This window comes from Pan paniscus, chromosome 14 (assembly GCF_029289425.2).
Source record: "Pan paniscus chromosome 14, NHGRI_mPanPan1-v2.0_pri, whole genome shotgun sequence".
Lineage (NCBI taxonomy): Eukaryota > Metazoa > Chordata > Mammalia > Primates > Hominidae > Pan > Pan paniscus.
This window is the reverse complement of record NC_073263.2, coordinates 51,775,548-51,847,636: the sequence shown is the minus strand read 5'-3', so window position 1 is coordinate 51,847,636 and position 72,089 is coordinate 51,775,548. Positions and strand designations below refer to the sequence as shown.

General features: G+C 41.0%; 1 pseudogene; it reads left to right on the top strand.

Annotated features, from left to right (window-relative positions):
• Positions 1-41,624: 41,624 nt before the first annotated feature.
• Positions 41,625-43,475, top strand: LOC106635431 (large ribosomal subunit protein eL34-like; annotated as a pseudogene).
• The last annotated feature ends 28,614 nt before the right edge of the window (positions 43,476-72,089 follow it).

Here is a 72,089-nt window from a genome sequence, read left to right as displayed (position 1 = left end):
CTGAACGCCTGAGCATGCCCTCCACCATTCATGATTCAATGAGCACTGGGCACTTCCCTGGGCCAGCCACTTGTGCCAACACTAAGAATAGAGACAAGGAAAAGTCCACCTCTGGGCTTAGAGTATGGTTGGAAATGGGTCTTTCTTTGGAAAGGAAAACAACAGAGAAGGAACTACATCCCTAACTTTGAAACTTCTGGGTGAACTTGGGATTTCCATGCTGGGGAGCCTTGTCTTAATGCGAGTTCCTCCAGCACAGCTTGCCGAGGCCTCCCACCCTTTGCAATCAGAGGACACCTGACCAGGTCTAGGGAGGCTGTGAGACTTGGAGAGTGTCTGGCCTAGCCCCAAGCTGTCAAAGAGGGGAAGCTGCCATCTGCACCCACTGCCCCCCACCTCTCTGTTTTTTTCCTCCAGGAATTCCCAACGTTTTATGCCAGAACCACTGAGGGCATTTTTTAAAATATAGATTCTCCAACCTACCTCAGCCCTGCTGAATCGGAATCCTTGGATTGGGTGGAAACTACTTTTTAAATAATCTTCTCAGAAAATTTTTATACATCAAGTTAGAGAACCACTGGGTAGTAGAAAGAGCACAGCCATCAGAGCCAGTTAAACGAAGATTTGAAATCCAGCACTGACACTTAATTAACATAATTAACCCTAGGGACCTGGGTTAATTACTTAACTTCTTTGTGACACAGTTTCCTGTACAGTAAAATAGAACAATGCCCAGCGTTGTTATAAACTTAGAATAGACTATGCTAAACACTCATCGCTGAGCTACTATGATAATCTCATCCCAACTCCACCAATGCCTGTCCCCAGTGTTTTGTAATCTGGTTTAAATTTAAGTCAAATTTCTCCAGGATTGTTGCCCTAAGGGTATATTCCTATCTGCAGAAAGAAGAGATTTGTTCACTAATTTTTTAAATCTAGGAAATAGATTGTAAATAGAAATGATTCAGGGGATTGAGTTGGTTTTAGCTATGGGTGTGAGCTACGGGTACCCTTCCATGAAGAGACAAAGTCAATTACAACCTGTCTAACTGGGAGCAAGAGATACAAAACTGGTAAGAATTGTGGGAAAGGAGAGAGGTCGCCATTCTTTCTCTTTACATTTCTGTGATGAGCTACCTTTTATTGCATGATAAAAATGTGAAAAGCTATGGACTAGGAACCAGAAGACCTGGATTCAAACCAGCCATGTGACTTTGGACAAGTCAATCCTTTCTGAACCTCAGTCTCTGTCCATAAAATGAGAGATTGGAGTGCTAAAATCCTACTCCACTGACTAATGGGTTTCATATATTTTCAAAGCACAAAATATTCAACTAACAGTCACATAAATGAGGCAGGCACCAAAGCACTGAAGGAAAGGAAGACCTGCCAGTCTGCAAGCTCCCACTCTGGGAGTCTGGATGTAGGATATCTCACAGGAGTCTGACGTCAGGCAGTGTTTACCTTGAATTTGCCAACCCCCAAGCACTTTAGCACTCACAAGAGTTGGCCTCAGCCCAAAGTTCCCAGTAGAAAGAGGAGTGAGCAGAGTGTCCACATGTCACCTGTCTCTGGATGCTCCAAGGGCAGGAGGCAGCCAGAAAATACTTAACCCCAAACTAGGATAGAAATGAGATCCATCCAAGGCAGTAGACAAAAGGTAAACCTGCCCAGCTGGTTTTCCAAGAAAGTTTGGAGAACTTCATCAGAGGGTGAAACCCCTGTCAACCGAGCCACATGAAAGCTGGCAGTCGTGCAGCCATGGTCTCTATCACCAGCTTCCCAGCAAAGGCACAGACACATCTTTCTCTCCCTCTGTCAAGCCAACAAGATTTTGTCAAGGTCAACAGCTGGATTACTCTTGGGTTGAGGTACTCCTGCTTGAGTGTCACCTGGGGCATACTTGGGGAAGGAAGGAATTGAGTGTGAAAACCCCAAAGAAATGAACATTCTACTTCCTTAAGATTATACAGGCCCTGGCGTGGACTTCCTTAACTCTGCTTCCTCTCCACCTTCTAATGTAGTCACCTTTCTTCTGATCTTTCCTTCCACCTCCCCTGTCTTAGAAGACAAGATGTCATCCAAGCTGACAGTTTTGCCTCATTGCCTCTGGATAGCGACACACCTCCCTCTCCTGGATTACCACAGAACGATTAACTCTTCTTTCTGGACTTTCCTATTGGCTTATTTTCCTCTACATGTCCTAATTTAAATGTTGGCTTCCCAAAAATCCAGCCTGAACTCTTTGACCTCCTTTTTGCACGTTTCCTCTTGGAACAATCTTATCCAAATCTATGGTCTTGGCCATCATCTTCATGCCACAGACTCTGAGTCAATATCAGAGGTCCCAAATTCAATCTTAAGGTTCTGACTTAAGTTTCAGATCTCAACCGTCCCTTTGGTCTCTCTTGTTAGCACAAAAGGAAATGGTCTAAGCTACAAGAAGGAAACTTACAGTAGGATGCTTTTCAGAAGGGCTTTTCCCTAGGAGGCCTATGTGAGGACACTTCCTATTTTCCCATTCAAACTACTCCCCCATCCCCATCCCATAGCTACTGAAGCAGTACAGGAGTGGTTCAAAAACATTGGTACCTAGATTTGAATTTTATCTCCACACTTAGGCAACTTGCCTAACCTCTCCAAGTCTTAGTTTCATCATCTGTCTTTAGGGGTTGTAATAATATCCACAATACTGAGTCATGATGAACATAAAATGAGATAACCCCTATAAAGTGCTTAGCACAGTGCCCAGCACTAAGAAAGAACTCAACAATATTAGCTATTATTATATGGCCATGCTTATTATGCAAAACAGTGATTCACATTCGAACTTCTGCTATCTTAATAGGGAAAAAATTTTCATTTTTATTTCAATTCTTTCTAAATCCTTTAACCCTTTCCTGCCCCATAGCTACATATAATCCAAATGGTAGGCACCAACTCCTAGGCCAGTTAGTGAAAGATGCTCATGGAGGAAAAAGGGCTTCAGTTCTTTTGAGTTTCTTTGCCTAATTATAAGATTTTCCTATCAGCCAGGATGAGCTCATTCGTGCCAAGTATCCCCTTATGCATGGTGAAGCTGAGAGGAAAGACACATGCCTGAATTCAAACTGCAATGAGAAAAAGAGATGGACATCAGGCAGAATCGGGGAAACAAGGTGCCAAGTACAGGAAGCATGCTTTTTGGATAAGAATTTACATTTGCCAAATTTGTTCTGCCCTCAAGTTCCATCTTCTGCTCTTAAATTAAAATGTCCTTCTTTTCACTCTCAATCAAAATGGATGGGACTGAGCAAGTTTGAACTCCCACAAGAGACAAGTGACAGGAAAGATGAATTCTTGACCAATTGGACTAATTCTGTTACTTACACCTTTTCCCCTGGGGCGTGGAGGGAAAATGCTAACAATCTTCTCAGAGATTCATTCTGTGTGGCTTCCCTGATGCTGTGTGTTTGTACTCATCACGGTGGGGCATATACTTTCTTCCCTGCTGAAATTCCAGCTTTCATTTTTCTTTAGCAAGCAACACTTAGTTTGCTGCAGCCTGCTGATTACAAGGGTGCACAGACCCAGATGAATCATAGAAGCAGGCAGATGGCACAAATACAAATCCTCTGCATTGTGTCTTACACCCACACTAACCTTCTCATGTGGCCTCTCTTCCCAGCATCCCTTTCCTTCATTACCTCATCCATACCCAAAGGACAATTAGTGCATTCAGGCACTAGAGACAGCTAACTGTACAAGGGAGAGTACAGCAAACAACCTCCTGGTTCTTGGAATCTAGACACAAGACAAAGGCAAAAGAATTAAAAACAGTAATCGTATCTGTGGCAAGTGCTGCAGGGTGCCATCCAGATCTCTCATCAGGTCCTAAGTATTCATCCCCCAGCTGCCAGGGGTGTTGACTTCTGGTGGCTTAGCTGAGTTCCTTTTTAAGTTATGTCCATGGGCTAAGGGGGCCACGTTTCCCAGTGACACCTCCCTCCCAAAGACAGAGAGTATCCAATCCAGTACCTGGTCAATGTGTATGTGTTGGGTGGGTTTGGTGGGGTGGGGTGGGGGCAGTCAAAGCTGATCTTTCTGCTTAATTTCAGAGCAACTCTGAACGGCCATCCCAGGTCCAAAGCTCCCCGTAAGATTGGCAGGGGCTTTTATTTGGACTGCATTGACGTTTGACTTCTCCTTCTGACCTGTCCTTCTCCTATCACCCACCAAAAGAATTTTCTGTGTACAAATCTCCATCTCAGAACCTATTTGCCATTGAACCTGACCTAAAACAGTAACTCTGACAAATGAATGCATCAAGGTTTGAGGAAACTAGTATTCCAGAAACGTCCACCAAGACTTGAAGCACTCCTTAAGATTCATGGAAAGTTAGGGGGTAGTCTGTGGTGTTACAGAGCCAGCCAAATTGGCCTCACAGTTAGATGGATGCACAAGTTAGGCTCTGGGGAATGACAGGACCTGGGACTGAAGCCAAGATGCCTTGGGCTCTGTCCCAGCATTTCTTCTGTGTGCCCTTACACAGGGTTTTTAGAGCAGTGCTTCTCAAATGAGCAGTGTTGGAGGACCATTTTCACTTTCAATATATCACAAACCAATTTCTTGTCAAGTACACTAAAATAAACTACAGCTCCACACTCCCTAAGTGTGGCCTACACATAGTAACTGCCTTCAAAAGAGCATAGTATGAAAGTAGGGGCAGGGAAGAAGATAACTTTACAGTAAAGAAAACTGGCAAAGACTGCCTCTGCCAGACGACCAAGGTCAACATCAACAACAGTGATAAGTCCTGTGCAAAGTATGTAGCCTTGATATGATGTGGTGAAAATGGCACTTCAGCTCTTTGGTCTTCCTCCCCCAAACCCATAAGCCCAGTTTAATCATGAGAAAGGCAAATTCCAATTGAAGGACATCCTACAAAACACCTGCCTGATAATTTTCAAATCTTTCAAAGTCATGGAAACCAAGAAAAGTCTGAGAAATTGTCACAATCAAGAAGAGACATGATGATTAGTGGTAATACGGTATCGCTGGATAGGATTCTGAAAGAGAAAAAGGACATTAGGTTAAAAACTAAGAATATCTGGATAAAGTATGAATTTCAATGAATCATAACGTATCAGTATTGGTTCACTAATTGTAGCTAATGTAATATATTAATTTTACTGTCTTACACTACCTATAAGATACTGCAGAGTATCTGCGAACTCTCTGTACTATCTTCTGAATGTTTCTGTAAATCTAAAACTGTTCCCAAAATAAAGTTTATTATAGAAAATAAAACAAATGACAACACACCTGGACTTTTAAAGACATATGAAATATAGGCCTAGATGACTTAAAATTTCTCTGTCAAATTACCATAAAAGTTTTTAAAAACTTACTGTCACTTTCTATATTCCAACCACCAGGAGTAAGTGGTTCTCAGACTGGCTTCGGTCTGTTGACTATCTTTGAGGAACTCTCAATTTGACTCTAGGGTTCAGTTTCCTCATCAGTAAAATGGGAGCATAGGGCTATAGGATCATATTCCCCTCTGGATAGCCTCTGGATAGCCTCTGAAGTGCTGCACTAAGTGATCGATCACCGTCTGCCAAAACAACAGGTGCTCAGAACCAGATGACTAGAATCAAGCCCCCTTCCATGACGATGACATGAGGTCCTCACTATCCAGCATTGTGAACAGCTGTCCTCTCCCTAAACCTCTTGAACTCCAGTAATACAAAGGCTACTATCTCTGGCCTTTTCTTTTTTTTTTTTTCCAATACAGAACTAGAAAAGAGGGAAAACATAAAAATAATGCTATGTGTTCAGGCTGTCACAGATGGTCCCCAAACCAGGGTGCTGAGTGTTCTTTTTCTGTCTCTCACTTGGAACCCCAGAAACCCAAGAGAAGACTCTGGTGCCGGGAGACTGATGGAGTTGCAACCCAGCTGTGGGCCAGGAACCAGAGCGCTGTCTGCAGACCATGAATTGTCATAGTACAGACAGGGCACAGTATGAAAGAAGACACATCACATATGGGGAAGCTGATAAAATAATTAGAAGACAAACCTTCCAACGAGCAAGAAAGAAAAAAAATGGCAGTTGAAAAACAGATGGTGGTAACCTGTCCCATTGAATAGGTTTTTGAGATGTGAGGGGTAGGTTTTAAAACAACCCAAGGAGATAATTATACATCTGAGATGGCCAGAGATTATTCAATTTCTTGTGGATCTTGGAAAGCCAAGAGCTGATGCCCACAACTAAAGCCCCAAGAAACAGGATGCACACAGAGCAAAGGCCAACAGGGAATTGGAATGAAGAACACTGTTCACCACTCAGGCTCCATGAGTGAGATGAAGGATATTTAAATATTGTAACTTGGAAGGAATTTAAATATTGAAACACTTTGGGAGGCCGAGGCAGGCGGATCACAAGATCAGGAGTTCGAGACCGGCCTGACCAACATGGTGAAACTCCGTCTCTACTAAAAATACAAAAATTAGCCAGGCATGGTGGCGCACACATGTAGTAATCTCAGCTACTCAGGAGGCTGAGGCAAGGGAATCCCTTGAACCCGGGAGGCAGAGGTTGCAGTGAGTTGAGATCACACCACTGCACTCCAACTTGCGACAGAGCAAGACTCCATCTCAGATAAATAAATAAATATTGAAACCCTTATTCCATGTGTCATTCATATGTTATCTCCTACTAATTATATATTATTTCCTATACTTAAACTTCTACTACAAAACTCTGTGGTCCATCTCCTAGCAAAAGAGTCCGTCTACGTATTTGACCCATATTTTAGAAATTCTTAGAGGTGGAATGTTTCAGCAAAGGTTTCATAAGAGTAACGTATTGGCATAAGAGTGACATACTGGCATAAGAGTAGCACATTGGCAATGTCATGTTACTTGTTTTAATAAATAATCTCAGAATCTCAGTGACTTAACACATAAAGTATGGTTCTGCACAGGTCAGCAATAGGGGCTCTGCTCCAGGTGGTCTTTCAGGAAGCAGGCTTCTCCCATGCTGTGTCTCCTCCATTTTAAACACAAACCAGCAGAAATGGGTAGGGAAAGCAGAGAAAGGAGAAAGCCCATCCACTCTTACCTGCCTTGGCCTAGAAATGACACACTGCTTTGCTCACATTGCATTGGCAAGAACTAGTCACATTGTGTCCGGAATTGGTGGGTTCTTGGTCTCACTGACTTCAAGAATGAAGCCGTGGACCCTCGCGGTGAGTGTTACAGCTCTTAAGATGGCGCGTCTGGAGTTTGTTCCTTCTGATGTTCGGATGTGTTCGGAGTTTCTTCCTTCTGGTGGGTTCGTGGTCTCGCTGGCTCAGGAGTGAAGCTGCAGACCTTCCAGGTGAGTGTTACAGCTCTTAAGGCCACGCATCTAGAGTTGTTCTTTCCTCCCGGTGGGCTTGTGGTCTCGCTGGCTTCAGGAGTGAAGCTGCAGACCTTCACGGTAAGTTACAGCTCGTAAAAGCAGTGTGGACCCAAAGAGTGAGCAGTAGCAAGATTTATTGCAAAGAGCGAAAGAACAAAGCTTCCACAGTGTGGAAGGGGACCCCAGCGGGTTGCCACTGCTAGCTCGGGCAGCCTGCTTTTATTCTCTTATCTGGCCCCACCCACATCCTGCTGATTGGTAGAGCCGAGTGGTCTGTTTTGACAGGGTGCTGACTGGTGCGTTTACAATCCCTGAGCTAGACACAAAGGTTCTCCAGTCCCCACCAGATTAGCTAGATACAGAGTGTCAACACAAAGGTTCTCCAAGGCCCCACCAGAGTAGCTAGATACAGAGTGTCGATTGGTGCATTCACAAACCCTGAGCTAGACACAGAGTGCTGACTGGTGTGTTTACAAACCTTGAGCTAGATACAGAGTGCCAACTGGTGTATTTACAATCCCTCAGGTAGACATAAAGGTTCTCCACGTCCCCACCAGACTCAGGAGCCCAGCTGGCTTCACCCAGTGGATCCTGCACTGGGGCTGCAGGTGAAGCTGCCTGCCAGTCCCGCGCCGTGCACCCGCACTCCTCAGCCCTTGGGTGGTAGATGGGACTGGGCGCCCTGGAGCAGGGGGCGGTGCTCATCGGGGAGGCCGCACAGGAGCCCATGGAGTGGGTGGGAGGCTCAGGCATGGCGGGCTGCAGGTCCCCAGCCCTGCCCCGCGGGAAGGCAGCTAAGGCCCGGTGAGAAATCGAGAGCAGCGCCGGTGGGCTGGCACTGCTGGGGGACCCAGTACCCCCTCCGCAGCCGCTGGCCCGGGAGCTAAGCCCCTCATTGCCCAGGGCCGGCAGGGCCAGCCGGCTGCTCCGAGTGCGGGGCCCGCCAAGCCCATGCCCACCCGGAACTCCAGCTGGCCCGCAAGCGCCGCGCGCAGCCCCAGTTCCCTCTTGCGCCTCTCCCTCCACACCTCCCTGCAAGCTGAGGGAGCCGGCTCTGGCCTTGGCCAGTCCAGAAAGGGGCTCCCACAGTGCAGCGGTGGGCTGAAGGGCTCCTCAAGTGCCGCCAAAGTGGGAGCCCAGGCATAGGAGGCGCCGAGAGCGAGCAAGGGTTGTGAGGACTGCCAGCATGCTGTCACCTCTCAACATGACCTCACCAGATACAAGAAGGCTGGGAAATAGTTTGACCCTGTGCCCAGGAAGAAGAAATAGGTTTGATGAGCACTAAGATGATTGCCAGGAGTAATCATAAGAGGCACTCTCAGAAAGCTGCCCAAACATGTTGGTCTTCAATAGTTTCACAAGGCTCAGAGAATGAAATGCTCTGAAAACATGGGCACTGTCTAGACAACTTTCTTATTAGCACTTGAGTCAGTGCCCCACCTGTTAGCACTTACTCACAGGATTAAAAGTGTGGGTTCTGAAGTTTGACTGCCTTTACTCAAATCTGGCTTCTGCTTCTTGCCTCCTGTGTAACCAATCTGGGATAAGTTAAACCTCCTCTTTGCAGCTTGGTTTTCTCCTTTTCACTTAGATGTTGGTACAAAGGATAAGAATTGTTGTTTCAGAGACTGTGAAGTTTAAATGAGATAATTCTCATAAAACACTTCACATGGTGCCCAGTGCATAATAATTTCTTAACATTTGTTAAATACTTCTTACATACCAGGGAGTACCATAAGTGCTTTATATTAATAAACCAACTTAATGCTCACAAGAACCCACAGAAGTTGGAATCGTTTTCTCCATTTTAGACATAGAAAAAGAGGCCCAGAAGAGTTAACCAGTCCAAAGTGATACAACCAGTGAGGAGAAGAAAAAATTAGTAACCCAGGCATCCTGGCTTCAAAGCTAAATTGTTTTACCCTATCATCACCTGCCTTTCAATGAATATCCCCTATTTACTTGCTATTAGCACCTTTATTGAGGTGTAAATGATATAAAATAATGTACTTATTTTATATAAGTACAATCTGATAAGTTTGATGTCATACATATACATATACCTGTAAAACTGTCACCACAATCAAGATTATGAACATATCCATCATCCCAAGACGTTTTTCTAGCCCCTTTGAAATCCTTTTCTTCGACTACTCTCCACTCCCCCTATCCCCAGGCAACTACTTATCTGCTTTCTGTCACTATAAATGTCTGAATTTTCTAGATTTGTGTATAAATAAAATCATACAGTATGTCATTTTTATCTGCTTCTATAAGTATAATTACATTGAATTTCACTCGTGTTGCAATGTGCTAATAGTTCATTTATTTTATTGATAAGTATCCCATTGTATAGCTATACCACAGTTTATTTATCCATTCATCTATTGACGGACACTGATGGACATATGGGTTGTTTCTAGTTTTTGACTATTACAATAAAGCTTCTATGAATAATCATGTTCAGTCCTTGTATAGACCCATACTTTGATTGCTCTTCAGTAAATACCTGTAAAATGACTGGGTTATTTGCTATCTATATGTTTAGCTTTTAAAGAAACTAGCTATTTTCTAGAATGATTGTACCATTTTACACATCCATCAGCAGTACATGAGAGTTCCAGTTGCTTCCCGCCCTCGACTTGCCATGGTCAGTCTTTATTCTAACAGATGTGTAGTGCTATCTCAGTGTGGTTTTAATCTGCCCCTAAGGAATAATGATATTGAACATTTTTAATGCATTTATCTGCCATCCATATGTCCTTTCTGGTAAAGTACCTGTTCTAATATTTTGCCCTATTTTACTGGTTTATTTGTTCTCTTATTACTGTGTTAAGGGAATTCTTTATATATTCTGTATGCAAGTCTTATTAGATATGTGATTTGAAAATATTTTCTTCCAATAGGTGGATATTCTTCATTTTCTTAAGTTTCTTGCAAAGAGTAGAGGTTCTTAATTTGAATGAAGTCCAATTTATATTTTTTTCTTTTATGGTTTATTCTTTTGGTATGGGATTTATAAACATTTTTCCTAATACCTTGTCACAAAGATGTTCTTTTCTGTTTCCTTCTAGAAATTTTATATTTTTAGATCTTGAAAGTAGGCCTATGGTCTCTTTTGGATTTGGATATGTTGCAAGGTTTGAATCAAAGGAGTTTTCTGCTTTTTTTTTCCTGTTTTTATGAATGGATGATCAATTGTTAAGAAGACTATGCTTTCTCTGTTGAAGTGCCTTTAAACCTTTATAAAAGTCAATTCACCAGATACATGAGATGTATGTTTCCATTATATCTACTTATATATTGTCCATCTTGATACCATTACCACACTACCTTGATTACAATAGTTTTATGTCTCAAAATTAGGTAGTATGAGTCCCCCAACTTTGTTGTTTTTCAAAATTATCTTGGCTATTCTAAGTCCTTTGCATTTCTATATAAATTTTAGAATCATCTTATCAACTTCTACCAAAAAAAAAAAAAGATAAAAGAAAAAAAAGCCTTCTGGGATTTTCACTGGGAATGCTTTGAATTTATACATCAATTTGGAGACAACTAACAATATTGATTCTTCTATTCCAAGAATTCAGCATATTGTTCCATTTATTTATATCTTCTTTAGTTTTTCTTAGCAATGTTAAGTAGTTTACAACAGGGATCCCCAGCCCCTGGGCCATGTGGACCAATACTGGTTCATGGCCTGTTAGGAACCAAGCCACACAGCAGGAGGTGAGCGGTGGGCGAGCAAGGGAAGCTTCATCATATTTACAGCTGCTCCCCACTGCTCACATTACTGCCTGAGCTCCGCCTCCTGTCAGATCAGCGGCGGCATTGGAGCCTCACAAGAACGCAAACCCTATTGTGAACTGCACATGGGAGGAATCTAGGTTGCATGCTCCTTATTAGAATCTAATGCCTGCCTAATGATCTGTCACTGTCTCCCATCAACCCCATATGGAGTCCCATATAAGCTTGTAGGAAAACAAGCTCAGGGCTTCCACTGATTCTACATTATGGTGAGTTGTAAAATTATTTCATTACATATTACAATGTAATAATAATAGAAATAAATTGCAAAATTAATATAATGTGCTTGAATCATCCTGAAACCATCCCCCGACCGCCCCTGGTCTGTGGAAGAATTGTCTTCCACAAAACCTGTCCTCGGTGCCAAAAACATTGGGGACTGCTGGTTTACAATATACAGATATTACGATTATTTTTAGCAACTTCTTTTATATCCATATTATTTCTCTATACAGATTATATCTAAAAGTAGCAGGTCACTAATACTTCTCCTGTGTCTTCACTGGGCCTCCATTTCCTCATCTGTGAAGACAGAATAAAAACAACTGCTGCCAAAGTTGGGCACAAAATTGCATGTGTAAGGCACCTAACATTTGTGCCTATTGCACAATGCTGCTGGTCTGATTACAGAGTTAATAAGTTTTGTTTAATAAAAGGATGAAGGGGGAAATAGAGGAGTCATAAGGGTGAGGCAACAAAGTGTGGGTTCAAAGCAAGAGGCATCCAATCTGAATAAGATTGAGCCTAAAAACAAAACAAAACAAAACAAAACAAAACCCAATGACCACAGCAGCACTAATTGCTCAGAAATTAACCCCAAGACTCAGATAGCCAAATGAGGTGGTGTGGTGGAAGCAGTTGTAATGCTCCTGGCTAGACAGAGAATACATAGTAAGAATCTGTTGGGTGCACATACATTAAGAAATTAACAGGTGATGTTCCAGTTATAGGAATGGGAGCAACCAACAGAAATTTAGCCAGGAAAGGAGCTTGAATATGTAGCACTGAATACTCTCTGCATATCTGGGTAGACTGTAACCTTGTCCATGTCCAGATAAGAACTAAATAAAGCTGACTCGTGATGCTTCTTAACCTCTATTCATCTGCTGATACAAGGGAGTCCATAACCCACCAGGAAAGGGGGCTCCACCCACTCAGAGTGGGCACTGATAACAAAAAACCCAGCAAAATGCTAAATGCATAGCAATCTACAAGAAACTCTTAGCTGACCAACTGTGAAAACATTTATAATCAGGGTTCTGAATTTTTTATTGATTGATGGGTGTGGAGAGAATAGATTTATTAATCAAGGTAATTAGCACTTGCTACCACAACAAGCAAACCAGGAATCTCAGAGGCTTAGCAGGATAAAGGTTGCTTTGACAGGACATAAAGTTGCTGTTTGTTGGGCAGTGCTCCTGAAACTCACAGCCACACCATCTGGAACACACGGCCTCCAAGGTTGCCATACCCAAAAAAGAGAGCCAGAGAGGAACCACATTGGCTCTTCACTGCCTCAACTCAGAAGATCTGCTCACACCCATTGGCCAGAAAAAAATCACATGGCCCTGAACTAACTGCTAGGGAGATTGGGGCATATAAAAATGCACACCATAAGCATTAACTATCTCTCCTGCAGAAAGAACTAGGTTCTTTCCCCCATTCCACTCCATTTTTCTCCTGCAGAAGTGGTAGGAAGCAAACAGATAAGCTGTTCAAGCAAAGGGTCTGCTGTGAGGTGTGTTACATGGCCAGGGGTGAAAAAAATATGAAAATCTGGCCACGGTGATGGAGACAGCTCAGTATTTATGGAAGGAATTTTGGAGCACTGCTCTCAATGACAGTATTCCTGTACCCAAATCTTTACACCCAAAAAGCTCTGAATATGTTCCAGTGTACTGAACATGTAACCAAGGGGTGGAAATAGGAAGGATCACACTTGTCATCACTCCCAGTGACCCACTGGGGGATTTCTGTCCTTCCTGCCCCCATAATTCTGGGTTCTGTAGGCTTTGACCCTAGAAGGGCACATTTTCGCCAGAGGACACAGCAAGTGTCCCACTGAACTATAATTTATGATTGTTCACAAGGCATGTTGGACTCCTAGTGTCCAGAAATCAGCAGGCAAAAAGGGTAGTCAACATATCATCTTATTATATGTCTGCAGGATCTGTAGTTATATCCCCTTTTTCATTCCTGATATTGATCATTTGTGTTCTTTTTCTCTTGATCAGTCTAGCTATGGTTCTATCAATTTTCTTGATCTTTTCAAGAATCAGTTTTACTCCTACCTGTGTCTTTATACTTAAACTGCATCTCTTATAACCAATATAGTTCCTCTAATGTTGTTTTATATTTTGTTGATATCTTTTCCTACCTTAATTAGTTCTACTCTTCTACTGCATTGGGATTTAACTTATTCTAATCTTTTGGCTTTTTAAGGTAGCCTTAGGTCATTAATTTAGACTTTTCTTCTTTTCTAATACAAGCACATAAAAATGTAAATGTTCCTTTAATTACTGTAGTAACAGTTGCTTTAAAATCTACATCTATTAATTCCAATATCTAGGTCATCTCAAGATTGATCTTCATTGATTATATTTTCTCTTCAGAATAGGTCAGGAATCTGGTTCCTGCTCTTTGTATGTTGGGTAATTCTGGATGGTTTCCTGGACACTGGGAATGTTTTGTTAGGGAGATTCTGCATTTCTGTTACACTTCTCCCATCGAGTGTGATGTTTTTGTTTTGACAAAACTGCAAACTCTGTCTTTTGGGCAGTAGCTCTTATCTCAGTTAGGTCATTGACCCTTTACTGAGCTGCTTGCAGTGTGCCACATGCACACAAAGTTTGGGACTCAGCCAGAAAGTTGGGCACCTGATGCATGGAATTTGGGGCTCCCCTCTCTGGCACTCTTCTTTTAGAGGTTTCCTCTCACTTTCTTCTGGCTCTGGCTGCTCTCAACTTTTTCTTCCAGTTCGTCAGGCCAGAAAGACTATGGGCATTGTCTAAGGCCTGCTCTTAAGCTAAAAACTATAAATAAGGGAAGACACACCTTGTCTTATCCTTTCACACATGTGCCAACTAATCCCCATAATCTGCTTACAGTTACTCACCTTCAGATAGTTGTTCTTTGTATTGTTTATCTGTGGTCAGTCTGGTAGCAATTTAGCCATCCCAGAAGTGAAAATAAGTATGCACATTTTAAAGTAACAATTAGGCATAAGACATTTAAGTGTGTGAGTTAACTTTCTGTGTTCATTTTTCCACAATAAGAAGACTTAGAGGAGCAAAAGAACACAAGACAGCTTGGAAGTGGAGAATGAGTTTCTGGAAATTGAGAAAACACAGAAAAGGAGGTAGAGGCACCACGACAGCATAATTATGGGCTGAGTTGATTCTCGGTCCAATCTGGCAAGAGTGATGAAGGTTACTGGTAAACATGTGGAGAGCCACATGCTGTGCTCCATACCTGCTCTTTGTCCCCCAACCCCACTCTCCACTCTCACCTGCTGTCTGCTCTGGAGGCCAATCTATATGAAAACTGTGTCAAGGGTTCCCTTTTCCTCTGGCTTCCATTTGCATTCAACCAGTGGAGAATACCTGCAGGAGATTAAAGGGAGGGAGGAAAGTGAGGTCAGGATATTTTTCCCCCAAGATCTCTCCCTGGTAGGTTTCTGTGACTTGATTGCATTCCTCCACCAAAGGCCACATTAACTATCAGGCAGCCCTCTCAAAAACCTCTCTAGGTGCTGGTAAACACTCTTTTCCTTCCACCCTTCTGGCTTAGTGTTGGTAATGGCCCTCTACTGGGGCGCTGCAACATCCCTTGTTGCTTTTCCTAAATCCTGCGCACACTTTTGTAAACAGTTCCTTTATTAAACTCTTCCCAGCATGAGTGCACCATCTGTTTCCTGCCAGGATCCTGATGGATAGAGCACGCTCAGAAAAACAACTTTAACAGGGCCTTAGAAACAGGATGGTAAAATATCAGCCCACTGTCAAGGAGGGGAGAACACATTAAATACCTCCAAAATAATAACTCATAAGCTTTATTCACAGGTATTGCCTAATTTAATGCATTTAACAACACTCAGATTACATAGGTAATGATATCATTTCCATTTAAAGTTGAGAAAATTGAGACTCTAAAGCAGGTGGGCCACTGGGATTCCCTGACCTTCTTTAGGCTATAAATCCTCTTATCTCCCCACTACCCCTAACCCATTTCATTCAGACAACACACACCACCAATGCTGAAATGTAGAGCTCTCCAACTTCTGGGGCAGCCAGGACATTTTTAAAGTCCTTGAAGCCCAGGAAGGGTGTGGTCATCCCAACTTTGCTCTGCTTCTGTTAAAATCCAAATGCTAGAAAAATAGTCCATGGTAAATTCAGCCAGTTTGGAGACCTGAGCATATTGTTCAGAGACCCCTCTTGCATTTATTTTAAAGAAACTATTTTTAAAAACTAAAATGCAATATGGGAGTTGTAGTGTGTACAGCTCACTGAAGTATTCCTTAAACATCACTCCAGGGCTCCACAGGAGTTCCCAAGCTTCAGGTTGTGAAACTCATGATACAGAATTTAAGTCAGCAGAATAGATTAAGACCTCAGGCTCTGGGAATGGGCAGATTTGAGTTCCTTTACAACATTTGCTAGCAGCCATATTCTAGGCAAGCTGCATAATTTTTCTTACCTTCAGTTTTCTCATCTGTAAAATGGAGATAATAATAATACCTACATCATAATGTTAAATAAATTAAATAAGCTCAGTCATTTTAAGTGCTTAATACAGAGCCTGGCTCACTATAATCACTCAATAAAATACAGCCAACATTAATATTCAGATTCAAATTCACAGCAAAGATTCATCTTATTATAATATGGCATGTAAATATTAAAAGAAAAATGTCTTTAAATCCTTTTAGACACATATTAAAGCTTCCCAATTGGGAATTTACAAAGAAATAGCCTTAAGAGTATCCAACATTGCTCCCATTTCCATTTCAATAAAAGACTCCAGCAGTTGCTGGTCCTCTAAATAAGCCTTGTCATTTCCTTAAGTAAACTTTCCGTACCACTGGGTATAAAATGTAACAGAAAGCTATGTGCTCAATTTATTTTATAGTTTCTTACTTATTGTTTTCCATTTCCTGTTTCAAAGCTGTAAACATTCCTTAAACTGCAGCTAAAATTACTATTGCCATTGAATTACCTAATTTCTTAGTGTAGAGTCTGGATTGGAGGGCACTCCACCCCCAGTGGGCTACAAGCGGCATGTTGCTAAGCAAGGGCTGTGCAGTTCACTCTTGCACGTGGTTCTGACTTTGCCATTTGATGCAGGTGGGTTCTTTCTGCAAATTGCTCATTAGAAAATCTGGATCCAGATTTTAACCATGGAAGTTGTTCTAGAAATATTTAAGGACTGATTGATCCACCAGAAATGGGAACATTTTTACCATATTTGGTCATCGTCCACAGGGAGACCAGAGTTCTCCCTTGTAAAGGCTTTCAACCTATTAAATATTTTATCTCCAAATTCCAGTGAGTCTTTGGAAAAACCTCCAATCTATCCTTCCCCCTTCAGTCAAGGCCAGGATCATGGAGCCCTGCCCTCTAAGATTGACCCATGGAAAGCTCAGGGAAGCGTACTCCTCAGACATCAGTGTCCAGGCACAAGCAAGGCCTTCTGGGGACATCATTCCGTGGAGCTGGGTGCAAGGCCAATGTCTAATCTATTCCAAGAATCAGAACCTAGTTAATGTCTCTCACACACTCCTCTAGAAATGACCATAAAGTTAATGCCATAATCAAATATTTGGGTTTTTTGTTTATTGGTTTGTTTTGTGCCTCCTTCATAATCAATCTCTATTCTGAAAAATGAGAAATAAATTGCAGCTGTTGGGATTTTCTGCAGATGGTCTCCGAGATGGACAGCAAGGTCCCCAACATAAGACTCTATACACTTATGATAATTTTTGTCAGCCATAAACAGATATAATCTCAACCACAATGACTTTAGGCATCCCAAGGCTTCAATCAAATAAGTTTAGATGTCCAAGTATTCAATTTTTATTTAAAATATCACCAGAACTTCAGTGACTCTGAAAACCAATCTTTCATTTTTCCTTAATGGTACCACTGGCTGATCAGACAGACAGGACTCCTGATATTCTAAGTATAAAGGTTATTAAACTGTTAGGCAACTGTCTTCAGCGAAAAACAGGTTTCAGTTTTCAGTAACCCAAAATAGCATACCACCATGGCCACTGTGATCTTAGGTAGATCCACCACCGGTGAGGGAATCACTAAAAAAAATGGAAGCTACAGAGTAGTGTTGCTTCAAGCCCTGTGAGCCACCAAGCCTTGATGCCAGAAAGTCTGGATATCATGCAAAGTAGCTGGAAAGCAGGCTACCTGTTGCATGGTGGTGAACTGACGGCATCATCAGGCATTCTGCCCTCCCCACCACAATCTAAATATCAGCAGATGGAATAAACTCGGCGCCAGTGCTGAAGTGGCTCCAACTGTCTCCATCATCAGACACACCCCCTGGCCCTGGCCACTGGGAGGTGCCCCAGAGACAGCAGGTGGGGCTTCTGCTCTCTAAATACAGGAGGCCCTTTCAGCTTCTGCTCTAAGCTCCTTTTAAACCACCACTGGAGATTGGAAAAATCAAAACTTCACAGCAGTGATAAGAGCACTGAAAAGAAGCAGATTTCCTGAGTCTTGAAAGGAAGGGGCATTGGAAGATAATATTTTTCTCACTGCTGTGCCTGTGTTTTCTTAGGCCCAGCTAAATCCAAGGCGGTCTCTCCCAGGCCTAGGCTCTCCGGAGGACTGCGCGCAGGCAGCTGCCGAGGGAACAAGGGAACTTGCTGCCCAAAATGTGTAGCTGCGAGTCCAAGAAAAGGACACAAAATCCTCAGGAAGAAGGTGTGTAATATTTTTGTTGAATCAAATCATGATTGTGTAAGGGGAAAAAAGACACACATAAAAGGCTATTTAGCGTTTGGCAAAAAGGGGGAAAAAAGAGCTTTCTGTGTTCAGTACAAACTCACTTCAAGGGAGCTGTAGATCAAATTACCAGCCTGTGACATGTGGAGATTGGCTGAGCAGCGGGCTGACGGTAACTCAAATTCCAAAGCTTCTGGACTGTTCCCGAGCCCATAAACTACACAGAAAATGATCCTGTTTGCTGAATTATTTTCAGTTGCAACAGCTGCTGTAACAACTCAGAGAATTTTAATATGTATATACAGGGCTGATGAGTAACCACTTCAAATATTCTGCAATGGGGTCTCATCTTCCCTTTCAATCCTTTTAGGTGGAGGTGCTAGAGCTGCTGTGAGGGGCCCAGAAAAATGAATGGGCATGGGTGCATGTTCAGGGGTTCACACAAGGAGTAGAATTAGAACTGGAATTCCGAGGGGAAGATCCACAGGAGGAAAAGAAATGTATCTTTTCACAATAAACATATACGTATGCATGACTTTTATCATTCAAAAAGCGAATTTTTTAAAAAATCTGGATAAACCCCATATATCATCATGATGAAGAAAGTATCCGATAAAAAAGGTTCTGAAATTAATTTGAATTTAACAAGTGAGTTTGCAATTTAATTTACTAAGAGGTGAGTATATGAGTGGCATTACAGAGTCTACAGACAAGGTTTGGTTGGCACCTGTGTTTATGGACCTCTTGTAATAAATCAAGGGAACATGGGGATGAGGCCCAGGCTGTACTGGAGCAGGGATTGCAATTGCCAGACAGTCCAGGTAAGGACTTATTTATTCATTTGGGCTGGCACAGGGCTTTAAAGCATTGGAATCTGAATGTCTTTAAGTGGGAACGCACCCTTCATTGTGACAGCAACCACCACACGTCTTTATTCTACATCCTGGATTTGCACATCCACATGCATGGTCCCTAAGGCATTTGAGTTTCCAACACCTGCTGTCCAACCCCATCACTTCCATTTCTGATCAGGAAGTCAAACGTCAGGATATCAGTGAGTGAGAAAGGAGAAAACTGTGTTGGAAAGTAAATGAAACAAATTAACAGAATAACAAAATTGATAAGCACCATTCTAGCAGTATATCAGTTTGTTGGGGCTGCCCTTAACAAAGTATCACAACTGGGTGACTTAAACAACAGAAATGTATTTTCTTGCAATTCTGGAGGCTGGAAGTCCAAGATCAAGGTGTTTACTGGCAGGGTTGGTTTCCTCTGAGCCTGTCTCCTTGACTTACAGATGATTGACTTCTCTGCATGTCTTCACGTGGTCTTTCCTTTATGCATGCATATCTGTGTCCTAATCTCCTCTTCCTGTAAGGACTTCAGTCATATTGGATTAGGGCCCACCCATATGACCTCCTTTTCCCTTCATTACCTTTTTAAAGGCCCTATCTCTAAATATAGTCACATTTTGAGGTATTGGGGGATAGGACTTCAACATACAAATGGTCAGTAGGTTACTATTCAAAGAAGAAAAAGTTGTCTATACTCTCTCTCTCTCTATATATATATATATAAATATATAATCAATATTGGCCCACAAAAACATTCCCCCTACAAAACCTTCTTTAGCCAAACCAACCCATAATTAATCATAATACAGAGATTCACAAACTCTTCCATTTATACTCCTGGGAGTCTTAGAGGATGTCTCAAAACAGCCTTCAATAAGCATAAAATTCCTTTGGCATCTCCCTTTTGCAGGCTATTCCAAAATATACCCATGTTTATTTTAATATAAAAGTAACTTCCCTCAAGTCTACTCACACTTTAGGAAATTGCACTATGTTCTGCTTGTGGCTTTGTGTTCTTTTTGACAAACCATATCTAGGCCTAGGGGTAACCACTAAGCCCCATTCCCCTCTCTGCAGCAGGGGTGGAGAGAGGGGATCTCCTGTTGTCTTCCTGCCTCAGAGCCACACCTGTCCTGGGCCATTAGAAATTTCTCCTGCAGATCTCCTGCCATTGCACTTGGTATTTCTGTTATTGTTGTTGTTTTCATGAGAATTTCAATGGCAAGATGGAAAAGGGCAAATCTCTCCATTTTAGATTATCACGTAATTTATGAGAGGACTATGAGTTTAATGTTAATATGACTTTTTTGGGAACCAACAGTGAAGGTGTGAGGTATCTGATAAGGGGGCTAGGCAGGTGACCAGAGAGAACACAAGCTCTGCAACTTCAATCTCATCATCTTGGCCAATATATACAGGCTGTTCCTTTCCCCAGCCAGCATCCAGGACCAGAGGCATTACCTGGTTTTATAAAATAGTAAACGCATAAATTTTATAAAGCAGTAAACAATAAAAATATAAAATAGGAACTAAAAAGTTACAACAAAAATACAGAAAAACAGATAATAATATAAATAATACTCAAGTTAAGACCAAAAATTGAAAAACAGATAATAAAGATAAAAATTGTTTTGTTTTTGTGTTTTTTTTGTGTATTTTCTAACTTTTACCATGAAAATGTTCAAACCAACAAAAAAGTTGAATAGTGAAATCAATGCCTATATATCTTTCAATTCAATAATCGTTAATATTTTACCTCATTTACTTTCTCCATCTCTCTCATGAATGGCCTAAGGATAAGGATATTCTCCTACATAACCCTGATACCATTACCACACCTAAGAAAGTGAACCATTATTCCAGTTCATATTCAAATCTCCACAATTGTCCTAAGAATATCTTTGCTTGCTGTGTTTTGTTTTGTTTTGTTTTGTTTTTGTACCAGCATCTAATTCAGGTTCCGAAGTTGCTTGTGGTTAATTCTTGTTCCCTTTTACTCTAGGATGGTCTCACCCTATCTTTTGCTCCCCGCATACCACTGGCTCTCTTTGGATTTGTCTGAATGTGTCCCTATGCTATTGTGTAACTTTTTCTCTATCCCCTGTATATAGGAAAAAAAGAACTTTTTAAAAGTGGATTAAAAAAATGAAAAATGTTAACCCTAAGGCAGCATTAAAGAAAATAATTATTAAATGTAATTAAGCAAGTAGAATACAAAAATAAGAAAAAGAATTGAAAATATTGGACAATACAACTTATCTTAGAAATAATTTTTAGCAATAAAAATTTCAGAATGATAAATTTAAAAGGAACTAAAACTTTGGGTATAAAACTGGATAACATAAGAATGAAAATCTAATTTAATAAAAGGAAAAGGTCTAAGAACATGTATATTTATAAAAGGGGGATAATAATAGGCCTACATGTATTAACATAAGGTGAGTGTTTAGAGCAGTGCCTGGTACATTCTGATGGCTATGTAACTGTTTTCTATGATTGTCATCATCATCATCACCACCAGATAAAATGGATATTGAAAAGCAAAAGTTACAACAGGAAACCTAAAGTATTTATGAGGAAATAAAGAGAAGATAATATTATAATGAGCAAGAATAAAAATCCCCAGTCAGTAAAACACTTCCATTGAACCCCCACGCAATTCACAACATTGTCATTCAGGAGACGAAAAGGGGGCAAATACGCTGGAAAAGTCCACCAGCCTCCTGGTGACAGGTAAGGGTCTGGGAATTTGCACCTGTGTCCATACACTTCTGTGTACCTATCACAAATGACAGCAACTGTTTTAGAGCAAAGGACACATCACCACATGAACATCTCGGAAATGACAGAGGCTGGGTCACTTATGAGGGCCTCCCACACCAGCACAAATTCTGCACCACCCACCCACAGTTGCTGCCATGCCAGCCCAGGAAGAGTCCCAGCCACTAGAAGAGAAGGAAGACATGCATCTGCACTCCTGCACACCTAGAGGCTGCTTCCTGCAACTAAGTAAGCATTCTCTTGGGAAAAAAAAAAAAATAGAATGTGGAGATCTAAGACATTCAACTTTTTGAGGCTTTCCCCAGGTTTGTCCATATAACAAAAGAAAGTCTCCACATAGAGATTTTGAAATTGCTTCCAAATTCACAAATGTGGCAGTTACTCCCTTCTCTCCTACACCTGATCATCCTTCTCCAACAACACAAACACACACACACACACACACAGCCCTCCCAACCTCTCGACACTCTCATAGCTCTTAGTCCCTAAAGTGTGGCCTTTGTCTCTCTTCTCCTCTACTGCTAACCTGTTAAGGGTCAATTACAGAGCACAAGCTTTGGGGACTAATCCATAAATTTGCAAAGCTGGCCACTTGTTTAAAAACAACAACAATCTTAGATAAATTTGTTTTGGCTTCAAGTTTCCCCAAATTCTTTGGTCCAGACATGATTGTTAACAGATCACAAAACTTTCTGGAGGAAGAAAGTGTTCTAGCTGGAATGATGACAGTCACACGGCTTCCCAAAAGTACTGAGGAGAAGCACAACATGGAGAAGTACAGGTCAATTTTGCCAATTTCAACGCTCTGCAGCCCTTTGCCTGCCAGGGGCCTGGTCAGAGCTCTCAAATGGCCCCATCTCTCTTATCTCAGACAACAAATGCTCTGTGCTGCTTTCCTGAGTCTCCATTTTTCTACCTGGGATTAAAGAGTTCCAAGGGCCCCTTCAGCTCCAAAAAACTGGGTTGCAAATAGAACCCGAGCTCTAGTTCATTTACTAAACTGCACTGCACATCCAGACCACTTATCCTGAGCTTAAAGTTTCAACAGTCCACGTAGGAATCCATTGACTAGAAATACTTAACAAAATGTCCAGTTGAATAGAGACCTTATAAAGCACTTTTGTTCAATATAAGTAGTCTCTGATCTGCACTTTTATCATTGCTACTAAATGCTCCTGACCCTAGTAAATAATAAATGAAAAAGTTTTCTTACTCAGTTGAAAACTAAGAAACACTTGATTTGACAACTAAAAGAAAAGGATTGGATTCTTTGAAAATTCTAAAGGAAAAGGGACATCATTTGTCAGGCAATAATGAGAAAAGGTTACCAATAGTATTTAAATTGAGATTTACCTGTGTTAAATTAGGTTTAGCCTAAGGCTGGTTTCTTACATATTTTAAGTTCAGCCTAAAGGTTTCTCCATACATAGTGAACTGTAATCTAACTGGATGCGTACACAGACTGTCACCTATGCTTGTGCCAATCACCAAGTTTGGACCAATCAAAGGCAGCTAACTGTTCAGACTGTGTAAAAATAAGGCAAACGTGGAGCTGTAACTAAGCCAGCTGTTTCTGTATCTCATTCTGTCTTCTGTATATCACTTTCCTTTTTCTGTCCATAAATCTTTTTCAACCACAAGCCAGCACAAGGTGACACCAAACCTATTCTGGCTCAGGACACTGCCTGATTCGTGAATCATTCTTTGCTCAATTAAACTCTACTAAATTTAATTTTTCTAAAGTTTTTCTTTTAACACCTGCAATATAATCATAAATGTACCTGTAAGGGGAAAATAAATTGTTCTTATTTTAAACAAAAACCAATTGCAGTTGCATTTTTTTAATTACCCATGTTTACCTTTCTGTTTGTTATTTGTTTGTCTATTCAACTTTCCTCCTGTAACTCAGATGTTTCTTCTGGAACCATTTCCCTTCTTCCTAAAATATGTCCTTTGGAACTTCCTTTAGTGAGAGACTTTGGATAATAAAACTCTCATTTTTTGTGTGCTTGAAATTGTCTTTATTTTACCTTCATTTGTGAAGATAGTTTCACTGGGTATAGAAATTTATGGTTGATGATTACTTTTGTTCAGGATTGGCCTTCTAAAGGAGAGGTGGAGTCAGGAATAGATTCCTGTTTTGTTTTGTTTTGTTGAGGAAAATACCTCATGGGTATGGACAGGCTTTTGCAGACAAGGAATGGGAGGCCTCCTGGGCTCCTGGTTATACTAAGGCAAATCCAAGAGAGATGGATTGCTCTGCATAGCAAAGTGAGGGGAATTTTGCATTTCTAAGGCAGCCTAAAAAAGAAAGAATATGCATCCATGAATGAGGTAAAAGGATGATATTCAGAGGGTCTAGATAAAGAAGGAACTTCAAAAAATATAATGGAAAATGAAGAGGTTGTGAAAGGAAAATAAATCTTGGGACCCCAAAATCACTAAGCTGAAGGGAAAAGTCAAGCTGGGAACTGCTTAGGGCAAACCTGCCTCCCATTCTATTCAAGGTCACCCCTCTGCTCACTGAGATGAATGCATATCTGACTGGCTCATTTGGAGAGGCTAACTAGAAACTCAAAAGAAAGCAACGATTTGTCTCTTATCTACCCATGACCTGGAAACCCCCTCCCAACTTCAAGTTGCCCCGCCTTTGCCTCGAATTGTCCCACCTTTCTGAACTGAACCAATGTACATCTTAAACATAGTGATTGATGTCTCGTGACTTCCTAAAATGTATAAAACCAAGCTGTGCTCCTACCACCTTTGGTACATGTCATCAGGACTTCCTGAGGCTGTGTCACAGGTACGTGTCCTCAACCTTAGCAAAATTAACTTTCTAAATTAACTGAGACCTGTCTCAGGTTTTCAGGGTCCACAAGGTGGAGAGAAGACCTAGTCAGTGAGATTAAGAATGATCTATAAATTTCTAGAAAATTTTTGTTAATATAATTGTTTAGTGAAGAATTAACTTTACACACACACACAAAAGCTCTGGCTTTTGCCCTCAGGTACAAGAAGGTGATGCTAGGCCCCTGGAGTGTCCAGTCTAAGGGGAGTATCTTTGTTTGCCTGGGGACTTTGGCAATCAGAGAGTCTAATTACGTGATTTGTGATGGAGGCTTTAGGCCATGTTGTATCAGTTCACACTTGCAGAGGAACTGAGGATGAAAGATGCTAGCCAAAACTTCTGGGAAGGTCTGGAGACTGAAGATCAGCCATGCAGATAGTATGTGATTAGGCCTCAATAAAAATTCTGGACACCAAAAGCTCAACGAGCTTCCCTGCCCAGCAATGCCCTGCATACTTCCACAAACAGTGGTCGGGAGGAGGTAATACTCTCTATGATGCCAGCGAGAGAGGATGAATGGGAGCTCCACATTTCGACACCTCCTGGGCTTTGTCCAAGGCATCTCTTCCTTGGCTAATGTTAACTAGTATCCTGTTCCTGTAATGAATCATAAGTATGGCTTTCAGTGAATTCTGTGGCTCTTTCTGGTAAATTATCAAACTGGAGGGTTGTTTGGCAAACCCTCTGAACTTGTAGCTAGTATCAGAGTAAGGGTAGCCTCAGCCCTCTGAAAAGTCAGCTTTACACAATAATCTCATACCAGCAGTACTCTGGGGTAATAAAGGACAAGAGGCAACACCCTGCATAGGAGAAGGCAATGCCAAAACAAGAACGGCCTCCAGAGGTAAGAGTGACCATGGAAACCAAGTGACCGCAGAGGCACAGCGTAGGTCCCCAATCCTGCATCCCCAAAAAATACACTTCTTGGAAATAGGGGCTCCGATCTTTTTGTTGTGCACTAGAGAACAACTTGCCTTTTTCACATGACCGCTGTGTCAAACAATTCATGCCTTTTTATTTAATTAAAGGACAATCCCCCAATCATCCTACACCACCCCCATAAGACCATAAGACTTAAAGGCTCCCAGGAGGCAGATTATTAGGTTGTAACAAAACCAGGCACATTAATAAAGTCTAAAATTCTTGCTTTGGCTGGGACTTAAACTCTTGAATAAAATGCATGCAAATATTTTTTAAATATATGCAGTGCATGGCGCCTAATAGATATTCAGTTGATGACTTTGAATAAGGGAAAAATGAATGAATAAATAAATGTATGAATAAATACAGTTTATTCTCAATGGCATGTACTTATTCTATTAGAGAAAACATGAATACTTAAATAGGTAATCCACAAAAGTCCAACCTACACATTTTAACTGGTAGCCTCATGCTTCTCCCAGAAGTTCTTACCAGAGAAGCAAACAGGCAGTAAAAATGACTGGCTCAAGTTTCATCTCTTCAGCCTGCCTGCGCTTGGTGCCTTGGAACTTTTAACTAACAGCAAAATTCCCCAAATGCCCTTGTGACACCAAGGGTAAAAGAAAGAGTCTTACTGCCAATAAATAGGATTCTCATGCCCTGTTCCGCTAAGCACGTAAGATGAAAAGTTACACAATAAAAGCAGCACTGCAGTTTTTATTCCACTCTAAGCCATTATTTCCTCAAATAGCATTTGTGGTAACTATCTTTGATCGTTGACTAGGGCCACAGGTGGTTGGCCCTAGCTAGTGTATCAGGAGTGTAATCTGAGTTGTCTCTAAACACATCACAGCAATGACAGATTACACCAATCAGAAGCAACCGTGTAATACCAAGCTGTAAACTGCAGACATTCTTTGGGTTTATGCTCTTAATTTACTTGCCACGAATGGGCTCCTTGAACTTTGTAGGTCTTTCATTTTCCAAAGGAAGCACATCTTCCGGGGCTTGAGTTTAATTTGATGCTACTGCTGCCAAAGCCACATGGGATGCAAATGAAACTGGGTTCACCTTTCTCCCCCTGCACTGCTCACTAGGCAGTTCAATAGATCCATTGGCAAAAAAAAAAAAAAAAAAAGAAAAGAAAAAACAGAGAAAATTGCAGTGGTATTCTGAGACAAAGCAGCCAGAGCCAGCACTGAAAATTATAGAACTAGTAATCTCATTGCAAAGCATTAAAAAGCTTAGAGAGAAGGCTAATGCTCTGAAATCAAAAGGGTGGGACAATCAACACTAAAATCCAGAAGCTTCTACAGGACAGGGGAAAAGCCCAAAAAGAAGCTATAGAAAACAAAGCTTGTCTACGAGAGGCTGCTGGATTGATATGTAAATTAGCCTAGACCTTTTGAAGAGTAATTTCCATAAGTATTCTAATCCTTAAAACCGTGCATATGCTGTGACCTGACAATTCCCCTTCTAGGACTTTATCCTGAGAGATAATTACAAATATGTGCAAATATTTACCTTCAAGGTGATTTACCACAGAACTGATTACAGTAGCAAAAAATAAATAAACAGCCAAAATGTTCAACCATTGAGAATTCATTGAACTTTGGACATACAACAAAATATGACATAATAATTAAATATGTTGTGATAAAAAGAAAAAGATATTTACAATAATTAGGTTAAAAAAATAGAAAACAGTGTATGTGGTGTGCACCCATTCTTGCAATTCGAAAACAGAGAAAGGGCCCTTCACAGATATATACCAAAATTTAACAGTGACTGAGTGAGGGTAACTATAGGTATTTTTATTGTCTGCTTTGTACTTCATTGGGTTTTCAATTTGTCATGTATTATTTTTGCAGAGAAAAAAAGTTATTATAAAAAAATCCTTAAGAATAAACCAGAAGCATTCATTAGACTTTTTTAGCTACAAGGTACAAAGTCCTCAAGCTACTTCAAATTATGATAGAATGTATTACGAGAATGCATTGGGTAATGAGTAAGTTTAGAAGTGGAAGTCACTGGAAATAAAAACAGGAATGTCTTGGGGCAATCAGGAAGGTGCACAGCCTAACCTAGCAAAAGACAACTGGAAGGTCCTAGAGTTGATCTAGGAATAAGGTTACCTCTTTGCCCCTCTGGTGCAGGCAGTCCATCCACCTCTCCTCTGTAACTTGGATTTCCTGTCTCCCATCCACAGCTCCTGACACAGCCTATCAGCCACCCTGCCTCCCACTCTGCTTTTCTCTTTCATCTCTCAAGGCTTCCACCTATACCTGACTGATTTCCTCGGAAATCCTCAGGGACCCTGCTGCCTCCCGGTGGCCTCTATGTGTTGTCTGCTAATTGACTGGTCCTGTCCTTGATTGGCAGTTGTGGCCAGTCCATGATCTGGCCAGCCTGGAATCCAGTGCCCACTCCCATCACCAGCCATGATGAGGGGAAAAGTCCAACTATGGCTGCCTATGAGCAGTAGCTTGTTAACTGAGTAGTTTTCCTTGGTAGAAAACTGAGGGTGTCAAGACCTAACAACTGACCTGCCAGTAGGCCAGTACCAATATTTCAAACACTGTATGTCCGGAACACTGTTTCTACATTAATGAAATCTGCTTAATTTTGTTCAAAGTAAAGTTTCACAAAGTTATGTGGGCACAGAATCCTTTTACTTTTTCCAAAACACCTGCTGTACTAATACCAGGTACCAAGTTTAAGAATTGCTGCTACAGAGTAAACTGTCATCACAGAAAAAACAATTAACAATGATATTTGTTCCATTTTTCTATGCCTGTATTCTCTGCATAAGTCATTTGGTTAAGATCCTCCGTCTTCTTCAGAGGAATTAAAATATTTTACCATGAAAATATTTGGCAAGCCTAGATTCATTCTTACTATAAAAATGAAGAGTTATTAAATATATTAGTAAAATAAGAGCAGCTTTCAGTTACTAAGGTCCTCTTGGGGATATAGAACTTCTAAATTAAAGAAATAAATAATCAGACTTAGAAACGAACTTGTAAACAAAATGTAGTTCATGAGTTTGTTGGCTTTTCTCCCCTGTGGATGGTTCATAACATAATTTAAAAGGGGAGAAGTTGAGCAGTTGAAGCCTTATTTAAAAAAGAAAAGAAAAGAAAAGAAAGAAAGAAAAGGCAGAGCCAAAAGCAAGGAAAGGGAGAAAGTAGAGATCTAGAACAATGTGAGACTGTGGCTAATAGGTCTGCAGTCGGAAAGGAATCAGAGAAATGGGGCCCAGGAAGTGGAGGTATGAGTAGCAGTTCATTTGGATACAATTCGGAGGTGGCTGGTAGCTGGCTGCTTTGTGTTTTGCATGTGTCTATATTGTTGCTGCTGCTGCTGCTGCTGCTGCTGCTGTTGTTGTTGTTTTTCATGCCAGTTCACCGTGACTTTGGTCTGGATTCTGTGCTGATCCAACTCAAATCCCTCTGACTCAGCCAGGCTGCCAGCTCTGGAATTCCTGGTCATCAGAATCATTGTGGTTAGAATACTTGGGTCTTGCTGAGAAAAAAGGGCACAGAAATCTAAGACAAGTGAGATGCGTGCTGCTTGTTTTACTATTTTTGTTTTAGTTTTGGTTTTTATCTCTTTAATAAGAGGACTTCTATTCATACACAATCAGATGAAGCTTAAAGAGTCTGTCCAGTAACCAAACCAGATGAGAGATGACCACTCACATCATTTGTTATATGCAAGGATATTAAGGTCAAAGCCCTGTGTAGGAGAGGGAGAAAAGAAGGATGGAGGAAGGGAAGGGAAGGGGAGGGGAGGGGAGGGGAGGGGAGGGGAGGGGAAAAAGAGAGAGAGAGAGAAAAGAAAAGAAAGAAAGAAAAGAAAAGAAAGGAAGGAAGGAAGGAAGGAAAGAAGGAAGGGGGAAAGGAGGGAGACAGCCAGGCAGACAGGAGTAGGGGTGGGGGGTTAAGGAGAAAAGGAGAGAAAAGGAAAGAAGAAATGGAAAAGAAACATACATCAACCCAAAATAATTCCAATGCTGATAATAATATTATAATTATAATATCTGAATACTTTTACCTATAAAAACAAAAACCTAGTAACAATAGCCACTGTTATTGCATGCTTAGTATACACCAGCAGTGTGCACAATTTATCCATTATGGCATTTTATTCTCAGGACACCTCTTTGAGACAGACACTGGTACACCATCCCTCATTTGCAATTCAGAAATCTAAAATCTCTGAAAACTGAACATTTTTTCATAAGTCTAAAGCAAAATTACTTGGCAGCAAAACCTAACAAACTAACATGAGGCTACTTACAGTCTTTACTTAACTCATTTGGTGCACATTTCACTACAGAAAAATTAATGTGTTTCATTAAGGGATATTGCCCTCCAATGCCTCTGAGTGTTCTATATAATAAATGACAATATGTACTTTATTATCTTTCTGTAATACTAAAAGTTCTGAATTCTGAAACTCATCTGGTTTCAAGAGTTTAGGATAAGGGATTGTTTCTGCCTATTTTACAGATAAGGAAACTGAGACCAGTTCTGTTTGTCTTCACTGATGTATTTACTTTGGAATTTTGGTTTGTATCTTTGGGACTTCACCTTTTTGGTGATGGCTTAAAATTTTTTTCTCCACACTATCTCCTTTCACTTATGCACTGATGAGATTTTAGCAAGTTCTCTGAGGGAAAAGTTTTTAAAAATCTCTTTTTTCCCCCAACATGGAAAATGCTGACATCCTCAAAAATTTTCCTTGAACCCAAGTGAACTCGTTTTTAATTCCCCCACCCTTCATTTTCAGATTACTCAGTGTATTTAATGCTGCCCTTCCTCAATTCCACCCAAAGCTCACATGGCGACACGAAGGGCATTGGTGAGGAAACCAGCGAGGAGTCTGCATGAGCCTGAGATGTTGCTAAGCTCTCTGATATCTGCGGTGAGAGTGTCTACGCGAAGATTACCCACGCTGGGCTCCAGCGTTTCAACCCTAACCCCACAATGAGCGCCTGGTCACTCTGTGGTCTAAACTCTGAGAGAAGAGAGCATTCCATACTATACTACATTCCGTAAACAATTATTTGATACATGGAAGAAACCATAAATATTATTTATCTTACCATGGGCCTCAGAATGTCCAAACACCACAGCTAATTAGGGTTCAATAATAGATTCAATAAGCTGAAGCCTGTTTTTCTGGTTTATCAAAACAAGTAAAGCAATGGCCATTACATTCTAATTTGTAAGCATTTTGTTTGATGGCTTTGAGTAGAAAGTACTTAGCTTTGCCTGTCCTATAGGAGGTCCAGCCACCATCTAAAGTCAGCACTAAACTATATCTGTTGCCATTTACGATACTTTTTTCCATTTGTGGAAACAAGTTATTTGTTATAACCAAACATATATTCAAATACAGAGGGAGCTTTTGCTAAAAGATTAGAAAGTCAATATTTCCTAATTGGCAAGGAGAAGGATTTGGTCAAAGCCAATGAGAATTTCTTCTATGATCAGTCTTTCCCCAGGAGCTGGCTCCTGTGAAGATTATAACTCACCTGCTGCAGATGCGAGTAAAGTTGACACTGTGAAGCAAAGCATACTAGTATATTTCACCATCTCAGGGTACCCCAGTTGAAAAGTTTTAATCAAGACTCCCTAAACCATGATTTCTCAACTTCAGCACTATTGACTTTGAGGGTAGATAATTCTTTGTTGTAGGGGCTGTCCTATGCATTGTCAATGTTTAGCAGCATTCCTGGCTGACACCCACTAGATGCTGGTAACATCCTCCTCACCAGTCATGACAACAAAAAATACATCCAGACATTGCCAATGTCCCCTGGGGAAGAAGAATCACCCCCAGTGATGCTCCTCCACTCCTTGTGCATGATATACATTAATATTTCCATGGAGGTGACTTGCCAAGGTTCATAACCTTGTCCTTAAGCAAGAATTTGCATGTGTGTGTACCTTTATTTTTTTAATGAATTGAACATTTATTTAAAATCATATTGTGCTATTTATAGTATTCTTGTCTTGCATGTTTTACTTAATCACATATCCTCCAGAACTGTGAGAATTTTGTTTCTGCTATTAAGCTACCTAGTCTATGGTATTTTGTTATAGAAGTTCATATTAACTAAATACTAACTAAATCAATCTCTCTTTCTTCATAAATTTATTTTTAAACTATCTTTAAAAGAATATACTGTGAGCATGATTTCCATTCTTAACATATTAAACATTCATTTTTCACTTTATAATGATAGCAAAACAAAATTATCTGATGTCATGTTTTTTAAAACTATATAATAAAATTTTTCTTATTTAAAAAATTTATATATACATATATAAGTAATATGTAAAATGATATAGCCACTCTGAAAAACAGTTTGGCAATTTATTACAAAACTAAGCATGCAATTACCATATGACCCAGAAGTGATTGTACTATACCTGGTCACTTATCCCAGATAGATAAACGTATGCTCCCACAAAAATCTGTACATGAAAGTTCACAGCAGCTTCACTGGTGATAGCCAAAAAATGAAAACAACCTAGATATCCTTCAGTGAGTGAATGTTTAGAAAGAAAAGAAAGTGGTATATTTACTTATTTTCATAGTATAAAAGATTGTATTATGAAAGTTAATATTAAAATATATAAATCCTTGATGCATTTGGTGCACAGTGAAGGGTGTAATTGTGTGTGTGTTTGTGTGTCTGTGTGTGTGTGGTGTGTGTGTTTGTGTGTGTGTGTGTTTGCAAATGGCCACCCAATTATCTCACTCTTTATAGAATAAACTACTCCGACTGGCCTTCCACTCCACCACCCACTTTATCCCTTTACCCTTCATCTTTATCCTCTTCAAATAGCTCTTGTGGAAGTTGAAATGCATTCGGTCGTATATCTTCCTCTCTTCTTTTCAAAGAGGTCTGTACCAATATTATCACTTGCCTAAAGAGTTTTTTTTATTAACACTCAAATTAAAACTGCAGAAGGGAAGCCCTACAACTCTTAGAGCCTCCTGAACGCTACACAAAGCTTGCCTAGGTGGAGAGCTGAACAGCAGGGTGCCCAAGTCCAACTTTGACAAGAAGGGAAGCTTGGGCTTTGCTAGGACAGCAGGTCAGGAACCTTCCCGGGACATAACTCCTAAAGTGGGGCTTCCCAGGAATAGTGCCGGGGGCTTTAAAGAGACTTTCTCCCAAACCCAATCCAGAGGCTGAGGTTGATCTGCCCATCTCTGTGCTCTGCATACTGCAGATCCTAGAGCAATTTCTGCTAACAAAGCTACTCCTGTGAGGAATCCAGCTGTGTCTTGCAAGCCATTTTCACAATATTATTTTTCAAGTCCCTTGTTGGATCTTAAGAGAGGAATTTCAGGGAAGGGAGAGGAAAGAGTGTCAAGGGCTTAAGTTCACACCTTATTATGCTTTTACTACTCTTCATAGTCACATTTTAACAATTCGTGGTAAGAAATAAATACTTTGGCTCTTGGCGGAATGATTCCAAGTTACTCTTCGCCGCTCAGCTCTCCCTGGCTCACGGGTCAAGCCTTTCTCTCCAATAGGGAGTCCTCCATTCTTCTCATCTCACACCTCAATTCCTAGAACAGCCTCCTCACCAATTTTCTTCCTTCATTCCTCCCACTCTACTCCATGCCACACATACCTGTCAGAATAATCTTCTAAGAATCCTACTTACATCATGAAACTAAGTTAATTATTCCCGCTTCTCTCTCCCTCCTCACCTCTCCAGGCTCAGTCTGAGTTCTATCTCCTCCCTGAACTGTTGCGCAGTGGCCCCAGTCCCTAGAGACCTTTGCTCTTCAATGCTGCCATACCAGGGCTAATATTCATGGGGTACAGATTGTCCACTCCCACAGTGTGTTCTGATGGGATTGGCATCCATCGTAATCCAGTCTGATGCCTGTGCAGTACTGGCTGTTAGACATTTTGACAGATATTTTGACTGTCATCCTTGTCTACAGCATCTATTGTCTGGATCACTCATCTTGGTATAAACTACACAGTCTTGCTATTTAAATATTCCCAATGTGCATATGTTTTTACTTTCCTACCAGATTGTGATTCATTCTCTGAGGGCAGCCATTCTTGCACCCAATCCCCAGGAAGGAGCCCAGAAGCACGTGCCAAGCTGGTCCCTCCAACACTGGCTAGAGGAATCAATGGATGGAGTAAATAACTAATTTACAATAAAAATTTAAACACTGCACTTACTTCCCATCATCCAGCCTACACATTTTAGAGCCTCCTGCCTTGCCTTAGTGTACCCACTTCCAACACACTCCACCTGTCTTCTGCCCTCTCCCTCTTACTGTTTATTATTCCCTGAATGTGCACGCCCCGCCTGGCTGTCTCCCTCACACACTGAAAATGAAGTCCCTCTGGATGCTGCCCAGTGACAGACCCTCCTCCCCTCTGTGTGCTCTGGACTTCCTACACTGATACTTGAAAGTTATTTCTGAGAGACTTTAAATTTCCACTCAAGATTCCAACAAGTCAGAGTTTTCTGGGCAAAGCATGGATGCCAAGGAAGATACCCCAGTTTCATGGCTGACAAGCTTTATTGACGACTTATTTTAACTCTAGCTGAAGAAGACCATGAAACTAACCACCCCGTTTAAAATTGAAAACACACTCTCCTTGCTCCCAGCCCTCCCAATCTTCTTCAATCTGTTCTGTTTCTATATCACTCATCTCCTTCTAATAGCTTATGATTTACATATTTAATCTGTTTACTGTTCATGTCCCTGAACTAAAACATGAGCTCCACAAGGGCAGAGATTTTTAAAATTGTGGTGAAATACACACAATATGAAATTTACTATTTTAACCATTTTTAAGTGTACAATTCAGTGGCATTGAGTACATTCACACTGTTGTGCAACCATCACCACTATCCGTCTCCAGAACTCTTCATCTTCTCAAACTGAAGCTTTGTACCCGGTAAACACTAACTACCCACTTCCCCTTTTTGCCAGCCCCTGGCAACCACTCTTCTACTTTCTCTATGAATTTGACTGGTCTAGGTACCTCATATAAGCAGAACCATATATTTGTCTTTTTGTAACTGGGTTATTTCACTTAACATAATGTCATCAAGATTCAGCCATGTTATAGCATATGTCATAATTTCCTTCCTTCTGAAGACTTAATAATAGTCCATGTGTGGTAAATGCATATAGGCTACATCTTATTTATCTATTCACCTGTTGATGGGTACTTGCATTGCTTCTACCTTTTGGTTAATGCTGCTATGAACATGAGTCTACAAATATCTCTTCAAGATCCTGCTTTCCATTCCTTTGGGTATATTTCCAGAAATGGAATCATTGGATCATATGGTAATTATATTTTTAATTTTCTGAGGATCTACCATACTGTTTCCCATAGTACCTGTGCCATTTTACATTCCCACCAACAGTGCACAAGCGTTTCAATTTCTCCACATCCTTGTCAACACTTGTTACTTTCTGAAATGGCAGGGATTTCTGTCTATTCTATTTGCTGGTGTATGCTGAGCATGAAGAACAGGGCTTGACACGAAGTCAGCACCTGATCAGTATTCATAGAATTCAACTGTAGAACTGGTGTTGACAAGTGGCCCAGGATGGCCGGGGTTTGAACCTTGGCTTACACACTCAGACACTCCACATGGACACATTATTTGGCCTCCCTGAAGTTCAGGTTGTCATTCATCTGCAACAGCACCTATCTTGAAGGGTGTTGTCAAAGCCCAATAAGATGAGAGATGTAAAGCTCCCTGCCCACTGTGTCTGATACAGGACTCTCTTGCACATTTCCTTCCTTCGACACTGATTCTCTTGAACAGCACATTAAGCTGACTTGGAAAAAGACTATCAGTAATCAAGTTTGGTTAGAGAGAAGTCATTGTCTTTTTTGGTTAAGTTTCATTTGATCACCTCTTGATTTGCGAATCTAAGAGAAATCCCATCGACCCACAACCTCCTACACTGCCTTTTTTCTTCTTCGTAGCACATATCATTACTTGAAAGTATATGCAATGTCTATTATTTTTATCTGTTTATCCATTTTCTCTACCGGAACACAAGCTTCAGGTAGGAAAGGTCTTTGTTTTTCTTGACTACTGCCATATCTACAAGGCCCAGAACAATGCCTGCAACATAAAAAGTCTCAAGAAATATTTGTTAAATGAAGAATTCATTTAAACAGTTACTAATCACCTGTACAGGTATAGGCACTATGCTTACTACTGGGCATCCTATATAAATAAAATACAATTCCTGCCCTCAAGGATCTCACAGTTTAATTAAAAGATGATTATAAACAAATTATTAAATATAGTTTGAGATGCACAGTAAAGGAGCAGGTAAAAAATTATACAAAGAAAAAAGGTATTAAGTCTATCTGGAGGATGTTGTCAAAGAAGGCTTTCATAGGAAAGTGTCCCTTATGAATATTTTGAAGATTAACTAGGGTTGTTTCAGTAGGAAAAGAAGGAAAGGGCATTGTCAATTTAAGTGATAGTTAAGGTCACAAAGACAAGACACATAAGGCTTTATTGTGGAAACAACAAGTAATTTTGTGTAACTAGATATAAAGCTAAAGGGACAGTGTGATGGAACAGGAGCCCAGAGCCCAGAGGGGGCATAAATCATGGAGGCTTATTCAAGCATCATGCTTAGACTTGATGCTATAGATGATCAGAGCCACCAAAAGGCAACACACAAATAGATATTTATTTTAAGGAATCTATATGGCCCTGGTATGGCTGGAGGCCAGTTGGGAACCCCAGAGCTTCCTGGAGGACACCCACCATGGGGATTGGACCAAGCATTCCATTTTCATTCTCTGGGGGCTACAATGGGCTGCTAGACTGGCAGCTGGGTGCTGGACTCAAATTTGAGTCTTCTCATCTTCAAACTCTTCATCTTCTCAAACTGAAACAGCAAATTCTGAGAGTCTGAATCTCTGTTCTAACACTTTAAAGAACATTTTTTCAGGGTCCTAGTCACTGGGGTTTTAGAACGGCTGCTTGAGTTAGGGCAGTTATATAGAATGTGGAATAAATAGCCATTGGACCTTTGACTTTAACATTACACATTTCAAATTCTGTTTTATCTATAGAACTAACCTGGCCTATACTTGTGTTGACCCACTAGTAAAAAAGAGAATGTCTATTAAGCTTGGGCCAATTTATACTCTTTGAATGAATGTGTTCTGTATGGTGGGAGGAGAAAGATTTGGCTATACATTGCTACATCCCATGTTGCCTATGGACAAGAGTGTTCCTGACTGTATTCCTTTCCTAGGGCTACCATAACAAAGCACCATACATTGAGCAGCTTAAAACAGAATCATATTCTCTCACAATTCTGGAGGCTAGAGGTGTAAAATTGAGGTGTCAGCAGGGACATGTTCCCTCCTAAACCTGCGGGTGAGTGTCCTTCCTTGCTGCTCTCCTAGCTACTGGTGATTCACTGGCAATTTATGGCATTCTTTGGCTTGTAACTGCATTAATGCCAGTCTCTGCCTTAGTTGTCATGTGGCATTCTCCTCATGTGTCTCTGTCTTCACAAAGCCACCTTCTTATAAAGACATAATTTATATTGAAGTCAGAAGGCACTATCAGTGGACCAGGAAATGGGCCCTCACTAGACACTGAATCTGCTGGTATCTTGATCTCAGACTTCCCAGCCTCCAGAACTACGAAAAATAAATATCTGTTGTTTATAAGCCATCTAGTTTATGGTATTTTGTTATAGCAGCTCAAACAGGCTAAGACATGAACTCACTCTGCTGTGAGGGAGAACCTGTCCCAGGTCTCTCTCGTGGCTTCTGGTGGTTGGCTGGCAATCTTTGGCATCCCTTGGATTGGAGTTACATCTCCCCACCTCTGTCTTTATGTTCAAGACGTTCTCCCTGTGTACAAATTTCCCCTTCCTATAAAGGCTCCAGATATCTTGGTTTGGGACCCACCCTACTCCAGTACGACTTCATCTAAACTAATTGTATCTACAACGACCTTATTGCCAAATAACGTCACATTCTGAGGAAATGGGGATTAGGACTTCCACACATCTTTTGAGGGGAAGATATCACTCAACCTATAGCGATACCTCTTCTTTTGGCTGTTCAGTTGCAGTATTTAATCCAGTGCGATGAATGTGACAGTAAGTGTCCCAATGTGAATTAAGTCACCAGGCCAGCTCTGCCTACAAAAGCACATAGTAGCACCATGGTTAGTTACCTCACACCAACACACCAAACAGCTTCACTTTCAAGATGATTGGAGAAGAGGTTGAGTGGGGTTTCATCAAACTTGTGGTCATTCTGACTAAAAGCTGGAATGGGAACTTTTCATTGTCACTTAAGACATAATGGCATTGTTGAACTTTAATGGCACAGCAAATAGAATATCAGTTTATGGGGCACACTCAGGTGCTTCTGTGCTGTCATCTCATTTGAGGCTTTTCAAAGGACAGTGGTGCTTTTAATCACAGCAACACTATATAATAATTAGTAATGACAATATGTACTTTGAGTTGCCCTAGAGGGCCACAGAATCTCAGGCTGCCACCCCTGCAATTAGATTAACAGCTGGCAAAAAGCCAAATTAGGGAGAGAGGGGAGAGATCTACTATCAAATTCAATAGGCGTTTGTTTTGAATTAAGCATTCAACCTCCTGGTGGGGAAATCTGCTCTGATTGTACCCTGCCATTTATATATGTAAAATACGTTAAAAGAAAAATACATATTCTGTACCCTGTTAGCCATTAACAGTTTTCAGAGTTCTTTCTCATTAGGCTATTTCTAATGGGACCCATGAGACTCAAGTTCATGATTGAGGGAACTGCCCCTATGCCAGAGAAGGTCCTTGAGAACAACCAGGAAGACACAGTTTGTATGCCCCTTATTTATTTTATTTCGTTCAAGCAAACAGTTGGCAAGAGCAGACATTTCCTATTGCCTGGGCACTGTTTAATCACTGTTTAAATATTTGCCATCCTGTCTTTGTTTTGGTTAGAATTGCTGAGTTAATGTAATACAGATTTGTACCCTCTGCTGAGTGAAATATAGATTTCGTCTTCTGAACTAGGGCTATGTTCACTGGAAATAGTTTTCTCACTCCCCACCCCTACTGCTTGTCTTTCATTTTATGCATTATATTAATCCTTTTCATAGCTTCTCAAATGCCTACAGGTTACCGACAAATTGCCCCCAGGCAGTTTCAACACTTTCGGTTTCAGCAAACCTGGCCTTATGTGTGACTCATTGTGAAATTTTAAGGACTCTTAAGTCAATCTCTGAGTACCAACTTAGAAAAATATCCGTCCTAGGCAAGAACCTCATCATCTGATGGACATTCTGAGGTTAAGGTAAAATGAGTTTCTGGCCTCAGGCCAGTTTCTGACCGGCAGCGGGTTTGTACCAAGGACCCCTTCTGTTAACGAAACTCTGCAAGGTGGAGCTGGATCCGGGTTAACTTGGCTTCTGTGTAACCTGATTTCCCCCAGGCCTCACAGCCTGGGTATACTTAAACAGTCACCTTAACAGTCATAACTCAGATTTCACTGCCTCTCACTCCCACCTGTTGATAGAGAGCCTATGGCTCCATATTTTGCAGAATTTTTATAAAAGTGCATTTCAATTTTAACAGACTCTCAATGTCACACTTCACAAATCGAATGGGATCTGAACAGGAAAGAACTATGAGTATGTGGCAGCATTCTCACTCTTTCTCCTCCTCTCTGATAACCATGATTCAGTTCTCTAGCAAGGCTGTCATTTCCGGCTCCTTCTCCCCTCGGAACAAGCACCCTCTCACTCCCACACTCCTCAGTCCTCAGCAGTAGGTTCTTCTGCAAGAACTTGCAGACTGGCCAGATGGTCAGCTCTCAATCCCAATTGGACTCTACCTTAGGGCTCCAGCAGACCTGAAATAGCTGCTCACTTCTCTGGAAAAAAATTTTGTTGAAATTAAAAGGTCTGAGGCCTGTTATTCCAATAATTGCAGACTAGGTAATTACTACCAAACCATCTACAAAAGCAAACTAGAAAAACTGGATAAAATATTAAAAATATGTTCGATGAAACAAGAAAGTGAACACAATAGTGAATAATCATCATGACAGAACCCAACAGAAGACATGAGATAGAAAACGAATGAGAAGAACCCTACCAAAGCCCTAACTTACTGACATGAAAGTTTCCAGGCCATATCATAGGAATGAGAAACTCCAGTGCAGCTCAACGATTCCCTACAACGAAGAAATGAAGCAAGGGTTTGGAAAGACCAACATGGCTAAAGTTGGCAGGACAGAGAGGGGACAAAGAGTTGCAGGGAAAGAGAATCAGACATCTGTAGATGGTCCCCCTGAATATTCAACAGAGTACTAATCAGTGCACACAGCTGAGGAAGCTAGCAGAGACCAGGGGAAGAACCATCTAAAAGAATTACAAAGAACAGCAACTGGAGCTCACATGAGGTCAGAAAAAGTGACTGTTGCGTAACTAGATTGAAGAACCTTATAATTTTACATATAATTGAGTAGAATATTCAGAAAGATGTTGCCTCAGTAGTAGAAGGTTATTAGCCCTAAGCTAAATGATGTTCTAGTCTTGCTTTCCAAATATGAAAGGTAAGCCATAAATGGATCAGTTTCTAAGTAACTTAACTGCATCTCAGAACAAAGCCCAAACATGTATAGGAATTAAAAAAAATAACCATCACAATGTCTGCCATTCAAACAAAAGTTATTGGGCATGCAAAGAAATGAGAAAACATTGAGGAGAAAAATTAGTCAAAAACAACCCAAAACTGACACAGATGTTAAAATTAACAGGCAAAGGAATTTAAAAAGATATTAAAATTGTATTCCATATATTCAAAAAGTTTAACAGAAACGGAGGAGTTATTTTTAAAGACCTAAATCAGACTCCTAGAGACAAAAACTGCACTGGAAGGGATTAATGGCAAGTAAATTCAACTAAACATTTAAGGAAGAAATAATGCCATTTGTACATAGACTCTTCCAGAAAATTAAAGAAGAGAGGAGATTTCCCAATTCATTCTGCAAGGCCAGCATTGCACTGATAACAAAACTAAACAAAAATATTTCAAGAAAAGAAAACTACAACCTAATATTCTTCATAAAACAGATGTAAAAATTCTCAATGCAATTTTAGAAAATCAGATTCAACAATATATAAAAGGGATAATACATCATGACCAAGTGAGGTTTGTCCCAGGAATGCAAAGCCGATTTAACATTCCAAAATCAATCACTGTAATTCACCATATTAACAAACTAAAAAAGAAAAACTATATATCATTTCAATACATGTATAAAAAGCATTTGACAACATGCAACCTTCATTCTGATAAAAACCCTTAGCAAACTAGAAACAGAAGAAAAGTTCCTCAAATAAACGAAGGACATCTACAAAAAATCTACAGCCAACATCCCACTTAATCGTGAGAGACTGAATTCCTTTCCCCTAAGATCAGGAACAAAACAAGGATATCTGTTCTCACCACTTTTGTTCAGCATTATACTGAAGATTCCCACCAGCACAATATGTAATGAAGTCCAAACTAAAGGCATAAAGATTGGAAATAGAGAAGTAAAAGCAAGAAAATGACAAGATCATCTGTGTGGAAAATCTGCCGGAATGTACAAAGAAGCTACTAGAATTAGTAAGTGTGCTAACTAATATAGCAAGATTACAGCATTGCAATACTAGTATACAAAATTAATTGTATTTTGTATATAAGCAATGAAAAATCCAAACATGAAATTCAAAAAACAATACAATTTACAATGACATCAAAGAATACAGAATTCTAGGAATAAATCTGACAAAAATATAAAGAAGCTATACACCAAAAATAATAAAACATTGCTAAAAAATTTAAGATGGTCTTAATAAATGAACAAACATACCTTGCTCATGAATTGGAGGATTCAATATTTTTAAGATGTCATTTTTTCTAAGTTGATGTATAGTTGCAACACAGAATCTGATAAGGAATAAATACTCAAAGTATTAAATTGGTACAAAAGTAATTGCAGTTTTTGCCAATAAAAGTAATGGTAAAAACCACAATTACTTTTGCACCAACCTAATATATAAATTCCTAAAACACAATGAAACCAATTTAAAAATGGGCAAAGGACTTATATAGACATTTATCTAAAGATATACAAATGGCAAGGATATTCAACATCACTAATCATTAGGAAAATACAAATCAAAATCATAATGAGATACTATCTCACACCCATTGTGAGGGCTATTTTAAAAAAAAAAAAAAACCCAGAAAATAAAGTGTGGATGAGGACGTGAAGAAATCGGAACTCTTTGCACTATTGGTAACAATGTGAAACTGTATAGTCGCTATGGAGAAAATTATGTAGGTTCCTCAAAGAATTAAAGATAGAACTACTATATGATCCAGTAATTCCACTTCTAGGTATATACTCAAAAGAATTGAAAGCAGATATTTGTACACACATTTTCATAGCAGCATTATTCACAATGACCAAAAAGTGGAAGAACCCAAGTGTCCATGGATGTATGAATAAATAAGCAAAGTATGGTATGCCGATAATGGAATAGTATCTGGCCTTAAGAAGGAAGGGAGTTCTGATTCATGCTGCAACATAGAGGAACCTTAAGGACATTATGCTAAGTGAAATAATACAGTCACAAAAAGACAAATAGCATGTGATTCCACTTATAAGAGGTACTTAGAGCAGTCAAATTCATAGAGACAGAAAGTCGAATGGCCATTGCTAGGGGTTTGGGGGAGGGAGGAGGGCAGTTAGTGTTTCATGGGTACAGAGTTTCTGTTTGGGAAGATGAGTTCTGGAGACTGATGGTTGTACAACACTGTGAATATACTTAATGCCACTGAACTGTACACTTAAAAAGGGTTAAGATTGTAAATCTTATGTGTATTTTACCACAATAAAATTTTTTTTACAATACTAAGTTAAAAAAAAAAAAAAAAAAAAGAAGACCTCTCGGCCAGGCTTCTATGCCTTATGTGTGAATAATGCCTTCGAGGAGAGGCTATTGGCCAAACACCAATCACCCACTGCCAAAACTTGATTCACCAAAAAATTGATTTTAAATTGTTTTTTCACATGTGCTGATGGTTGTCAGCATCCAGGGTAATAAACCAAGCCAGGACAGGCACCCCTGTGTTTTCACAAGTCATTTGTTCCTAGCAATTCATTCATTAAGCACACCAACATTAAGCATCTTTCTGTGTTCCAGGCATTGGACAAGGTGCTGAGGTTTCAATGGGGAATAAGGCATAATCACTGCCCTCATGGAGTGCTCCTAGTGCCTAGTGCTGGGCAGCGTGGTGAGGGTCCAGGGAGGGGGACTAGAGAGAGAGAATAAACAAACAAGCAAGCAATCTTAATATTAAAAATTATGTGGAGGACCTCGCAAGGTTTGCAAGGTTTTCTTCTTCCTCTTCCGGGGACATTGTCTGCAGGCACTCAGAATGGTCCCGCGTTTGACACACCGACATAGGCTTTCCTACAATACAACCTCTAACAAAACTAAGCTGTCTGGAACCCCTGGTAACAGAATCATTTACCTTTATACCAAGAAGGTTGGGAAAGCACCAACATCTACATGTGGTATGTGCCCAGGCAGACTTTGAGGGGTTCATGCTGTAAGACCTAAAATTCCTATGAGATTGTCCAAAACAAAGAAACATGTCAGCAGGGCCTATGGTGGTTCCATGTATGCTAAATGTGTTCATGACAGGATCAAGCATGCTTTCCTTATCGAGGAAGAGAAAATCATTGTGAAAGTGTTGAAGGCACAAGCACAGAGTCAGAAAGCTAAATAGAAAATGAAACTTATTAACAAAAATGAAAAGACTTGCAAAAAAAATTGTGTGGAGTGAATAAACAAGTGCTTCTTTGTCAAGAAGCAGCTGGAGGAGGATATTATAGGAAAAAAATAATCTGAGAAGCCACCTCCATAGAAGGTAACTCCTTGAATTGCTTAACAGAGAGGTTAAACAGCAAACTCCATGATGCTATAATGAGATGCCCCCATTTGGGAGAAAACTGTAGGTTCTCTCCTTTAGACTTAGCTCTTTTTGGAAACCCACTCCATAAGCACACTATTAAAACATGTCAGATGGAAGAGATGTAGGTGTACTTATACATACACATATATTAACATATACATATCCAAATAGGTTCTTTCAAAGAACGACAGGTTTTGCCTCCCTGAGATCACTGGAACTTAGGATTTTATCTATAGCTTTCTGTTTTCATGTTTAGGATTTATTTTGAACAGCAAGTTTTGCACCTGTACAGAAAGTTTTTAGCTGACTTCAACAACTCAATTCATCAAGTTGTTCCTGAGTGCCTGCCTGCCAGGCCGTGCTCTAGGCACGGGGACACAAGAGTGATGGTGCCTTGTTGAGACATGAGCGTCCCAGCACTCAAGGAGCCAGCAGGCTTTTGCTGAGCACCAGGGATAACAAGAGTTCCTCCCAAGGTGACTTTCCCTGGGTGGGAATATCATATCAGATGACATCTCTAGTCTCAGACCAAATTACAAACTCAAAGAAACTTGGTAGGGTGGCAGGGCAGGGCAGGCCTGTGCATGCAAAACAGGGGCCCCAGCTGACCTTCTAGGGAGGGCACACGTTTCAAAAAATTTTTTGGCCATATTGGTTCCTTCATTCATTAGTTGAGCAACAACTACATCAGTGTTTATCCCAGTGGCTATGGGTGTCGATGGCCCCAACAGGAACTCTTTCCCTTCAGAGCTAGAGTCTCAGGACAAACGAGAAACACCTTGTGTGGAGTAGGCTCCTAGCTCAGGGTCACACGGCAGTGGTGGCAGGGCTGGGATGAAAGGTCTGCTGATAAGAGTGTTCCCATCACATCCTTTGGTGGATGCACACATGCAGATCAGCATTTGGGGGCAGCCTTCCTCTCCCCTACACCTCCAGCACGTTCCAAGGCTGCATCGGGTGTGATGGCGCAGCTGGCTCTGACCTTGGCATGAGCCTAATCTAAGCAGAAGATGTCAGGAAGGAGGTACAGAGTGGCATGCTTTCCCTATTTGGTGCCTTCAAGGCTGTGCTGCCCTTGGGCTGGGCTGGCGAATGGAGAAAGCTGGTGAGACAGTGGATACGATGAAGTCACCCTGTGATCTTAAACTGGAGGGGAAATACTCCTTGTTTATGGCTTAGAGATCCCACCCCGAGGAAGAGTGCTCAGCAAACTGAGGGCAAGGCACACTCATCAAAGAATCCACTAGTTCGCAGAATCAGTCAAGCAAAGCGATTGATGCCGTCATCAAAGGAGTGATGTTATGCGCAAATTACCTAGCTTGCTACAGACACTGGCAGCTTTTCCTTGCCTCTCCAACTGCAAAAGCAAATCGCACTCTACCTCCAGAAATGAAAAGAAGCACTCCCTCTCCAGGGACAACCCCAGTAAGGCACATGGGAAAAATATAAGTCTCATCCAGTGCTCAGCTCTTTCCAAAAGTCAGACACCCCTCACGTCTTCTATCCCATGTGTGGCTATGGCCCACTGTCCACAGGAGGCATTTCTCTGCTAGAAAGGTAGAGCTCTTCCAGTCTTCCCAGTCAAACAAGAAGGCTCAGCCTTTGTGGTCCTCAAGTAGCTTGCAGGGAGCAAGAAGTCGGGAAGTGGGAAATTCCAATTCCTCTGGAGTAAGGAGATGCTGTTTCTTTACTGGGGAAAGAGAGTAAGCAGGTGCATATATAACAGCCATGCTGTTAGAAGAGAAGATGTAGGATTTAAGCACATGAGAATGTTTTATTAATTTTGTATTTTAATTAGATTTTTGGGTTTTTTTTTTCTCTAGTCTGTCTTCTGTGTTTTTTTTTTTCCTTTTTTTTTTCCTGCATGAACCAAGAAAGAGAATGGCATTGAGAAGGTATAAAAGGGTTCTTTAATACTTCCACCTCCTTGGATATACAGCAGGAGAAAGAAAGTTGGATTACTTTATACTGGGCCTTTAAAAAAAAGTCTGGTACCTTTGTATATCATGAGCTAATGTGAATGGTAATGGCGCCAGCCTCCTGGACTAAGATTCCACCAGTTTCCCCTGTGCTGCAGGCCATCCCCCACCCGCACCCCAGCTGAAACAGAACTGAAACTCAGAAAACCTAGCTATCCCTGCATTAAAAAATATATTTGCAAGCATCCAGGGATTTTATTTCCCTCCTCAAAAAATTGAGAGCCTCAACATTTATTTTGTGCAGAGGCAGAGAAAGTACCCCCATAGTCTGTGGGCTGACCCCAAAACTGAGTGTCTGTGGCTATGACTATTTGATAACTGGGCTGCTACACTTGTAAGGTTTCATTTCTTTATTTCCTTCAAAATGAAACAAAGATAAACAGTGAGAGTAGTATTTTATTGTTTGAACACCAGTTTCTCCCCTTAACAATCCTGTGTTAGTATGCTATTTTCTTGATGTGATTTTAAACCTCAGTGTGTACCCGGCCAGTTCTGTATTCCAGAAGCTACTGTCTACTGCCAAGAGCTATTAATCAAAATAAATGGGTGCTTGGGATCCTGGAAGTGGTGTGGGGACTCTGCTTCTCTGTAGACAGACTACCCTCTTCTGCCCCAGAGTGGGGGAAGCAGGAGGACGATAGTGGTCAGGGAGGCACTGTGGCATTCTGAATCCCTGGTGACACAAGAGGGTGTCAACACAGCCTGTGGATAACAGTAGAAGGGCCTAAAATGTACTTACACCACCCTAAGACTGGACAAACTCTGGGGATACTTCCAGTTCATCTCCCACAATTTCTAGAGGCATCTGCACGCCTGTCAGCTTGGGCCAAGTGCACAGTAACACCATCTTTGTCAAAGCTAATTCCTGGCACCTACCCAATAAGCCCAGGCTGCTTTCATTTCTACTCTGTATTCTTTTATGACATTTGAAAGACAAAGAAAAGAAAGTGGTCTTAGAAGGTAAAAAGGTTACTTGAGTTCACAGACTTGATATTTTAGGAAGAGGCTAAACTAAATTATTCCAAAGTCTTACATTTAATTTGTGCCATCAGTGACCAAACATTTTCAAGAGTTAGTGGGTATAAAGGACTGAAAAGGATGATAAAGTTACTATCAACATTCAGGCCACAGAAAGGCAGAGGAGGGAGAGAACAGTTAGAAACATATTAAACCAAAATCTAGTCCAGCCATCCCTCTAGCCCTTTTATTTTGTACCTGGGGTAGGGGGTGGGGAGAGTTGATGTTAGCTTTTGGGTTTTTGCTTGCAGCAAGCATATTTCATTTTGAGCCGGTTGTGCCAGTTAGTGACATAATGTCCACATGGTAATATGATACGGTAAGCACAAATGCAGTGCACAAACCAGACTGTAGCCTGGGAAAGACAAGCTCTGTCCATATATCAACGGGAATGGCTCGGAACTCAGGGAGTGAGTATTTTGAAGCAATCGCACATGAATTCACCTTCAGGAGATTAGAGGCTGATGTCACCAGGAGAGTGAAGTCATCAGAAATGACCTAAACTGATGGGACCTTGCCAGAACAAAGCTGCGCTGTGCAGACACACAGCTTAACTCCTTCTGGGTTGAAGATTTCTCCGAGGCTGCTTTTTTTTTTTTTTTTTGTGAACACGAAGAGTTTCTAACAGACGACAACAAAGCCGATATGACTCCCACACTCCTAGGCATCAGCTGGTGTTACTTGATGAAAGACGCCCAAAAATAAGTAAGTTCCACTAACCAGATGTCCTAAGCCCTCACCTTTTCATCCAAGAGTTCTACCCTGTCTCTATAGATTCTCAGGGGAATGGCACTAGTAGGCCTTTCATAACAGCAATTGAATTGAAGTGAATGGAATTAAGCTAGCAATGGCAGATCCCCCAGAATGGCAACAGTTGGGCCCACAGAATGGTGGTGGAACAGCACTACAGAAGACAGCCCATTTGAAAAGTGGCTGGTTGCCTGAGTCTACCTGTGATTCTCAGTGGAACACTCCATGTGCCAGGAAGCAGTAAGATGCTGGCTGTCTCTCCCCTAGTCAAGCTGCTTAGCAGTGAAGAACCATCCTCTTCTCCTTGTTACCATAATTCCTGAGAACCATTACCACTTGCTTATTTCATCCTCTCTAATGTCAACCCTTGGCTACTACAGATGCCATAAGGTCAGTCACACCTTGCTTAGGCCAAGGAATACAACATAACTTTAAAAGTTAATCATGCATGGAAAATACCTTCAGATTCATGCGTCCCCTTATGGGCAGTGGCCGCATTAACATTGCATCATAAAAACAAGCTAGATAAGATCATACTAGAGGTGGTCTTAGGGGCAGGGAGCTGGACCCGGCCTCTCTTCTGGGATGAACCTAGCATCTGGTGTGTAGAATCCGTAGTCAAGTGGGATAATGTAAATAAAAGCACCTTCCAAGCTGCAAAGTATTCACTGAAGAATATTTTGATTTCATGATGGTCCTTCACAAAGCAAGGATAAAGGACCAACAACAATAGGTATGACCTTAATATAGGCCAAATGGGAAGATGGCTGCCGACATGAGGTAGTGGGAGGTACACAGAAGAGGTCTCCTGCCCCTAAACCTTCCTCCTGATGCCTGTTGTGTACCTACAAATCCACCTCTAACAACTTGCTTGAGGTCAGTGCTTTTCAAATTGTTCTCATCACAACCTTTACAGTACTCTTCAGTACTCTCTCATACACGTACAATTGAAATAAAAGTTTTTGCAGAAGCAATACTTTCCCTACTGCCTAAGATGTGCTCTGACACTTCCTAATATATTTCATATGACTTCATTTTTTACTACTGGCTTGACCCATTAATTTAACAACTACTAATGGGTCAAGATTCACAATTTGAAAAACACTGAGAGTTAATTCCACATAGGAACAGAGCAGAAAAAAATATAAATTAGGGTTTTCACCATAGGGAATCGAGTCCTGAGAGGGGAAAAAACCCACGATGCTTTAAGGCTAGAAAGCAGAAGGCTGGAGAGAGCAAAAATCAGCTTCTACTACTTCATGAATCACTTTGGGCCGCCACTGGAGACCCTCATCAGAGTGTACCCATCTTCTCACTACATAACTCCTCCTCTATTCATCCACTCCCAAACTCATACACAATCACAGAAAGATAATCCATCCCCGCCCCTCTGCCCAGATAGAATCTAACAGAAATCAGTGTGCATTCTTACACTGAGACCAGAGAACCAAAGAGCAAAGGGACAATGACCAATAAGTGAACTGAAACCATCATGAATACTGAGACTGAAGTGTGCTTTTGCGGGATAGGAATCAAACCACATTGAGGTGAGTGCGCTCTTGCATCTACTTACACATGAAATGGGAAAATTAGCTCCACTTTATCACATTAAAGTATCTACGTCAGGTTTGGAAGCTATGGTTGGCTTTCAGTGCCACTGAAGCACCACGAGATTTAGGCTGACTTGGGCTACCCTATCTTGGGCTACATGATGAACTACTGTGACCAAACCCGTCCAGACACTGGGTGGATTTTTTTAAATATAGTAAATATTTACTGAGCTCTTACTAAGCTGTGCACTATAAAAAAATCTGTCAAGCTTTTTACTTGATTGTATAGTCCAAGTATTTGATTGAACTCACAGAATTCAGAGTTACGGTTATGCTTATTATCATAACCCTGAACTTGAATGGCCTTCAGACCTTGGCACATTTTGTGGGTTTTTAAAATACTGTTCAGCTTGCCACTGTCAATCCTTTGGATATACTTTTCTAAAACATCAATAACTTTCAAATGCTCAGATTAATTCTGGAATAAATACATTCTCTGCTGAGGGAGGTAATTTACTTAAAAGGGGGAAATAAAAGTGGTCAATTTCACTTTCTGTTTCCATTGAGACTAATTTTCTGTGCACCTGCCTTCAGGATTTAGAATGAGTGAGAAATTTACCTGTATTTTTAATGAAAATTCATGTTGTTTCCTTTTTTGAAAGTAGCACACCAAAAGAGATAGCATGCTAGTGTGGGCCTGTTCCTAATATTTGTAAGATGCAGGCAAGAACACACGCAGGGACCAGGACTGGGCAGCCCTGTGGTTTCTTACCGAGGTCGAGGAACACTGATTACATGCATGTGAACACTTCAGCCAGTATATGCAAGGTCTGTCTTCTTTCCCATCCCACCCTCATGAGACACAGGTATGTGTACACCACAGTAGGCACAGGGCCAGGAGAGTCTAGGTGCTGATCCTAAGCATAGTCGAGAGTGGGTTGTCAGGGTAGGCATGGGGGATAATCACAGGTGAGCCAGAATAGATGTGGAGTCCAGGGAAGAAGCAGCTTTAGCTGCCTCAAACCTAAAGGGGGTGGGGAGGTAGGAGGAGCGAGTACTGTACTAGTATTAATCCATTCATATCAATGCATTCAATGTGTCCTATTGCATATGAGACACCCACAACCACTTAACAAAACCCATTGTTACACCAACAAAACAAACATGAATGCATGCCCTGCCCTAATCTAGAACCCAAGTTGTAGCATTTCACTCATAGAAAACAAAACAAAACAAACAAACAAAAAAACAGATTTTATTTTTACTCAAGTAGCCTTTGTATTTTTTAAAAGAAAAAGCTAATATTTCTCATACGCTCGTTTTTGTATTTTTTTAACATTGCTTTCAACTAGGGACCCATTTTAACCTGAGCCTACTTTGAGCAGGTTTGTAAAGTAGTTGAACCTGATGTTCTCTTTTGCTGTTGATGTATCCAGGCCATTTGCAGGGAACAGAAAGAGAGAATGTCAGAAATGCACCCTTCCCTGGCTTAAGCAGAAAGCAGATCTTTTTCACAGGTCTATGTATGAGAAGAATGGAGAAAAGGAAGGGAGCCATTTAAGCCCATGTCTCTGGACATCAGCCTGGTATGTCTTAATAGCTTGTCTGTTACAGAGTGTCATGTAACTTGTAGGAAAGAAAACATTTCTCAAACACCTGTAAGTACATTCCATGGTACAGATGTGGCATCTTTTCCCACAAGGGACCACTGCAAAGCTAAAATCAACAATTAAGAACAGCTGCAGTCTTGCGACCAGCTGCCCTTGCTAACCCCCTTGTACAGAGGGCAAGGAGAAGGGTAATCAACACAGAAGACTGAAATTATCCTTTCCTTGCATTACTTTTCCCTCTTGTGAAATGTGCTGGAACTTCCCCCGTATGCTGAAGATGTGTTCCTAAGGCTGCACTTCTGTTTACAAAATGTCCTGCAGTGTTTCCAAGCCTTGGAGTCTGTGGTAATGTCTAACCTTCTGCTTCACAGAGCTGGGCTCGCAGCTTCAAACTGCTGCAAGAGCAGATTCAAATATGCAAGGAAATTCTATTGCTTTTGAGAAAGCTCCTTCAGGAAGCCATCAAGTGTGTCATTTGGTCACAGGCTCTAGGACCCCTCAAGAACTAAATGAATAACAGAAGACCAAAAGCCATCAATGAATCATGTGTGTGGCAAATCCTTTCAAAGGATTGACCTGCCCATGAATCAGAAAAGAAAGAAGAGCCCTAGCTGAGTGACTGGAAAACTAACATGATGAATAATAACTCATAGGTATCACGGGAGAGGAAACTGGGAAGAAAAAGGATTTCATAGTGGTTGGAGGAAGACTAATGCCATAAAATCCTCTGAAAAAAATAATAATCATCTGAAGAAACTTCCTAATACTGATGACTTTTGTGTGTGTGTTAAGGACTATCTCCCCAAGAGAAATGGCAGGAAAGTCATCAACTAAATCACTTCTAATGAAGAAAGAGAAAAATCAGAAAATAGATTATTCAGACATGCCCCTCCTCTCCCAAGCCTTTCAGGCAGTAAAGTGGGGAGTTCAGTGAGATGATCTCATGAGCTCTTCCATCTCTTAATCTTGTTCAGAGTGAGAACCTGTTTCTGGCTGTATTCCTCCCACTCCTTTTTCCTGTGGTCCTGCTGCTAATGGAGGCGTCCAACCCACAAACCTGGGATGCAGTAAATTTTCATCAACCTTCTCCATTTCACTTTTAAACAAGTTAGGTCACCTTATCAGCATAAATTGTGATTTAGAGAGATGACAGAGGAATAAATCAGGTTTGCAGGCCCGGCTGCTATGGCCGTTACATGGATGTTTGTCCCTGGGCCAAATTCAGAACTTAGCTTTGGTGCCTTCTTGTGTTTGCCCTTTCTAGGACTTGATAGGTGTGCAATATAAAAATAAAACTAGCAACAAAAAGTTGATTCTCAGATATCTGATATCTTGCCTTACATGCCTAGGTTGCTTGTTTTCAAAACATGAGCACACTGATCTGTGAATCTGTCAACAAGTCATAGGTCAGGGATCCTGACCTGAATTTGTTTTGCTATGTCACTACACACCAAATGTTTGATTCAGATGTTTTCAGACCTGAAAATCAACCTATTTGAAAAGTTTTTGTTTAAACTTTTAAGAAAACTATTCATAGCACCTACTCAAGAAAAGACAATAGAATTTAAAATGAAAATAATTCATAGTGCATTCAGTTTTAATATTATGGACTTTGGGTTCATCCAATATCCCTTCTTTAACCCTTCTCTTCTGACTCACCATATTTCACTCCCTTCCTAAAGTCATTCATGTCAACTGGTGTCAACCAAGTGGGATTCTTACATTTCACAAAAGTGAGAGGCATCCCAATGCTCTCTTTAATTTCTTTTTCTTTTTTTTTCTTTTTTTTTTTTTTTTGAGACAGAGTCTTGCCCTGTCGGCCAGGCTGGGGTACAGTGGCATGATCTCAGCTCACTGCAACCTCTGTCTCCCAGGCTCAAACGATTTTCCTGCCTCAGCCTCCCGAGTAGCTGGGATTACAGGTGTGTGCCACCATGCCCGGCTAATTTTTGTATTTTTAGTAGAGATGGGGTTTCACCATGTTGGCCAGGCTGGTCTCAAACTCCTGACCTCAGGTAATCTGCCTACCTCAGCCTCCCAAAGTGCTGGGATTACAGGTGTGAGGCACCGTGCCCGGCCTCTTTAATTTCTAGCAAAAGCAAACTAAGCTGCCATTAGAATGTGCCTTGCAAATATCCAGCTACAGGGAAGGTAATTGACCAAGGTCTTCAGCTGCTGCACTCTGAGATCCACCATCACATTTGTACCACATCCGTACTGGCTGCTCCCAGCCACAGGCTGCTCCTAGCCAATGACTGGATGTGGTGGGCAAGCCTGTTCCTGGGACACAAGGGACTCCTCTGACAGCCAACTTTGGTTCACAGACTCCATAACAACCTTGCTGAAGTTTCCTTAGGCTGCACAATGGTCTAGGACACTTCCACCTAACCTTCCTTCCCTCTCTCCACTTGTGAGATAGACTTGTTCCATAGTCTAACAGCTCTCTCTGCTCCCTACCCATTTTCTCCCAGACAGGTATTTCCCCTAACAAAATCCTTGCACATTTAATCCCACCCTGATGTCTGTCTCTCAGACTAAGACAGCTTGCTTTTTCATTCTTGGCCTTTTTCAATAAAAATGGGAGGGCAGTGGTCTTAGTATGCCAATATAGGCTCCTTACATTCTGCTAGATTGGGTCACAGTTTGGAGAAAACAGATTCAAATCAGTGTAGTAGAAAACAGATATCACATCTTCTTTCTTTCAAGGCACAGATTACCCTATATACTAGTGAACAGTCTCAAGCCTGTTTGAGGGGAAGGGGAAGAGTTGATGAGCAATACTAAAAATCATCTTATTAAAAATATAAGTAAGATAATTCAATGCCCTTTATGCAGTTATATGTGACAATGTGAACTAGGGCTTATTTCCTGAAATATTTTTACAATCTTTTGTTCCAAAACTAATATGAGAATTTTCTCTTACCAGGGGATGCATTGGGCTGAAATGTCATGGAATGCTTTTCTGGGACTCTCAGCTCCATCAAACCATAAATGAGATTGGTGGTGGGGAGAATCTTCTCTGGCCTATACACTTTCCATGGGAACCATCATGGCCATCCCATAGGCTTACTAGAAGAGCTGCTGTGACCTTTATTCCTGCTTAGCCCAATCTCAGTAGACCAGGGAATAACAAGAACCATTGATTCCCCTGAGCTGCGCCAATGTGGTTCCAGCTGTAACAGCAAAAGCCCTGGAACACTGCTCATTTGATAAGAAAAGAAGGTACCACTTCCTTTCTTCTTCCTTCATCCCTACTAGTTTTAGAAAAATTAGGGACTGAGCCAGACCTTGCTAGTTGCCTGTCCATTCTCCTCTTTTCAAAAAATCTCAGCTTTGTGCAAAGTGACAATAGGCCCATCTAAAAATACTATATTTTCTAGTCTGCAAGCCAAGGAGAGAGGCCTCAGGAGAAACCAGCCCTTCTGACACCTTGATCTTGGACTTCTAGACTCCAGAACTGTGAGAAAATAAATTTCTGTTGGTTAAGCCATCTAGTCTGTGGTGTTTTGTTAAGGCACCCCTAGCAAGCTAATGCAAGACTCATATTCAGAAGATAGAGAGAGCTTTATAAAACAATATCAAAAAGACAGTCAATACAATGAGAACTGTACAAAAAAAATTACAGAAAGCACTTCACAAAAGAGGATATCCAAATAACCAATAAACATATGAAATGAAAAGTACCTCAACTTTAGGTGATTCATTAGTTATTAGGGAAATAAAAATTAAAAACATTATATGATACTATCACATACTCATCGGAATGGCCAAAATTGAAGGGATGGATAATACCAAGTGTTGCCAAGGATATGGAACAACTGAAATTTTGTACACTACTAGTGGAATGATAAATTGATAAAAAATACTCTGGGAAATTGTTTTGCAGGAGCATAGCTAAATATAAACACAATCTACAATCCAGGGATTCTTCATATAGGTATATATCCACAGAAATGTGAACATATGTTCACCAAAAGATGTGTACTAGAATAGTCATTGTAGCATAATTTATAATTACTAAAACCCGCAAGCTACCTGAATGCCCAACAATACTGGAATGGATTTTTTAAAATTTATATTTATACATTAGAATATAGCAGTGAGAATAAATGTTCTATAATTCTATGAAATAATATGGGTGATTCTCACGAACATTATGTTAAACAAAAAAAGTCAGACACAAAAGAGTATCTGCTATATGACTCCATAAAGTTCAAAATCAGGCAAAATTAATCTATGCCATTCTTTGGGGTATATAAGAGGTATTTCAAGGGAATAAGGATTCTGAAGTGCTGGAAATGTTCTAGTGTGTCTCCTGGGTGCCAGTTACATTGGTATGTTCACTTTGTAAAAATTAATCAAGCTACATACTTGTGATTTGTGAACTTTTCTATATGTATATGTCACTATAAAATTTTTATGAAAATGAGAGAACCAACTCAGTAGGCTTGCACTTTTTTCTTTACATTTTCCCCTTTTCATTCCTGGAACACAGATGTGATGCCTAAAGAAGAACCATGAGATGACAAACATGAAAACAAAAACTACATGCTAAGTTTGCTAGGTAGAAAAACAGAGGTATCCTAGGGGGACATTGAGTGCATTATAAAGCTCTGAACTGCCTACCACAGTCAGCCTTCTTGTTCCACACGAAAAAAAACTTAAAACCCTAACTTGTTTAGGCCACCATCTAGTCAAGTTTTGTTATTCACAGCTAAATGCAATGCTAACTGACAAACCAACTCCTCAACAGCTTCCTAAAAAATGAAATAGATTAAGAAAATACATGTTTCATGCGATGACCAAGAATGCATGACCAAGAAAGGTGATCAGGGATGATCTTGACCAAGGTTAACCCTGCCTCATCCTTCCCAGTTGATATAATTGTACCTAGATGTGACTCTGAGTTAGGTTTCAGGCAAAGGAATTTAAGCTCACAGGGATACACTCTCTGGAAGTCTTTAATATGGGACTGAAACAGGCAAAGAATTCAGACATCAGTATTATCCTGGAAATGCATATGAATACTACAAAGAAATAAGTCATTGTTTATGTTAGTCTTATTACATATATGATTCAACTACTGTAACATAAATCCAAATTAGCAATGGCTTATTTTAAGGTAGCCTCTCAGTGTTAGGGTCCCTCAGTTTTAGAGACCTAAGCTCCAGTTATATTGTTGCTCTACCATCCCTAGGACATTGCTCTCATCACATGGTTCAAGACTGATCACCATTACTACTCTGCATTCCAAGCAGCAGAGTAGAGAAAAGAGGGCAAGGAAGACGTTTCTCTCCCTTTTAAGGCACAACCAGGAGTGGCATTGTCACTTCTGAGCACATCCAATTGGCCAGGCCTTGGTCAAGAACAAGGGAAGGGTAGGTAATGTAATAGGTAGCTGAGGGGCCATGATATCACTTAAAAATTATGCTGCTATGAAAGAAAAGGAAAAAAATGGATATGGAAGAGGTAGGGACTAGCAACCCACTACATGGGATAATATACTCTACTGTGATTTCATCTATTGAGAATCTACACACCAATAAGAACAAGAAGCAAATTTTTTATATCCTCAAAGCAAGTTTCTGAAAGGAAGAATGATTTGGAGAATGACTTAATTTTTTTACAAAAAATTTAATCTAACTCTTGTCTCACCACGTTCTTCTATTCCCTGAGAATTCTGTTCAAAGTTCATCTTTCCTGTTAAGCTCCCCAGATGAACTACACCTGGCTCCAATTGTTCTGATCACTTCCGCAATTTCACCAGCAGCACGTATCTGTCTGTGTGTAGCACTAAGTGATTATGCATGTGTGCACATCTTTTACTGAGGCTATATGTATTTTTCTATGAAGAGGTGGAAATCATATGACTTTTGAAATCTGGCAGACATTGATTCAAATCCCAACTCTGTAGCTAAGTGGCTACATGCCCTTGCTACACCCCTCCCCACACCCCTCCCCACTGATATCTTTGGTCTCAAAAGAGGGGTCTGCTCTAGTTCACCCCATCTCTTCACCCCATCCCTCCCAATTATTCTAACAGTTATCCCCCTTATGCCTTCAATCTGTCTTTCTACACTAACTTCTTTCCCTCATTATAAACCAGATCACATTTCTTTAATTTTTTCAAAACTCTCCCTCATCTTTATTTCCCATACTAGCTTAGCTCTTCTTTCTGTCATTCCACACTATAACTTCTTAAAAGTGTGTATCCCCTTCCTCGCTGTGGGTCACCCCTCCCCTGACTTCTTATTACAAAATCAGCCTGTTACAAAAAGTCCTGACCACTTCCAAAAGCCAGTCCACCCATCAATTTTCTGCAGTCTAAGACATAGTTGACTATTCCTTCCTTTACAATTGTTCCCCCCAACCTTAGCTTTCACAACCTTATCTTCTCATATCTCTTCCCTGTCTCTCCAGGCTTCCCATCTGAGGCCCCTTCATGAATTCCTCTTTCTCTCCTACCTATCAAAGGTTGGTTTGCTCAGGAACAACCTTTGGCCTTCTTCTCTTCTCTCTCTCCACACACCCTATGAATGTTCATCCATGCCTATGGCTTCCATAAATTCCAAATCAGTCTCTCTAGTCTAAACTCTACTGAGTTCTAGACCATTCCAGTTTTCTTGGGACTGAAGGATTTCTTGGGCTGCAAGACTTTCAGTTTTAAAACTAAGAAAGTCCCAGACAAATCAGAATGAGCTGGTCACCCTAGAAACTACTGGACATTTCTATTTGAATGTCCTACAGACCCCACAAATTCAACATGTCCATCCCTGAGGTCATTGTCAATGTCTCACCCCAAGCCTACTCATCTTCATGTATTCACTGTCCCGGTGAATGGTGCCATTGTCCAGTCTACAACAGAAACAAAAACCCAGGAGGCATCCTGAACACGGACCACTCTCTCAATCACCATGTCTGCTAGTCACAAAAACCTGAGAAGAACTGAAATGTGTCTTCACTGCCTCACCTAATTCAGGACTTCCTCATCTCTTGCTTGAACTATCATTACTACATCCTATCCTCCCTGCCCCTAGTCTTGTCCCTCCAATTTACATAGGCATCAGAGTGATTTTTCTAGAACCAAAATCTAACCATGTTATCCTCCTGCTTTATCAAAGGCTCCCATAAAGCTCAAACTCCTTGCATTGGACTCATACAAGTCCTGCAAGATCTATCTCCTGCCTGTGACTCCAAAAATCCTCTTTCTCCTTTCACTAGCTACTGAACTCCTGGAACTCCTGAGAAATAAAATGCTCCTTCACAGTCCTGTTACTTTGCTCATGTTGTCTTCTCTACTTGAAATGTCCCTCTTGCTGCCTGATAAGCTCTTATGGATCCTTCAAGGCTCAGTTCAAGTGTCTCCTTCTCTAAGAAGCCTTCCCTGTATCTATAATATACCTCTATCATGCATCTCCCTTAACATATGAAAATGCAATTATAGATGTATTCACATCTGTTTTTTTCTACCAGACTGGGTATAAAACTCTTGAGGGCAGGAACCTTGTATATTCATTTTGTGTTCAAGGACAGTATTTGGAACAGTCAGAACTAAAATATATTTTTACATGACTGACTCAACTCTGGGTCTGGTTCTCCGTCCTTAAGAATGTTACCCCTATATCAGCTGTTACCCCTACCTTGAAGAGTATATTGCAGGGATTTACATACAGGAAAGTATCTATCCTTTGTCTGGAACTCGGCAGATCATCTCCTCCCTTTTATGATTAGGTGATGACCTGTATTTTCTGCATCCTTCGTGATGTCTCCAGTAGAAGCCTGATTGATACTTCTCGATGCCTAACACCAGGATTTGGAGCTGGGGACCAGTAAAAAATCCCTTTTACTCCTGGGGGAAGGCAAGAAGTCAGCTTAGGAATTAGTCAATGTTTATATTAGTATTGATTCTCATCAATAATAGGAATCTCTACAGAGTTACTATCTGTGATGCTCCACCAGCTTCGTTCATGGAAGGATAATCTTGCTCTAAAATAATTCTCGTTGGTACACTACATACACTGCACTCATCGCCACAGAAGTGCACAATAAGAAGAGCTGAGACTAAATATTTTTAAAGGGAAGGTAAAGCCATTTCACATCCACTAGATTCACAGAAGATTTTTAAAGTCATGGCAGATGTTGGCAAAGATGTGGCACAAGGGAGATTTTCATGCACTCCTGGTGGGAGAACAACTTGGGATAACCACTTTAGGAAACAACTGAGCAATACCTAATAAAGTTGAACATGCAATTACCCTAAGCCCAAGTAATTCCACTCCTATGGAGATACCCTAAAGATACTCTCATGCATGTACCAGGAAATATGTGTGGGAAAGTTCATGACAGCATAGTTTACAGTAGTATAAAAATTAACAAGGAAAGAAGGAAGGAAGTCTCATATATTTTCAAGTAGGAGGCAGGAGCCTACCTTCTACGAAGGAAGGAAGGAAGGAAGGCAGGGAGGGAGGGAGGGAGGGAGGGAGGGAGGGAGGGAGGGAGGGAGGGAGGGAGGGAGGGAGGGAGGGAGGGAGGGAGGGAGGGAGGGAGGGTTTAGAATAATAAAAATGAATCAACTATAGCTATCCATTTCAACAAGGGTGAGTCTCAAAAAATTAAAGCTTAAAGGAAAAATAACAGTGAAATTTCATTAATATAAAGTCCAAAAAGCACCCCAAAATCAAACAATACATTGTTTAGAGATCTACATGTATGGTAAAACTGCAGAGAAAAACACAAGACTAATTTGCATGAAATTTAGGATACTAGTTCAGGACAGAAGTGAAAAGAGTCAACCAGGAGGGGTACTGAAGACTTTCAAAGGTCCGAGTAATGTTCACTTTCTTAGTCTGGGTGGTCAGTATATGGCTGCTTGCTCTATTTTTGTATTATTATATTATTGCTCTCCAAACTGGACATGGACATTTACATTCTCTTTTGCATTCAAGATATACTTTAAATTTTAAAAAAATTTTTTAAAGAGAGGCTAAGTAACTTTTTCAAGGTTTTGCTAATAAGCAGCAGAGCCATGACTGGAACCCAAGCCTGTTGACCATAAAGTTCATGGTGTTTTTCCCTCACACACACACTGCCTCCCCAAATATTGCACTCACGTGTAAGTTGTAGTCCTTAATCCAAATGTTCACTAATGGATGAATGAACAAACTGTGGTGTATACATACAAAGGAATGTCATTTGGCCTTAAAGTGGATGGAAATGCTAACACATGCTACAACATGGATAAACCTTGAGGACATTATGCTAAGTAACATAAGCCAGTCACAAAAAGACAAAAACTGCATGATTCCACTTAGATGAGGTACTTAGAGTAGTCAGACTCACAGAGACAGAAAGTAGAATGGTACTTGCCAGGGGCTGAGGTTGGGAAAAACAAGAAATAAAAAATAGCAGGTGCTGCTGAGGCAGGGCTGGTGCCCAGGCGTCTGTGGGACTAACCTCTTCAGCCCATCACTCTCTAACCACATGGCAGGAGGCATAAGAACAGGAAGGGGTGTGGCATCAGGAAGAGATGAGAAACAGAATCAGCACCTGGAATGCTAGCACCAAGAAGCCAGAATTTGCCACAAAGTTGAGCTCTGAGCCTGAACACATCTCCAAGAAGGATTTAGCTCATGTAAAATTTAGTGACTCATGCCTGACAGAAACACAACAGAACATACAAACATACATAAACAGCTATATCCCAAAACACAAGCAGAAAAAGACAAAATTCAGTCATCTGGATAACTTGCCTGCATGATATCAAGCTGCCAGTCTTTGGACGACTGACTTAAGTCTTTATGTCTGACTTTTTGGCCTCAGCATGCCCAAAAGAGTTGAAGTCCAACAGCAGGCTGGCACTCTTTGTCCATTACATTAAACCTGCCACACAGTTATCTTAAGAATTCTCATGGTCAGTAGAGAACATATATGTTAATTTAACATTTGAAAATGAAATGTTGGCCAGGCGCAGTGGCTCACGCCTGTAATCCCAGCACTTTGGGAGGCCAAGGCAGGCAGATCACGAGGTCAAGAGTTTGAGACCAGCCTGACCAACATGGTGAAACCCTGTCTCTACTAAAAACACAAAAATTAGCTGGGCGTGGTGGCAAACGCCTGTAATCCCAGCTACTCAGGAGGCTGAGGCAGGAGAATTGCTTGAACTCGGGAGGTGGAGGTTGCAGTGAGCTGAGATTGCACCGCGGCACTCCACCCTGGGGGAAGGAGTGAGACTCTATCTCAAAAAAAAAAAAAAAAAGAAAGAAAGAAATATCACTGAGATAGTGTTTGTAAGCACTTTTGGCTCCATGAGGATGCTATGGGAGGCAGCCTTCTCCCAGGGCTCCAGAGGAGAATACTGCACACATCCCCTCTAGCCTTGAACTCAGACTTCTCAGTATGTTCTGACATCATTCCCTTTTACAGCCAACTCCACTGGATGAGAGGGAGGGGCAAGACACACAGCCTTCTCTGAGATCCCGCCACCATCCTCTCCAATTCTCTACCCCATCTTCCTTACCCAGAGGGCTTTGTCACTTCTCTGTTCTGGAAATCTGTTCTATGAAAAAATGGAACATCCAGCCCCATATATTTTCAAGCAGGAGATAGGACCCTGCCTTCCACCAAGACTCATGTGATGGAGGAATCCCCAAAATAGGAAGGGCCTCAGAACTCTTGAGAGATGAAAACAGGCTAATATCCACAGCAAGGACCAAGACTTTATTATTATTATTATTATACTTAAAATTTTAGGGTACATGTGCACAACATGCAGGTTTGTTACATAGGTATACACATGCCACGTTGGTTTGCTGCACCCATTAACTTGTCATTTATATTAGGTATTTCTCCTAATGCTATCCTTCCCCCTGTCCCCCACCCCATGACAGGCCCCCATGTGTGATGTTTCCCACCCTGTGTCCAAGTGTTCTCATTGTTCAATTCCCACCTATGAGTGAGAACACATCATTTGACCCAGCGATCCCATTACTGGGCATATACCCAAAGGATTACAAATCATGCTACTATAAAGACACATGCACACGTATGTTTACTGCAGCACTATTCACAATAGCAAAGACTTGGAACCAACCCAAATGTCCATCAATGATACACTGGATTAAGAAAATGTGGCACATATACACCATGGAATACTGTTATATGCACATTCCATATGGAATATGCAGCCATAAAAAAAGACTTTTAAAACTAAGAAGGAAGAATGTGACTTCTTTTGTCCCTGGCTTAATTCTCTCTGATTCCCTCTAATCTAGCTATCTAAATAAAAGAATGTCACAAGCTGAAAGGAAATGTGAAGAAAAAAACATATGAATTAATAGCTCATGATATCCTGACAAATTTTATACCCATAATTTCTTATAATTCCATCAATTGGTATTTCTATTCCCATCTTGTAGGTGAGACTGTCCAGTTTTAGAAGGATTCCCTGTGATCTTAGGCAACTTCTTTTTCTTTACACCTCTGTGTCCTCACCCATAAGTTAGGATATATCTACCCCATAGGGCTGTACTCATGACCAAAGCTCATAGCTCCAAGCAACAACAAGCAGAGCTCCAGGGATGACAGTGTAGTGTGGAATGGACACCACTAAACAGGGAGGGCCTCAGGCACACTGACTTCCACACTGGCTGCCACGAATCCTCCATGAACCATAAACACACGTCTTTACCTCTCTGAGCTTCCATGTCACCATCTGTAAAATAATAGTGTTAGACTAGACTATTGCCAAACTCCCTTCTATCTCTAAAATTCACTGTCCACAGGTTCACCCTGCAAGTTAGCTCCTAAACCCTGACAGAGTCCATGGGATGGGGCTGTGACCAGATGCTTGTTTCTCCTCACTGTCCCAGTTCCCAGAGGAGGCCTGGTCTCTCCCCTCAGCTCTGGAATAACAATTTGATCTGACCTGTCAAACTGTGAGCATCAGGTACTGGTGTATCCTACACTCACAGCAACCCTAGGATCATTTTCATTTCATCATCATGCTATCTTTCTATTTAAATGAAAGATAGCATGATCAGAACAGCATGTGGTAAACAACAAAGCCCACAGGAAAGAAATGCAAGGACCCCAGGGCAGAGGGACAATCTCTGATCAGAAGGTCTGTAAAGGGTGCAGAACCCAGAAGTTCATTATGAGTGGGTGCCACTTAAGATTGTTTTTATTTTTCAGGCATAGTTTTTGCTAACATCATAATGTCATGTTGAAGGAGTTAAGGATATTATAGCCATGAGTTCATGCTGAGATCTCAAAAGAGGAAAAAGGAGAAATGATACTGTCTTTGCTCTGTGGCACCTCACGATGGAAATAATAGATGATAGATGTGTTTGGAAGTAAGGGAGGATTGGTGGCTAGGTGAGGTAAACAAAAAGAAAGCCTTGCCAGGTGCAGATCTGCATTTGAAACACGGCTGCTTGGAGTGGACCACAGATGTCACCTAGGGACACATGCTGCTCCCATCTCTCTGATTTAATTTTCCCCTACATGGGGATTTCTAAAATGGAGCATTAGTGACTCCCTCCTTTGTATTCCCACAGCTCTTCGGCCATATCTTTATTGTACTGCTTCAAATGCTAACTAACCACGGTCCATCCCCCACACCAGACTCTGAGGGTCCCTAGTGCCTTGGCATCCAGCAGGTTCTAGGTCATGCTTATTTTACCAACAAAAGCAGCAATTAATTCCAGCATGGGAAGCAGGGGTTGGGTGAAGTTCCACAAAGGTTTTAGCCTATGAGCAGGACTGTTTTTAAGCAAGGATTTTTCCAGATGAAAAAGCAGAAAAGTTTTGCAAACAGTGAAAAACCAAGGAGAGAGGAGAAAAGGCTAGAACAAAGAAAGACCCATAATCCCAGGAGGAGACTGGGGCATGAGGTCAACTTTTGGGAGACATGGAAATTAGTAACTGAGGCAGAAAACAGAGGACAACAGAAGTTTGAGATGGCTGTAGGAGACCCAGGAGATGTCCCAAAGGGAGGCAGTAGCATGGGTATGGAAGTCAGGAATCTGGATGACCCCAGAAAAGTGCTGAGGGGGAAAGGGTGAGGGCCAAGGACATGGCTCTGAAGACAGGAACATTTCAGGGCCCAGAAAAGAACGCATGAAGGAGACTGTGTAGGAACAGAGGTAAGGCTGTGCTGGGAAAGTCATGAGGGAAAAGAGTTTCCCAGAGTCAAAAAACACAGGCAGCTGAGCTACTCTTTTAGATTTAGCCCAAACAGCACAAGGAGTGGACGTCATTTCAAATCCCAGAGCCAGCTCTGGTTCAGTGGCCTGGCCTGGGTCACCAGGGCCCCACCTAGCCCCTGGCAGTTTTCGTGGAGACTGTGCAAATCCACTTTGGAACCAATGAATGGGTTTGTGTTCCAGGCTTATTGCAAAAGACTTGAAGTTCTGGTGTCTTACGGGGAAAAAAAGAAAAACTGGTAACTTTTTTAATGCATGATAAAGAAAATGTGTGAGAATGTTCCCTGAGGTGATGGGTGGTTATTTTCCCATCAGTAAACCTCTGTGAAACAATCCGGGACTGTCCTTCCTCAAGGAGCTGAGGCCGCTCACAGAGGCCACCATCTGGGCAAGCAGGTGTGGCTGAAAAGCACACTGACAGGCCCGCCACGAACGCACGTGCAGAAGCTGATGTTTCTTTAAACGCTGCAGCTGCTACTCATAGATCCTGACGCTGCTTGTGCCTGGCTATTAGAATCGTTGCAGAGTCGGGGGGGAAGGGGGATGTTTAATGCCTTAGCTCTGCGTAACCTATCCCAATTCTGTTTGCTACATAATGTGTATTTGTGTTTCACTAGAGTGCTTGAATCTAGCAAATGTGTTACAAGGCTGCAGAGACTGAGTTGGTCGGCTGCCGGGATCATTTCTCAGAAACTCACCTAGTGGTCTCACCTAAGGCTGGATTCTAAAATGTCTTAGGTCCATCCTGAATTCGGGCAGGAGAGCTCACAGATTCCCCTGTTTGCCAACTGGTGCCTGAAATTCCTAAATGCAAATCCTTTGGATTGGAGCATTGTCCTTGGGGACAAAGAAATGCCCTTGGGCTTCTAGCTAACAAACAAGAGAACATTCTAAAAACCACCCCACCAAAATCAGCTACATGAACAAAGGAAATACCATAAAATGAGAAAAATTGTCCATGCAATAACATAAAGTCTTAGAAATTACAGCACTCTCGATTCCAATACAACATTAAATAATCCCCCCGGATCTACGGCAGGCAGCCAGCCCCTATGCTTGTTCCGCTTTGGTGCCTCAGGCTCTGGAGTGTGTCTTTCCATCCTGCACTGCCCTAAGACTGTTCTGTTTCTGCAGGAAACTACAGGTATATTGACTTCCCTCTACCCATACATCTGTCTCTACCTGCTCCCAGCTGGTCCAGTTTGCTCGTGGTCCAGGAAACTGTTGTTTGTTGATCGAAGGCATAAGAGTAAGCCTTTTCTCCCAGGACCCTGTTTCTCCCAGGTATCTGGGCCGCAGGGGCTCAAGAGCAGCTTCCATGAAATGAGGTCCCACAGCTGCAGCCACTTCTTCCAGCACCACCCCCTCTTCCAGGTTGCCAACTCAGCACCCTCCATGCGTCTTTTTCAGTCCTTTTTTGAGCCCCAGACAGCACCCTTTGTACCTTACCAAAGTGAGACTGTGCCCCACTGAGCAATTCCTGTGTCTTATCTGTTCTTAAAAATTGGGACTTCACAGACCTCTCTTCACATGGATAAGTAAAGGAGAATAAACCTGGGCATGTGGAAACATTCCCAAGCACAGAGATGAGAAGAAAGGCCAGAGGACTCTGAGGGACTCATTGCCTTCTAAAGCACACATTGCAAGCACAAAGAAGAAAACAATTGTAACACATTCTTCATGTTGCTAATAAAATACAAAAGCACATAATCTGTGAACAAAAGGAGAAGCCATGGTAAAAGCAGAACTATTCAAATGTCTATATATATTTGAGTAAGGATTTAACCAAAATAAGCATTTCTAAAAATAAACAATAAAACAGTACGAATAGATAAAATACTAGAAAAAACTATCCTGATTTTTTTTTTAAATCCAAGTCTGGATGTAGAGAGTTCTCACAATGATCCAGGCAGCAGTTTTGAAGTTTATACCTAGTTTGTTTTAGTAAATTTTCTAAATTCCAAAAACAAAGAAAAAATTCTAGAAGTATTCAAGCAAAAACCACCTGTTTTTGTTACCTGTTGTTTTAGCCCGGGTTTCTGTAAAGACAAAGCCTGAGGCAAAGGTTTAGGTGCTATTATTTTGGTGGGTGTAAAACAACCCCAGGGAAGCAGAAGTTGGGAGAAAGGAAGAGAGCAAGGAAGAGCAAATATCCAAGGTATCCTTAGTATCAAGCATAACAGATTTCTCAAAATTTCATGGGGCCTTTTGAGCCATGGCAATTCTGTCCTGAGAAGGAAGGGAAAACATTTTACCCACTACCTCCCCACCTCGTGTTGGCCAAAAATGTTCCCCTGGTGATGTAAACTTCCATGCATTTCTGGGTGCACATACGTCATGGTGAGCAAGTCTCAAGATATCCAGTGCCTCTGTATCATCAGGGAAGCCCAGGTCCGAAGGTGAGGGATGTGGGACTGACAAGGCAAGGCATGGTCAGCTATGTCCATATGAAGTCCACTGGAGGCCACAAAAAGCTGGTCATCACAGCAGCACCTGGGGCAGGACAAATGCCAGGGGCCCCAGAGACTGGTTAGGCCTAGAGAATGGGAGGTGGCTGCTTTTCCTACAAAGGATCAAAAGTCAACTTTAGACTTATCCTCGGCAACTCTAATTTTAAATAAGCTTGGCAAAGCATGCCAACTTCATACAAGGCACTAGACACTAAAGCAATGGAGCAGCATTTCCGGAATTTAAGTGAAAAAAAGTATGACCCAAGAATTCATATATAGTCATTGATCTTCTTGTAGAAAGACAGCAGAAAGGCATCCTCAGATGCAGAGGCTCAGAAAATCTCCTAATATCTTTCTGAATAAAGTTCCTGCAGTACACAGTCCCTAGTACACAGAAATGAAATGCAATTAAGAACCCAAGAAGAGGCCAAGTGCATTGGCTTATGACTGTAATCTCAGCACTTTGGGAAGCCGAGGATGGTGGATCACTTGGGCCCAGAAGTTCGAGACCAGCCTGGGGAAAACGATGAAACCCAGTCTTTACAAAAAACATAAAAACTTGGCCAGGCATGGTTCCTGGGGAGGGTGAGGTGGGAGGATCACTTGAACCAAGGATGTCAAGGCTGCAGCAAGCTGTGATCGCACCACTGTGCTCCGGCCTGGACGACAGAGTGAGATCTTGTCCCAAAAAACAAAAACAAAATAAAACAAAAAAGAACTCAAGAAGAGAGAAGTTGTAACTAAAAAGGATTATCAGGAAGCATTAAAACCTGTTAAATTACAGATATATTAGGTTGGTGCAAAAGTAATCATGGTTTTTGCCATTAAAAGTAATAGCAAAAAAACGCAATTACTTTTGCACCAGCTTAATAGGTCTGAATAATCACTGCAAATCTTAACAGAAAAAAAGAAAAATATTTTATAAAGAGATACATATTGACCACTTTAAAAAATTAAATGTGGCATTTATAATCACACATTAAACTTTTAAAGTCCCACATAGCTCAGCATTCAAAATTTGGAGTCATAAATGCTTATTTTTATTCTTGATTTTTATATTTCAAAAAAGATGAGCTTTATGAGTTAGGGTTTTCTTTATTTAAGGTATATATTTGTAGATTGAAAACCAGGATGTTTACAGAGAGGTAAGTGCAAAGCAAGTAGTATATACAGCACAAATCAGAATAAAAGGGAAATATAGACACGAAAGTGTAAGTTAAGATGCCTGAAAGAAAAATTAATTTAAAGTGCTGGGAATAAATATAAATGAATCAAATGGCTGCACTAAAAAAGAAAAAGGCTTTCAGACTGAATAAATAACAATGAGCTATCTATAAGAGATTTGACACATTGTTTTTTAAGTTTGGCAAAAATATATCAGACAAATGTAATATACAATTCAAAACAAATTACATTAAACTTTAAAAAGCCAATTTTTAAAAATTGATAATGGTACCATTCATAATAAAAATTTTACAATTAACATCTTTTATACATCTAAGAATAAAGCACCAATAGAGAAACCTGACTCCAAGCTCAGAGACACCAGTACCAGCCAGACAGCACCTCACCATCACCCAGACACATTAATATCATTGATGGTCTTATTTTATAGGTAAGGAAACCAAGACTGAAGAAAGTTAAGTGATCTGCCCAGAGTCATCTAAATAATTACTGAAAAAGTTCAGAACCTCCTATCAGGTCCTCTGAGGGAAAATCCTATTCACTATACACCTAATTTTGTGTCATCCACCAACACCTTGTCTCCATCCCAATGGGTGTGGTGGTCATTAGGGCTTTTCACAAACATGGCATTTCTCTCCTTGCAGGCACACTGCCACCTTGCACACCCATTCGCTTGAGGTGTGTATGATTGTGCATCCATATGGGCTTCCTCACCATCTCTTTTCACACGGCCTTGGCAACCAACGATGTTCCAAATAATGACTGCAATAATAACCCAAAGCAAAGACCCCACCCATCCAGCCCCCATCATCTCAAGATGAACAAGTAGTGTGAGAGAAATCAATATTTATTGTTTTAAACCACTAAATTGGCAGTGGGGATGGGGTGGGGGGTCTTCAATACTACAACATTATCTACATCTATTCTGACTGATTCATCATTAATAATTTTTTTCTCTAAGACAAGGCCAAGGACAAATGCATGCCAGCATTTCACGGGAAACATTTCACAGGCCAAAAGCCATTATTCAGTCATTTGTGGCTTTAGCCATTTAACCAGTTACTAATCCCCCTAATTGTACTATTGATAGACCAAAAGCCTATCAAGAGAGACTCTATCAAAGACTTACTGAAATCCAAAGATATGTCTATTGCATTTATTTATCAGATGAGCCATAATGCCAAAGAAGAGATGAAGTTAGTGCAGAATGACTTCTTTATCAGCAATCCACACAAATTCCTGGTGACCACTGCTTGCTTTCCTAAATGTTCACAGATCCTTTTCTTTAGAAATCTACCCTAGGAGGTAAGGAAAGGTAACATTTGATCTGAATCTTAAGAGACAAATACAATTTTCAAGAGCAGAAATTGAGGGGAAAGGATATTTCAGGTTGAATAACAGAATGAACAAAATTTAGGTGGAATAAAGTACATGGCTTTGAGTTAACCAACCCTTTGCATCCATTTTAGCCCATGATGCAAAGGTGGGCTAAATGGTGACAGTGACTTCATAATGTGTAAAGATTGTTAATGCACGCAAAGGGCTTTGGAAACAAAAAGTGAGCTGGACTGAGAAAATTGCATGTTTTAGCCTTTGGCATCTTGTAATAACTGATATATTACTTTATCTTTAAATGAACCTAGAAGAATTTTAAGTATATAATTACATATTAACCTAAGCACCCCCCACAAAATTGCTTCCTAAAGGAATAATAAATTTTCAGTGACAAAATTTAATTAAAAACTCACTCTTAAGATTATAGGCAGATAAATAAAAGACTTTTAAAAGTGTTACACTTGCTGGGCGCGGTGGCTCACACCTGTAATCCCAGCACTTTGGGAGGCCAAGGCAGGCGGATCACTTGAGGTCAGGAGTTTGAGACCAGCCTAGCCAACATGGTAAAACCCCATCTCTGCTAAAAATACCAAAAAATTAGCTGGGCGTGGTGGTGGGTGCCTGTAATCCCAGCTACTCCACAGGCTGAGGAAGGAGAATTGCTTGAACCTGGGAGGCAAGGATGCAGTGAGCAAAGGTCATTCCATTTGCACTCCAGCCCTCCAGCCTGGACAATAAGAGTGAAACTCCATCTCAAAAAAAAAAAGGTGTTACACTTGAGGAATGAATTCTTCTTGCTAAGCTTTTTTTCCTAAAGCGAATTTGTTTCCCATAGGCTCGGTGACTAAATTCAGAGACTTCATGACAAAAATAATAGAAAGTGTCTGCACAGTCATTATGGGCCCTCCCTGGCTAAGTAAGAGAAGGCATACCTCGCCTTTATGCTGTCATCCCAGAGGTCAAAGGTCTTCTGTCTAGTGCACAAAGCTGGAAATTTCCAAATAATCTAAGAAAACATTCAAACAGTTTCAGACAGTTTTTTCCATTATTTACAATGCCACCCATGATAAGATGGAAATTTTCTGAGGGTGGCGTGATAAGCTTCATGTAAGCAAGACACAGCTAATGGCTTGAAGCGTGGAATTCCGGGGCTTCCTGAACAGGCTGTTTTAGTACAATCTTCCCTTGACAGGGTTAAGCTGCTTATAGATTCCTTAGATAACATTGCAAGGCAGACAGCAGAATAGAAACCCAACTCTAATGACTCAAGACAAAAATGACAGAAAATAGCAAACTAAATACCAAAGAGCAAGGAGCTTCTGAAAGGCGAGACATTTCTCTTTCTATATCCTTCCATTTTTCTGCCTCCACTAAAGATGAAAATGGCAACAAGCTATACTGTTTTTGGTAAATTACTGGCCACACAGTCGGGTGAGCATTGTTAGACTGAATGAGCCAAACCCTAGATTTTACCAAAATTGCCAATGGATTTGAACCACGGGTTTGAGCTTCCAACAGCTGTAGTTAGTTGGCTACATGGCCATCATATTCGAGCGTGTCTGCTCATGGTCACAAGACAGGAGGCCACAAGGATGGTGCCACTGAGCCACGCCTGGAAGGTGAGAGAGCTGTGTGCGAGCTCCATGCTTGCTGTCGGCTGCCCTTACTCAAACTGCCTCTCCTCTGGGCATCAGAAACCCCTCTACAAAGCTGGCCAAGAGGCAGGCAGGGGCTCATCCTGATATCTAGTCCTCACTAGCTCAAATTTTATAAAAACAGGAAACAAAAATCCTAGAAAAGTGCAAGTTCCTATTTTCACAAGATTTCTCAGGCTATTTTACAGTTTCGAAACACTAAGCTGGTGCCTAAAACTACAAGAACACAGAACTGTTAAAACTGCCAGACACTTGAAAGATCATCTAGTTCAGAAAGTCCTTATACAAATAAGGAAGCAGAGGCCCAAAGAGGGGCGGTAACTAGTAAAGATCATGGTGCTGGTGGTGGAGCCAGGCTTCAGATTTCCAATCCAGATCTTTTTTTCTCTATGCTATGCTGTGTTCTTTGTTTTTTGTTTTGTTTTGTTTTGTTTTGTTTTGTTTTGTTGAGACAGAGTCTTACTCTGTCGCCCAGGCTGGTGTGCAATGGCATGATTTTGGCTCATTGCAACCTCCACCTCCCGGGTTCAAGAGATTCTGCTGCCTCAGCCTCCTGAGTAGCTGGGATTACAGGCGCCCCCCACTACACCCAGCTAATTTTTGTATTTTTGGTAGAGATGGGGTTTCACCATGTTGGCTAGGCTGGTCTCAATCTCCTGACCTCAGGTGATCCACCCACCTCAGCCTCCCAAAGTGCTGGGATTACAGGCATGAGCCTGGCCCTCCTTTGAGGATCAAGGGGAAGTGGAAAAATTCTACCATCTAAATATCTCCTGAATGTATTCCTCTCTAGCTCAAATGATACTACCTTCCACATTTTTTTTTTTTTTGAGACAGTGTCTCACTTTCTCACCCAGGCTGGAATAAAGTGGCATGACCATAGCTCACAGCAGTCTCGACCTCTTAGGTTCAAGAGATCCTCTTGCCTCAACCTCCCAAGTAGCTGGAACTATAGGCACCCAACTAACTTTTTGTATTTTTTGTAGAGAAGGGGTCTCACTATGGTGCCCAGGCTGGTCTCAAACTCCTGGTGTCAAGCAATCTTCCTGCCTTGGCCTCCCAAAGTGCTGGGATTACAGATGTAAGCCGTCATGCCCAGCCAACACTTGTTAAATGCTGCTAAGTGTAACTTGCTTTTTTCCCTAATGGATTGCCAGGACTCAAATCTCATCTACTCCAATTCTCTTCTCCACTATTTTTAGTAAACTGAAGTAATGTACCTAAATTTCCCAATGTCAATATGGCCCACATCACTTTCCTACTTAAACCCCTGTAATGATTTCTCATTTTTTATTATGTAAAGTTAAGTTTCTCATCATGGCCTGAAAATTGCATGATCTGGCCATGCCTAACTAACACCTTCCCTACCATGTATGCTGAGCTCCTACTGCAGGCATTCCTTGCACATCATGGTTTTGGTTTCTTCCCTCAGTACCCTTTCATGTCATGGGTCCCTTATCTGGAAGATTCTTCTCCCTTTTGTTTGACTGGGTAATATTTATTCCTCTTTCAAAACATGGTTTAATGAATATTCATCCCAGTGACCAATGACTATTGAGATCTAACTATTAGGCAAACTTCTAGTAACCACACATCATGTCCCCAAGTGCCGTATTTATTAGGCACTGCACCAGGTTGCTGAAGTATCTTATGGGCACCATATTAAAAATTCATCTAGCTTTCAAACACATAGACAAAATATCTGATTAATAGGATAGGGACTTTCTGAGCATATAAAAGCTA